The sequence below is a fragment of the Pinus tabuliformis genome, chromosome 3_1, assembly GCF_031772625.1.
Source record: "Pinus tabuliformis cultivar Carrire ecotype Pingquan chromosome 3_1, CPIR1, whole genome shotgun sequence".
NCBI lineage: Eukaryota > Viridiplantae > Streptophyta > Pinopsida > Pinales > Pinaceae > Pinus > Pinus tabuliformis.
In genome coordinates, this window is record NC_142301.1 from 925,138,913 (window position 1) to 925,211,001 (window position 72,089).

General features: G+C 37.4%; 1 protein-coding gene across 1 annotated transcript; it reads left to right on the forward strand.

The window, feature by feature from the left end:
- Positions 1-41,990: 41,990 nt before the first annotated feature.
- On the forward strand, positions 41,991-44,696 carry LOC149190769 (universal stress protein A-like protein). Its single transcript, XM_089413437.1, has 4 exons — positions 41,991-42,210; positions 42,355-42,431; positions 44,181-44,299; positions 44,472-44,696. Exons 1-4 carry the CDS (start codon positions 42,048-42,050, stop codon positions 44,566-44,568), a joined length of 456 nt encoding a protein of 151 aa, XP_089269563.1. The 5' UTR covers positions 41,991-42,047; the 3' UTR covers positions 44,569-44,696.
- The last annotated feature ends 27,393 nt before the right edge of the window (positions 44,697-72,089 follow it).

A 72,089-nucleotide genomic window follows, 5' to 3' on the forward strand; every position in this document is an offset into this window, starting at 1 on the left:
GGTACAGAAAGGGATTTTTAAAGAAAGTATACATTCTTTGACATAGATAATCTCTTTTACCCGACATCACTTCGCTGCCCGCGAGCATCCATAGCCCTGAAAAAGTTGTCATAGTACCACACAAGTAGAGCCTCGTTGCTAGTGAGCGTCAATAGCCCTGATGGGTTTACTTATGCTTCCCAGACATGTGCTTTCAACCCTCTTTTACCACCCTTTTGATAAGCTTCGTCTAGAGAATTTATTTTTTGCAATTGGGTGAAGAAGGTGGGGTGGTACAAGAGATTTTAAAAGTAATGGATATAATACTCATAAAAAATTGACTCCCACATGTTTCCCTACAACTATCAATCTAGAGGTTATTTATGTGAATTGGGGGAAAATGGGAAGATTCATTGAGTTAGACTCAAGCCAGTTATTTCATTGGAAAGATGAACTCTATCACTTGTAAAAGATGAATGTTCCTCCATGGAAAAGATTCAAGGCAAAGGGGATTTAGAATTCCATAAATATATCCTTTTAAGGCAAATGAAACCCATGAAATAGACAGAGTAAAAATTTCCCATGTATGTCAACGAATGTTGGTTAAGAAAAACCATTTTACACAAATCCCGGTAATATCAGCAAAATGAATCCATAGCCAGTAGCAAAAGGAAAAATAAATCCAAACTAAAGCGAAATAAGAAATGAGCATATTCCAAAAATGTCAAATAAGGAAAGGAAAAATGAAAGAAAATCCCAAATTAAAAAGACAACCCCAACAAGACTAACTATAAAAATGTCTCAACAAAAGAGTAAAATAAGACAAGCATGTGTGTTCATCTTATGTTGAGATTTTAATAAATTTTATCTTGCAGAGTTATAAGAAATTAGGCTCTCAAACTGTAAAGTGAATAACAGTTATGAGGTAAAATGAAGCCAAATGAGAAGCTTCTACCCTTTGTGAATTTTTTGGTTTCAAAACAAAGCTTGCATGAAAACATCTTAACAAATTTATAATAAAAACAAGGCTTGAGAACCAAATTGAAGGTTTAGGGACTCCCCAATTTAGTTGATTTGATGAACATCGTTACTGCTCTCCCAAAATTCGAAAGCAAGCAAAACAAGGAGAATGAGTACCAAATTTGAGCTGGCAGGGGTGCGAAACAATTCTTGAAGACCTGCAAAATAAGGTTTAAGATCAACAAAACTAAAAATAAAATTGTGTAAAGAAATGGAAATGGATGAAAATGGGCACATGAAACTTACCATTGAAGAATTTCGTTAAAATTTTACCTGTGAGATATCAATTTTCTCCAACAAAAGATAACCTCTTCTTTTAATTGGAATTAAAATTATGAAGAAGTGGCTTTCTATGAAGTTTTCATTGGCCCAAAATCATCACTTATTAAATCTAAACTGAAGTGAGCAGTCAAGCTAGAAAAATAATGTTTAATGTTCAAGGAGTCAGAAGTAAACAAAGTCCATCAGAAATGAAAATGAAGATGTGCTTCTTTATGAATTGTAGCGACAATTGTTCTCTTTGTTTTTTTAGATTTCATATCAACTCCAAGGTTTACATAAAATTTCAAAAATCAAGACCATGTCCCAACCTATGTAGCACTTATGTGTATATGGAGAGGACTTGAATCTTTGCATGATAAGTATGGAGCGATATATCAAAAATAAGAAAACCACAAGAGAATTCAAACATAAATTGACCATGATACATTACCTTTGCATGTTCCATATTTGGTTACCACTTGGTTGCTTTACCAATTTGTCATGTTAAAATAATGAATGCTTTGAAATAACAATTACGCATTTAAATTCGACAAGCAGTATGAATCAGGAAAAAATATGTACATTCATATCAGTCAAGCATGCAGGCATCCGAGTAAAAGGAAATAAGTGGAGTCGAAATCCCATTGATATGCACAAAGAGGAAATTATGTCACTCGGAGTTCGGGTTCCCAGAAGGACTTTAGAATTAGATTTAACTCGCATTTGTGAGATTCTGATATTTTGAGATGATATAGTGAAAAGAGGAATTTATAATAAAGTGAGAGTGTGTGGTTCATATTAATTAAGCGAGTGACGTGGAGCTCAGATTCTCATATCTTGGATGACACTTAAATATGTATTTCATTAATAGTTTCAAGATTCCGAGAACGAGAGACTCATGAGGTTGTCGAGGAGCAAAGATTTTGAAGAGCTGAGAAAGTGAGAAGCGAGAAGGCAAATTCTGCAAATTACGAGATATCAGATCTCGAATCTCAAATCTCAAATCTCGGGTCTCAGATCTTGGATCTTGGGTATCAGATATCAGATCTCGGGTATCTAATCTCTGAAAAATATATTCCTAAAATGTTACAATATTGGAAAGACCCAAGTTTTCAATGCTTCCAAGATTTTGGGATTAAATAAAAATGCACTTAAAGAACAGTCATGGCTCCAGGCTGAAGGGATGCATACCCAACCATATTGATTCATCTGCACGCACCATGTAAGAAGGATAATTAGTCATCTTGGGATTTCAAAAAGGATACAATTAAGAGATAAAATTGGATTAATATTGTGGTGCACAGATATGGTTCAGCATGGAAAATGCAAATTACAAGAATGTGCAGAGTTATGGCTATGGATGAAAGTATTTATACAATCGATGTTATATTCTTTGCAATTTTCCTTTTCTTATAGGAATTTATTTTTAATTTTAACATTTAAAACATGAGAATCCGAAGGTCCACAACAAATCAGAATGAGAAAGGCTAAGTGTTTCATTTGAACTTCATCCAGGAGAAAGGAAAAAGTGATGAAGACTAAGCTCACAATTCTGGAAAGAAAAGGAAATGTAGAGCACAAAATTACTAATTATGATGAAAAAGAAACACGTCCCTAAACATCTTTGATCTTGAAAGGGCTAATTTCTCGCTTATTCTTAAAATGGATTCTATAAATCAAGGTAAAGAAAAACAAGAACATACTTGAGCTCATTACCAGCATTTATTGAAAAATCTACAAATTAAACCGGAAGATAAAAGAAAGGTGAACTTGCTAACAAAATTAATCCTACTCCTATTCTAACTGACTAAGAGAGCATATGACTAAGTATATTCATACTTCTAGTGAAACCATTCTCTCAATTTTATTTCTGCACATATAAAAATATCGAAAATTAGAAACAAAAATAAAATTGCAACTAGATTATCAAAAGAAAAAGTCAGCCTACTATGTACATCTAACAATTTCAGCAAAATAAATTTATTCATAAATTCTTACCTTGAAATTCTTCCAAACCTCTGCCTATGGGATCATGAAAATCAGGATGTATTTCAGTGAATGATTGGAAGAAGTTCAAAGGAAGAGGAAATATCAGGCCAGGCTTGAATGATATATTTTTAAATATTGAAGCTTGCTGAAAACTGGCAATATTATGTACAAAAGAAAGGTGATGGAAATAAATCTTCTGGAGAATTAGGGATCCCAAACATTTTTCAAATAAATCGATAAAGTATGGATGGAAATTTAGAATATTTATAAGTGTTAAATTGTTGGTCAAGGCGTAATGTTGCTCTCTCAAGTGCTAGAAGTTGTGAAAAACTCATTTGAAAAAAATGCATGAATTGGCCAAACATGAACAAATAAAATTTCAAAATAAGAATTTGTTGATGTTTATGCTTAAAGCTATGGAATTGATTTTCACATAATCTCATTATTTCACTTGATGAGAGCTAAAAGTTTGAATGCTTAAAGTGTTGGCATAATATGCTTAAAAATTAAAAAATGAAATTTGAATGAAAAACAAACTTAAACTGAAGAAAATGAGAAAAAGGAAAACTATAATATACATCAATATTACAAATAATGGTACAAAACAACTGAAATTTGGTTGCAAAAATTTCCTTCCCACTGGTACCAACAGAGAAAATGGAATCAAAATTGTTGTTAACATTAGCTTGTGGAAATGAAAACATTTCAAGATCATGATTAGAAAATGAAACTCCATCATTGTAAGAAATAGGAGTGGATTCTTGAAAACTGAAATCATTAAAATGTATGGGGGCTTGAAAATAAGAAAATATTGGAATGATTTCTGTGATGGTGTTTTCTTCATCTTCAAAAATAGATTAATTTAAAGAATTGGAATTATCGAAATTTGACAAAACATTTTCTGAAGAATGAAAAGACTCAATATTCTCATCTTTCAAGTTGTCATCAAAATTGATTCCATTAGTATTATTTTCCTTTGAATAAGGTAAATCAGAACCAGGGAGAAAATTACATGCAAGATTAAGAGAATTTCCAGGACCGTTAAACATACTATCAATTTAATTTTCTCTATCAATATCGAAATTAGACAATAATTCATTATTAATTAAATTAATGACAACTCCTTTGTTTTCTAAAATTAAATTTGTATTCAGCGAGACTGTTGATTGATTAACAATTAAATTATTGTTACAGAAAGGATCGGGATAGAGAGAGAAATAAGAGATTGAAGATATATACCTAAAAGTTTCTCTATGTACAAAAGATTGCTCATTTTTCACAATAGATTTTTCCACATTTGTACCATTACAATTCTCATATTGTTGATCAAGGTCTTCAAAAAAATTGTATTTACCATGTATTTGATTGATCTGCAAATTGTTACTAGGTTTCTCCATAAATTGTGATTTATTATCAGTAGAAGAGGATTCTAAATTAATTGCAACAATTTGTATGTTGTTGACGTTCATTAGTTGATTTGCTTGCTGCTAATTTAATTGTTGTTGAATTAATTGTTGTTGATTGTTGCTAGTGTATTCTACATCTTGTTGATTTTCCATTTCATCAGATAAAGTAACATTATTTAAATTTGGAACAAATTTGAAATCAACATCATTTATTTGAGCAACAACAACCTCTAGTTGAGATTGATGATTAGCAATATTTGCAATTTTAATTTATGGAGGATCAACATTGTCATTTTGAGCAATTGACTCTTCATCAGTGGTGCATGTGCTTTCTAGTTCTTTGTAATTATTAGAATTACAGGACAATGACACTAAATGTTTAAACCATCCCATTAGTTGAAATTGTGGAGGAAAATCTTTGGACTGAAATTGCATACAAATTAATTTGAATCTAATTAGAAATTGTCTAAAGACTCACCTTCCATCCTACGCAATTCTTCCAATTGATCACAAACCTTTTCGTAGTCATATTCTTGAAAAGTGTGAAGGAAAATCTTTGAAAATTCATCCCAACTATGTACAGAGGCAACTGGTAGTGATAGGCACTAGTGTTTAGCTTGACCTATCAACGTAAGAGTAAAGATCCTACAAATAACACCTTCATCAATATTGAAATTATTACAATTTAAAATAAACTGAAGGAGATGATCAAAATCAAAAGTCTTACCATCGAATTTGATCTTAGACAGAGTCTCAACTACCTTTATTAGAGTGGAAGTTGGTGGAAGCCCGGTAAAGCAACTCCAAGGTGATCTTTTAAGTGGAGCCATAGTAATAAGATAAAATCTTAAAGCACAAAATCTTCAAAGACACAATTTATTGTGGCCCTCCTTCTAGCACCAAAAATGTTGATGGCCAAAAATGACCTCATCAACATCTAAGGGAGACCACCCGATCAGAGCCCCAATTAAGCCCTTATCCGTTTGATTTAGTGGTTATGACTAGTTCAATTGGGTCTAGTTTCCCCCTCTCTCCTTGATGACTTGTGGTATATTTATTACTTACCAAACAAGGAGATAGACATCAGAATTACCCTCTTATTGCTAGCTCGCAAGAAATCAATCCTTAAGCTAACTTGAGGACTTAGCCAAGCCATAACTAAAATTTGCCTCTTTAATAAGAAGACTTCTAAAAATGCAAACTTAAATATATATGCAAAACTATTTTAAGATGCAGGCAAAATAATTTTAATTCTATTTTGATTAGGGAGATATTTATCTACCCAACAAGGAGCCAAGTATTTAAAGAATGAGGATTTAACATGCAATATAAGATTAATATCAAACTGTTGAAAAAGTTCAAACAATCAATATTCTACGTGCCATGCATGCTCTTTTTGGAGATCTAATAAGAATAAATGGTTAACTACCAAAACGAGGAAAAAGTTCATATAATTTTGATAGTAATAAAATTGATTTTAGATGACATATTTCTGAGTAAGTAGTTACTCAGAAATCTATTTTAAATTCTTGAGCAAATAATACAATCAACAACAGATCCATGAGACTTAACAGATCAGAAAGCCAATCTATAAGACAAGTATTCATATTCAACAAAAGTGCATGATATGAAGTAATTTGCATAGATATGTCATTACATCAATGAAATTTACAATTAAATAAAAGTATTAAAATACAAATTAAAGAAACCTGGTCTCTTGCTCTGTTTCTTGAACTGATCTCCAACAATCTTTCACAAATCATAAAGTTTGCCACTAAAAGAAAGAGTTGCAATAGTGCAAGGCTCTAACTCCAATACAAAATCCAAATTTGAAAAAAAATTCTCCATTAACTCAGATCTAAGTTTTCTCCCCCTTCCTACGGCTATAATCCCCTATACAAAAGTACTTTAGAGCCTCTAATTGCAAGGAAGAGGAACCCCTCACTCATTCTCAAGACTCATATTTAATAATTAAAAAAATACTTAAAAATGGAGAATGGTTGGAAGTAGTTTAGATCCATATAGTTTTGGGTTGTAAATATTCTTCTCCTCCTTTGTTGTTGTCATCCAATTTCTCCAAACCTTCTTTGCCTCATCTCCTTCAACACATCTCCTGTTAAAAAAAACAGTCAAAAATGAAATAAAATAGATTAGATTACACACAAAAAAAAAACAACTCTCCAATCAAAACCAAATTAAATAAATAAATTAAAGGAAAATTATGCTCTCGCTGATTTATGGTAGGGCTTCTATGTCTGAAAGGAGTTATCATGAAACCAAATTTGCAACAACAGAATTTTGGGTAGATGAAATTGTTTTAACAAATTTTCCCAAATTGAATATTTGTTACAATTTCGTAACCTCATTTTCTGCTAATTTTTTTGTATATTAAATGTATAGATTTGGTTGAGTTAATACACCCAGATTATTCTCCTCGATTCTAGATTTTCAATAAGCCATCATGGGCCTAATTTGGCCAAGTAAAATTCCAAATATGTCTCCCGAAAGTTGAAGTGTCAAAACTGTCAGAATTAAAAAAAAATGCATGCCTCGGAAAATTTTTGGGAATTTTTAATTAAAATTCTAATTTCAAATTAAATTAATAAATTTTAATTAAATAAATTATTAAAATTAAATAATTATTAATTACCAATATTAAATTAATTATATAAAATTTGAGTGAAATTAATTTATTTATTTAAAACATAAATTAATTAAGTGTTAAATCTAAGACTTTTGTGATCCATAATGTAGAAATATGTCTTCCTGAGGATGAACCACATTAGTTGGTTCGAAACGTCAACCAAATCTTAATAATATGATTAATCCGAAATACATATTTCTATAAATTAATTAAATTAGAAATAAATTAATCAAACTTAAAATTAATTAAAAAATATTAAATTATTAAAATCATTTTTATAAAAGGGGCCACGTGAAGGGAGCAGGCATGGATTATTTAACATGGTGTATGTGGGGGAGTTATAAGGGTATGTATAGGGAGGCATAAGGGGAGTGAAGGGAGGTATAAGGAGGAAGTGGAGGATGCATCTCGGAAGGAGGATTTGAGAGATTTAATAAAAAGGTTACGAGAAATTTAGGAGATGAGATGGAGGAGAGATCTTGGAGTCTCGGCGGTATAAAGGAATGGAGTCACGCGATGTCGAGGTTTCGAGGTGAGGAGGGAGGAGAGGAGGACCACGTGGAGTGGGTCCTCTCTTCCAAAATAAAAACTATAGCGATTCACATTTTCTCGCATGAAAATTACAACCACTCACAATCTGAGATCCCCTTAAATTGGAATTAAAAGAGATTTTTGAGAACTAAGAAAAATTATAATTTTATAATTTTAATTGTTATACAATTTTGGTTGTGGTGGTTCCGTAAGAAAATTAGCAATAAAATAGTAATTAATTAATAAAAAACAATATTTATATATTAAAATTAATTATTTTATAAAGATTAAAATAATGTACTTTTTTAGTCTATATTGTAAAAATCACCGAAATTTTTTATAAGTGTTATTTGTAAATCATAAGTCCAAATGAGAGAAAACGAGAATTGATTGAAAGCTAGCGAAAAAAAATGAACATAATGAAGCAATCAGAATGCAAAACTGAAGAAAATGGAAAATCTTGCAAAAATATCGCACAATTAACCAAAATAAAATGTTAAAGGGCGATATGACCATAATTTACGTAGAGGGTCCCCATTATTATTATGAATATAATTAATAAATGGGGGGATTGTGATTTCATCACAACATACCTACAAGGATAGTATCCCTGGAGGTAGAAATGGTAGTTGTCATTCAGGCCTCCAAGAGTCGTTACAGCTTGGTTCGCAAGGGTTCATACTTGTCTCGTTGGTTCAACCGCGTATGGCTGGCATCATAGCGAGATCTTTTACTCTGTATCCTGAGTTATCTCGAAAGAGGAACGAGGATGTTGAACAGCATTGGTACTTGTGTGAGGCTATTTGGAGAGCTTGTCAAACTCTTGATGCCACCAAACTCATTGAATTTCATACCACTCTCTAAGAAAGAGTGATTAGGTGGTTCATCAAGCAGTTCGTGTTGTAGCAGAATCTGACAATAGATGAAGTTCGGCAGGAATTCATTCAAGAATTCAAACTTCCGTAGACCAACCAACAAGGTTATCTAAACTGTGGGACATCAAGCAGCTAGAGGGAGTAACCGCGTGGGAAATGATGGAAAGGTTTAAGGATGCCATTGGCAATCTAAGTTACCCCATTGATCCAAATCACCAAAGGGATTAGTTCATAAATGCATTATTGCCGCTTAATACCCAAACACTGCTCACTCAATTGAAGATTGACACCCTACAAGATGCGCTTGAAAAAGTAACTAAGATCGACTCTACGGCAAGATATCCGCACGAACACTAATGGGGATCGGTTTCCAATTATGCTACTCCATAGGGTTGTAGCATCAGATCGTTGATCTAACTAAGAAGATGAGGGACATGCAACCATTGTGACATGCACGACCTCACATGTGGTGTACCAATTTCCACATTGAATAGCATCATGCCACAGAATGCTCGATACTGAGGGGGTCGAGCACTCCCTTTGTGCTGACGAAGCCCTCTACATCCTTACCCATCGTCGGAGTTGTGAAAATTGATATGTAGGGCTTATACCTAGACCGCACACAGTTCCATGCCTTTCTCAACCAGCAAGGTGCATCTCTGAACGAATACCGTGAAATTTGCTAAACATATGGACATCTTCTAGGTGTCTGTCCAATCTTACAAAAATATTTGAATGTTTTGAACAACGTTGTTGAGAATGCAACAAGATGATGGAGCTTAGTGGAAAGGAGTCGCCTTCACTAAGTGGGCCCACAAGCAAATTATGGCGCAAAGTCTATTTTTAGACATTGTCTATTTTTAGACATATGGATCATGGTCTATGAGTTGCAGTATGCTATTTATGGATGATTGGTCATGTTGGGAAAAATAGATGGATTTCTATTTCTAGTTCACAGCGGAGTGATCAAAGTCTATTTTTAGACTGCCAGGCTAAAAATAGAAACAGTCAAATATTATTAGCCCTTAGTAATATTTGGACTCTAAACATTATCTTATTCTCTTGGAGCACTTCAATTCGAGCTACGGATGTGGCACATGCAGCTGACAGAAGGAAATACGTGTTTCTTATGTGTTAGTTGAGTTATTGCATGGAGGACTTCAGTTAGAACTCATGCATGTGAGTTTTGTGGAGTTGGATGTGGAGTTGATGGAGTTGTGTTCAGTTGAACTAGTTGTATTCAGTCTAACTGGAGAATACACTAGTGATGAGTTGTGTGAATTGATTTTTAATTAATTCACTAATTATTAACTCATAAAGTAACTGAAGAATACATCAGTTAACTCAGTGCATGGACAGTTCAACAGAGACAGGTGTTAGAGGTAAGTGAAAGGGTGAGTTGTGACTATCAGTTGTGCATGAGATTTGCACAAGCATGGATTGAGTTATGCCAATGAGCATTGCGCAGTATATGCCCAGTAGAATAGCCTGTGCTCACGTGATTTCCAGAGTGAGTGATTCTCAGCAGGTATTGTGCAATAGAGGCAGGCAAAGCAGCGAAGAAGATTTGAACCTGTGACTTGTTCGGATCTGAGCTAGTTTTGTGTGTAACAGGTGGAGATAGTGCTGGATACTTGAGAGGAATATTGTACTATGTATTGTTACATGTTCTCAATCATTGATATACAGATAGTGTGGGGTTTTCAGCTGTAAGCTTTCCCCGGGTTACATATTGTGTTAATGTGTGCATGCGATTGATGTTTCATTTTTTTAATTCCGAAAAATTGATGATCAACGTAGAGGAGGTTATGTATTATGCATGTATTCTGCAATAGTGTATAATCGGGATAATCTCTGTGAATAAGTGTTTATTATTCAAAATTTCTACATGGTATCAGAGCTGTTGATCATCATATCTATTATTTAGAAAGTGTTTACATCTTATTTCTTCAGGCAGAGTCTGTAATTGGGCCAGGTAGCCTCTGGATTCATCCTTCCTTTGGAAGGTGAGATATCCGGTAAAAGCCCATACAGTCAATCTCTGTACGAGAAATACTTTGTTCTCACGAATTCTAGATCAGAGGCGATTGAGTTTGGCGTTGGTGGAATTCGAATTTGCAGCAGTGTTTTCTTGGTATCAACGTGGCAATGTCTTTCAATGGATTGCGATTGGAGTATGCTCTTGAGGGCAACTCGAACTATATTGCATGGAAGGATAGGATGGACGCAGTGTTGGATGATAACGGGCTGAAGGAGTTCATAGAGGCTGAGGTCCCAAAGCCTACTGATACTGTGCAGGTTGATGCTTGGCAAAAGAAGACAACAAAGTGTCAAAGGATTCTGTTGGAGGGCGTGAAGGATCACATTGTGTCCAGCCTGCATGGAAAGGCTTCTCCATACTTGATGTGGAAAGCATTGAAAAATCTATTCCAAAGAAAGAGCGATCAGAGGAAGTTGGCGCTCAAGGATAAACTCAAAAACATCAAATGTGAGAAGGGAGACAATATGCCCAAGTATCTCACGAAGTTCATTCAGTGTCAGGATGAGCTGGGAAGTGTGCGGGTAACTGTCGATGATGAGGACTTGGTGAGCTTGGCTCTACTTGGTCTTCCGAAGAGTTGGAATTCCTATCAGGACTCTGTCAATGGTCGGGAGAAATTGCCAGGATGGGAGAGACTTTGGTCAGATCTTGTGCAGGAGGAGATCAGGCGGAATACCAGGGACGGATCTTCATCAAAGGCACCTGATGAAGAAAATTGCGCTTTGGCTGCCAAAGCAAGGAAGGGGAAGAACAAGAAAGCTTATCATTCCAGTGCGAAAGGCAAGAAGCAGGACATGTCCAAGGTGAAGTGCTTTCACTGTCACCAGCATGGGCACTATGCCACTAATTGTCCGCAGAAGAAGAAGAACAAGCAAGTTGTTGGATCTGCACCAGGAGAGGCTCTAGCCTCGCAGTTTGAGCTTGATTTTTCATTGATCGCATGCTTGGTTTCAAGTGTGATGGGATCGGTGTGGTTCTTGGATAGTGGTGCGTCTTTTCACATGACAGGAGATCGAGATTTGTTTTCTGATCTGGAGGAGAAAGATCTTGGAGTGCACATCGAGATGGGCGATGATGGTAGATACAGTGCGACCGGTATTGGTACCATTTCCTTTGAGAGGGAGTCTAGTAAACCCTTCGTATTGAAGGAAGTGATGCATGTTCCAGGATTGAAGAAGAATATTATCTCTGTGGCAATGTTAGAAGACAAGGGATAGGATGTTGTTTTCAGCAAGGGAAAGGCTTTCCTGCGCAACAAGACAACTGGAGAAACTCGGAAGATAGGGGTTCGAGTGAGGAACTTTTATCAGTTGCATGTAGATGGTTGTGCAGCAATGGCATGCAAGGCAGAAGGATTGGTGAGCCGGGATGATGGCGAGCTGTGGCACAGGAGATTGGGTCACCTTCACCATGGAGCCTTGAAGATACTGCAGCAGATCACTACAGGGCTTCCTAAAGGCACTCTTGCGCAGTCAGATCAGTGCAAGGGGTGTACTTTGGGAAAGTTTGTGAAAGCCACCTTTCACAAGAAGGATAGTCGCACCACAACGATCCTTGAGAGAATTCACACAGACGTGTGTGGACCTTTCTCAGTAGCTTTGATAGCAAAACACAGGTATTATGTGATTTTTGTTGATGATTTCTCTCGTAAGTGCTGGATGTTCTTCATGCAGAAGAAGAGCGAGACATACTCAAAGTTCTGTGAGTTCAAAGCATTGGTTGAGAAGGAGTTGGGGAAGAAGATGAAGGCTCTTAGGAGCGATAATGGTGGTGAATACATCTCTGATGAGTTCAAATATTTCTGTAAAGCAGAAGGGATTCGAAGAGAGCTCATAACTCCCCATAACCCATAGCAGGACAAGGTTGTTGAGCGGAAGAACAGAACGATCGTGGGTGCTGCACGGGCGATGTTGCATGATCAGGGCCTACCCCTTCACTTGTGGGCGGAAGCATGCAGTACTGCAGTATATGTGCAGAACCGTTGTCCTCACAGGATACTTGGCATGAGTACACCCGAGGAATCTTATTCTGGTAAGAGGCCTGATATTTCTCATTTGAGGATTTTTGGTGCTAACGTTTACATGCATGTGATGAAGGATGCCAGGAAGAAGTTGGAGCCGACCGCAGAGGTTGGGATATTTGTGGGGTAAACTGAAACGCCCCACAACTATCGTGTGTATTTTCCAGACAGTGGCGAGACTGTTGTGCGACGGGATATAAAATTTTAGGAGGAGAAAGCCATGAAATGTTCGCTTGAGAGGGAGCCACACTTGCGTGCAGATGAGGAGCTATTAGTTCCTAAGGATGAGCTTCAGGACGTGGATCAGCCACAGGACGAAGTTCATGGAGTGGAAGAGACCACTCATGCAGCGCCAACCATCAGAGGGCGAAAGCGCTTGACAGAAGCTGAGCGACTAGCTCAAGATGCAGAGAAAGTTGTAGGACCACCTACAGCTCAACGCAGGCAGAGACAATCACCTGATCGGTACACTGGATACATGGCTCTTGTGAGCAAATGTGTTGTGACTGAGCCATCCTCTTTCGAGGAAGTTGTGGAGGATCCCGCATGGGTAGATGCCATGGTGGAAGAGTATGATTCGATTGTCAGAAATAGTGCATGGGAGATTGTCCCAAGACTGGAAGGGAAATCAATGGTGGGTTCGAGATGGATCTACAAAGTTAAGCAGGCAGCTGACGGGAGTGTGGAGAAGTACAAGGCAAGATTTGTTGCCCGAGGCTTTTCACAGATAGAGGGGATTGATTATGAGGAGACCTTTGCACCTATCGCAAGGTATTCTTCCATACGGATGATTCTTGCTCTCTCAGCGCAGATGGGGTGGCACATTCATCAGATGGATGTGAAGACTGCGTTCTTCAATAGAGTCATTGAGGAGGAGGTGTACATAGAACAGCCCGAAGGTTTCGAGATCTTCAGCAGCGAGTCGCATGTGTGCAGGCTCAAGAGAGCGTTGTATGGGTTGAAACAAGCACCACGTGCTTGGTACACATGGATAGACAATTATTTCACCAGACTTGGATTCTCCAAGAGTGAGGCGGATCCTAACCTATACCAGATTGTGGTGGAGGGTAAGTTACTTATCATTGTACTTTATGTAGATGATTTGATTCTAACAGGTGATGAGCTGTTGATACTTTCATGCAAGGATGATCTTGCTAAGGAGTTTCAGATGAAGGACTTGGGCCTCCTTCATTATTTCCTGGGATTGGAAATTTGGCAGCGCAGTGGTGGACTATTTGTTTATCAGGGTAAGTATGCTCGGGAGATATTGGAGAAGTTCAACATGCATGGCTGCAAGCCTGTTGATACTCCTCTTCCTAGAGGTTGGAGGAAGGAGGATGCCACTTCGGCAGAAGAAGTGGATGCCACTGTTTATCGACAGTTAGTGGGGTCGCTTATGTATCTGGTCGATACACGACTCGATATATGCTATGTTGTTAACCAGCTTTCACAAGCTATGGTTAAGCCAACCAAGCTCTTCTGGAAGGCAGGCAAGCATGTATTGCGTTATTTGAGAGGCACATCGGGATATGGATTGTGGTACAAACAGGAGGATGAGGTGAAGTTATGTGGCTTCACGGATGCAGATTGGGCAGGGAGCCCAACGGACAGAAAGAGCACATCAGGAGGGGTCTTCAGTATCGGGTCGACAACAGTTTCTTGGTACAACAGGAAGTAGAGATCCGTGGCACTCAGTTCAGCAGAGGCCGAGTATATGGCAGCAAGTTTGGCTGCATGCGAGGCTATATGGATGAGGAAGATCATTGTCGGTTTGTTCGGTTCTTACTTGGAACCTACTGTGATTTACTGTGATAACCAGAGTTGCATTAAACTCTCGGCTAATCCTATATTTCATGATAGATCTAAGCACATTGACATTAGGTACCATCATATCAGAGATTGTGTGCAGCGGAGAATCATGTTACTTTCATACATTCCAACGGAGGATCAGGATGCTGATATCTTGACGAAGGCGCTCAACAGGAGCAAATTCGAATACCACCGAGGTAGGATAGGGGTTGTTGATAATCCATATCTTGTTGAGAGGGAGTGTTGAGAATGCAACAAGATGATGGAGCTTAGTGGAAAGAGTCGCCTTCACTAAGTGGGCCCGCAGGCAAATTATGGCGCAAAGTCTATTTTTAGACATATGGATCATGGTCTATGAGTTGCAGTATGCTATTTATGGATGATTGGTCATGTTGGGAAAAATAGATGGACTTCTATTTCTGGTTCACAGCGGAGTGATCAGAGTCTATTTTTAGACTGCCAGGCTAAAAATAGAAACAGTCAAATATTATTAGCCCTTAGTAATATTTGGACTCTAAACATTATCTTATTCTCTTGGAGCACTTCAGTTAGAGATACGGATGTGGCACATGCAGCTGATAGAAGGAAATACGCTTTTCTTATGTGTTAGTTGAGCTATTGCATGGAGGACTTCAGTTAGAACTCATGCATGTGAGTTCTGTGGAGTTGGATGTGGAGTTGATGGAGTTGTGTTCAGTTGAACTAGTTGTATTCAGTCTAACTGGAGAATACACTAGTGATGAGTTGTGTGAATTTATTGTTAATTAATTCACTAATTATTAACTCATAAAGTAACTGAAGAATACATCAGTTAACTCAATGCATGGACAGTTCAACAGAGACAAGTGTTAGAGGTAAATGAAAGGGTGAGTTGTGACTATCAGTTGTGCATGAGATTTGCACAAGCATGGATTGAGTTATGCCAATGAGCATTGCGCAGTATATGCCCAATAAAATAGCCTTTGCTCACGTGATTTCCAGAGTGAGTGATTCTTAGTAGGTATTGTGCAATAGAGGTAGGCAAAGCAGTGGAGAAGATTTGAACCTGTGACTTGTTCGGATCTGAGCCAGTTTTGTGTGTAACAGGTGGAGATAGTGCTGGATACTTGAGAGGAGTATTGTACTATGTATTGTGACATGTTCTCAATCATTAATATACAGATAGTGTGGGGTTTTCAGCTGTAAGCTTTCCCCGAGTTACATATTGTGTTAATGTGTGCATGCGATTGATGTTTAATTGTTTTTGATGCCGCTAAATTGATGATCAACGTAGAGGATGTTATGTATTATGCATGTATTCCGCAATAGTGTATAATCGAGATAATCTCTGTGAATAAGTGTTTATTATTCAAAAGTTCTACAAAAGTTTTCTGTGAATTCTGTGCCTCGCCAACTCACCACACAAATCAGTGTAGAGCCTTAGATTCTCTAGCTGACCGGCTAGATTGTTATGCCTTTAGAATTAATGAAGCTCCTCGAGGGCGAGGAGGTGCAAGAACAAGGGGGGAAGAACAGGAGGCAGAGGCCCGATTCATTGTTATAATTGTGACCAGGAAGGGAATGTTGCTAGAGACTGTCCATTACCCATAAGACCCAAGTGCTCCCAGTGCAGAGTCAACACGCGTGCAACAAATGATTTTTCAGAATTAATCACTAGATGGGAGGAGCGCAACTAGAAGAGGAGAGAAAATTTGATTAATGCAAAACTGCAGGAACCTAAACCATCTTTGATGTCAAACATTAACATAGTCACCCGGGGGGTGAAGACCACAGCTAACTTTGGGGCCACTGAGCAACCAAGAATAATAAAGTTTGTCGCGCCAAATTGTTCTTATGATTCCAACCAATAGAAGAAATACTATAAATATTCCATGGATATCTTCAACTAGTTGGTTTTGACTAAGGGCACCTAAGGAGAGCAACCATAACTTTTGAAACCCAAGATCCCAAAACTGCCACAGAAAAATTCCCAACCTGTAGTAGAATGGTTCAAGTTGTTCTTACAAATCATGAACAATGAGTAGATGATCCGGATTAGATTATTATATTGTTTGTCATCCATGTCGATGCATTTGGAGTGGAAAAAGTGGAGGAATCAGCTCATGGGACCATTTTTACCGGCGGGGCCCAGTTTCGCAAAACAAGGTCAGAAACCTTCCAGGAGTGCTTTTAGGCATCAAACGACATTTTTTGGGGGTAAAACTTTGTGAATTTAGCGCGGCACCATTTCATGTTATTCTACACACAGTGATATTTCCAATGGTGCAAGAAGAGGTTCAATCAAAATCCGTATGCAAAAGTTATGCCACTCAGAAGTTGACCTTCCTATTTTCACACCTATAGTTCGGGAAGATGTCGCGTCAGCTCCCATTATTCATGGAAAAGGGGCTAGCCATGTGATTATGATGTAAAAGACTCTAGGAGATTTTATATTGTAACTCTAGTTATGAGTTGATGTAGTCAAAATTAACCACTAGTAGGCTATCAAGTTGTGTTATAACCAAGCCACTAGGAGGAAGAGGCATTACATTCTTTCGAGAACATTTTGTTCCATAGTTAAGGAAAGATAGCCAGGAGAGATACGAGGTAGAGCACATAGAGAGGATTTGAGCACTATAGCAGCCCACAGGACACAAGCATTACTTCTTTGTACTTGTAGCCATATTTCCAAACAAAGAAGGAGAGCAAAGCAACCTCACCTTCCAGTTGGGTTCTCTCCCGAAAGGGTTTCCTGTAGAGCATATCTTTTGTCTTATGTGTGTGTGTGTGTGTGTGTGTGTGTGCTTATTTTGTCGTTCTATATTTTTTTGCATAATTTCCATTAACATGCATGTGCTAATTATAGTTAAATCTACGGATCTTAAAGTTTAATAAAACTATAATAGTGTAAAATCTCATATTTTTAATATAATATTATCAGATCTATTGTGACGAACTGTTTAGTGGAATATCTACGAAAGTTTATGGATCATTTTTTATCAAAGGAGTTTTCTGTGGGTATTTGTGGATATTTGAAGGGGGGTCTAGGTCATTGGGGTTGAAAATCGTAAAACCCTAATCATGGTCGACGAATTTGTGAATGAACTTTGTGATCCTACAGAGGTGAGGTTTTCACGGCTTGAACAACAAGTCGCGGATATAAACCGCAATGTAAACCTTCTCATGATGGCCCTAAGAAATAAGTTGGGGATATTTGAAGAAGGTGGGGATTTGAATGTAGAGGGAAAGTCAAAAGTGGGGTCGAGAGATTGGGAAGACACATAGAACTAGCTGAAGAAAGAAGTTGGAAAGGACCAACCCATTTCGACTGTTGTGAATCAATCCCTATTCAAAATGGAAGAAAAAGTAGATATCAATTCATACCATGGCAAGATCGATGCTCTGAAGCTAAACCACTGGTTGCAACAACTGGAAGTTTACTTTAGCATCCATCAGATCAAGGAAGGGCGAAATATCTCATTCTTGCAGCCGAAATTAGAGGGTTGTGCGCTGACTTGGTGGGAGAGCCACACAGAAACCCTGAGGTTGGAGGGAGAACCTCTAGTGACTAAGTGGGAGGATTTCAAAACCCTCATTAAGTCAAAATTTTATCCTATTGGATATGTGAAGACTAGTGGATCCAGTGGCATTACTTCAGGAAAAATTTGGGCCAAAGCGTGCAGGAGTGCACCACGGAATTCAGGAAGATGGCTATAGTGTTAGGTATCTCTCCAAAGAACCCAGATGTACTCCTCAAGTATTTGGGGGATCTTCACCGCCATCTTCGTGAGCAAGTGATGTTTTTCAAGCCCAAATCGGTGGACTAAGCTTGTGTACAGGCACAGTACCTAGAGAACATAGGCCTAAAGAGAGCGCAATCAAGTGGATCAAAGAAAAAGGAGCAACAAGAAGCTTCTAAGGAGGGGAAGAGAAAGAAAAAAGGGGGGAAATATAAGAAGACGACAGCCACATCACAGTAGTGCAAATATCTTAGCAACCACTACAACATCGATGGCCATACAAAGGAAAAATGCTTACATCTAGAGCTAAACCCGAAGAACAAGAAGAAAGATAACAAGAAGAATAATCTCATGGCCACTTATTCAAGCAACCAAGTTGAAAGAAGCTCGGATGTGGATGAGAAGATTGTCTGTACGTCAGTACAGAAGGAGGTGAATCTGAGTAGCCTTCAGCAACAGGAAGAGAAAGAAATGACCAAACTCTTCCATATAAAGATACAGGTCAAGAAGACAAAGATTGATGCTTTATTTGACTCAGGATCACAGGCGAATCTCATTGCAGCAGACCTGGTCAAGAAGTTGGGGCTGGAATTTTTTGATCATCCAAACCCATATCCATTGGGATGGGTAAATAGGATGCAAAGTTGAAGGTAACAAAACAGTGTAAAATTAGATTTGCTATCAATGTTGACTTTATTGATGAAGTAGACCTAGATGTGATTCCCCTTGATGTATGTGGAGTCGTGTTTGGGAGTCCATACATGTAAATGTGTGATGCAATATTCATGAGGATATCTAAATAGTATCAGCTCATTAAGGATGGAAAATCATTCATCACCAATGCGCACAAAGGAAAGTTGAAAATATCACTGGTAAGTACCAACCAAGGCAAGAAATTGATCAATTCCAGTGAGAAGTATGTTTTATTGTTTTTAAGAGAAATTCAATCTGAAGAAAAGTCAATAAGAGGAAAGGCATCTTTGGAGGGGTGTACTAAGAAATAGAAACAAAAATTGGAGAAATTGTTACAGGCATACAAGGATGTGTTCCAAGAGCCTAACGAGTTACCACCTAAGAGAGAAGTGGAGCATGAGATCCAGCTATTTCCAAACTCCCCATTGCCAAATATTGGGTTCTACAAGCAGTCTGTTATAGAAGAAACTGAGGTGAATAAACAGTTGTAGAAGTTGTTGGAACAAGGTGTCATTCGACCGAGTACATCACCATGTGGGTCACCCATAATCATTGTGTCGAAGAACAATGGGACTTGGCAGATGTGTATAGATTATAGGGTTTTGAACAAAATCCTACTCAGGAACAGATACCACCACTCGTGATAGACAATTTGCTAGATCAGATGCAGCAAGCAAAGTACTTCACCAAGTTGGACTTGAAGTTTGGATATCACCAGGTTCGATTCAAAGAAGAAGATATATGGAAGATTTCCTTCAAAACCAGGCAAGGTTTGTATTAGTGGTTAGTTATTTTGTTTGGCCTATGTAATGGACCAACTACATTTATGAGATTAATGAATGATGTACTACGCCCTTTTATAAATTCATTTGTTAATGTATATTTGGATGATATACTGGTATATAGTGCTACCTGGGAGGAGTATATGTCACATTTGACGTAGGCGCTGGAAACATTGAAGAAGCACTAGCTACAAGAAAGTCTCAAGAAGTGTGAATTTGCGTAGCAGTCTTTGGTGTATCTGGGGTATGTGATCAGTGGAGGATAACTAAAGATAGATCCTTCCAAGATGGATGCCATCATGAAATGTTCGGTGCCCACTAATGTTTTTGATTTCAAGAGTTTCATTAGGGTAGCATAATACCTGAGGAAGTTCATAGCCTCATTTTCAAGAAGCACCGCTCCATGCCATAACAGCAAGTGGCAAGAGTTTCCAATTGGTAAAAGGTTAGCAAAGGGCTTTCGAAGAGATAAAGAAGAAGATCTGCTAAGCACTAGTTCTAGAATTACCAAACTTGCAGTGACCCTTTGAAGTGGAGATAGATGCAAGTGGGTATATTATGGAGTTGTCTTGATGGAGGAAGGCCTATATGCTACCTTTCTGAAGTCTTTCATGGGGAAGACCTTAACTACACTACCTATGATAAGGAGTTATATGCCATGGTGCAAGCTGTGAAGAAGTGGGAGCACTATCGAATGGGAAAGGAGATAGAAATCCACATAGATTGCTAGTCATTACACGGCTTGTAGGCCCAAAGTAAGCTACAGCAGATCAGGCATTCCAAGTGGATATGGTTTTTACAACAATTTCATTTGGTGATCAAGTATAAGAAGGGCGGAATAAACAAATTGGCTGACATGTTTTCAAGGCCACCCACATCAGAGATTACAGCTTTGGGGACTCTTATGCACATGGATCCATTCACCCATGATGCATAAACAGAGGCATATTTAGAAGATGAGGAATCAAGGAGGTGTACCAGTAGTTGCAGAGTCAGAGTCATGTGCACGATGGCGACATCACCATTGACTACCATCTTTAGGATGGGTTACTCTATAGGTTGGATAAGCTATGTTTTTCTAAAGGTGACAGTTTGCAGCTAATCAGAGAGGCTCACATCTCTAAGTTTGCAGGGCACTTTGGTGTAGGGAAGATCGCGTCTAACTTGCAAAGGTATGTGTATTGGCCCAAGATGCAAGAGCAGATAGCTAGGTTCATAAGAGGATGCATGTTATGTTGTACCAGCAAGCCTAGAAATAGGAAATGGGGTCTTTATCATCCCTTAATTGTACCTACTTTTCCTTGGGAAAGCATTTCCATGGACTTTTTCGGAGGTTTACCAACAATAAGGAAGGCACATGACTACATGTTCGTGGTAGTTGATAGGTTCATCAAGATGTGTGTTTTGATGCCCTGTAAAAATACCATCAGTGGGCAAGAAGCAGCAAACTTGTTCTTTGGACAGTTTTGGGTGCACTTTGGGATACCAAGGAACACCATTTCAGATAGGGATACAAGATTTCTCAGTGCATTCCGAACTACATTGTGGGAGAAGATGGACACAAAGTTGAAAAGATCTAAAACATTCCATCCGTAGACAAATGGGCAAACAGAAGTAGTTAACGGGACTTTAGTGGAGCTTCTAAGGGATACAACCAGAAGCATCCAAAGCCCTGGGATGAAAACCTAGGATATATACAACATTCTTAAAATAGAGTAGTCCACACTTCTACAGGGAAGTCCCCATTTGAGACTTGCTTTGGATATTTTCAACCTTCACCTTTGGATATTGCATATGGGAAACAAGGAGGAGTGATGGAAGATCTTACAGGGGATGATTTTTTAGGGCTAAAAAATTTATAGAGAAGATCAAGCAGATCCATCTACAAGTACAAGAAACATTGTAGAAGTCATAGGAGAAGAATAATGCCATGCATGATCAACACAGGATAGAGAAGTCATTCAAGGTGGGAGATAGAGTATGGTTACAGTCGAACAAGGAGAGGTTACAGGGGCCTGGTCAGAAAATCAAGGCTCTGAGCTATGGTCCCTTTGAGATCTTGGAAAATGTGTGTGATAATTCCTATCGACTCAGTTTACCTCCATATATGTGCATCTACTCAGTTGTGAATGTAGAGAATTTGAAACTCTATGCGCCTTCCATGGTAGATTAGGGAGAGGAACATGTCCTACCTTCTGTGGAGGATTTGGCCCCAAATGCTTAAGCAGAGTTAACAAAAGATATGGTTTTGCAGAAGAGGTCCATAACTATAAGACAGAGCCAGCATGACCTTTGTTAGATTGGATTGAAGTGACAACTTCCTGGCAAAGCTAAATGGTACACTAGAGAGAAGGTGGAGGAAAAAATGTCCTCACCTCATTTAGTAGAATCTTTTGGGGACCCAAAGCCTCCTAAAATAGGGAGGTGCGATCTGGATTGGATCATTATGTTTGTTTTCATCCATCTCGATGCATTTGGAGTGGAAAAAGTGGAGGAATCATCTCACGCGACCGTTTTTACTGGCAGGACCCAGTTTGGAAAAACAGGGTCTGAAACCTTCCAAGAGCGTTTTGAGGCATCAAACTACGTTTTTGGGGGGTAAAACTTAGTCACTTTAATGCAGCTTCATTTCATGTTATTCTACACAGAAATATATTTCCAATGGTGCAAGAAGAGTGTCAATCAAAGTCTGTATGTGAAATTTATGTCACTCAAAAGTTGACCTTCCTGTTTTCACACATATAGTTCGGGACGATGCCACATCAGCGTCCATTATTCATGGAAAAGGGGCTAGAAACATGATTATGATGTAAAATACTCTAGAAGAGTCTATATTATAACTCTAATTAAGAGTTGATGTAGCCAAAATTAACCACTAGTAGGCTACCGGGTCATGTTATAACCAAACCACTAGGAGGAAGAAGCATTCCATTCTTTCGAGAAATTTTTTTTCCATAGTTGAGCAAAGATAGCTAGGAGAGATAGGAGGTAGACCACACAGAGAGGATTTGTGCATTGTAGCATCCCAAGGGCCACAGGAATTACTTCTTTATAGCTATAGTTATATTTCTAGGCATAGAAAGAGAGCGAAGCGGCCTCACCTTCCAACTAGGTTTTCCCCCAAAAGGGTTTCTCAGAGAGAATATCTTGTGTCTTGTGTGTGTGTGTGTGCTTATTTTTTCGTTCTCTACTTTTTTTCATAATTTCCATTCGCATGCATGCACTAATTACAGATAAATCTACAGATCTTAAATTTTAATAAAATTGTAGTAGTGTAGAATCTAAGATTTTTAATATAATATTATCATATCTATTTTGACGAACTATCCAGTGGAATATCCATGGAAGTTTATGGATTAGAAGATGTTAGGGCAGTTACGGAAGAGGCTTAAATTTGTTTTCAAAGATGGGGAACTCTTGAAAGGGCTCATATATGCCAGTTTTCCCAAAAGGCACTCTAGAAAAGTGCAAAGGAACAAGAAAAGGACAGGAAGGAAATTTCGTGTTAGTGCCCAGATTGTGGGGTTCCATATCAAGGACACTATGTTATATTTGGGTTCAGACGTGAACATTCTACCAAGACTTCGGAACCCCTAGGAAGACCCAAGCTAGCACTATCCCTGATTCAGTTGTGCATGGAAAATTAGTATTATATCCTCCCAGTTGGATGCTTGGAAGATGTGGAAGAAGATATAACAGGGGTAAAGATGCATACAAACTTTAAAGTCATAAACATCATGGGAGACAAATACCCCTATCTTGAATTATTAGGGATAGATTGGGCCTTCGAAAACTATGCAGTGATTGACCTAAAGAGGGAAACAATGAATTTTGAGGTGGATGGAGTCAGGGTGATTCATCCCTTGGATCCTTATCAAGGCCCTAGGTTTATTGAACCAGTAGATGACAAGGAAGAACCTGAATTACTGGATCAATTATACCGACTCACAACAGGAAAGAGGGAAGACTACATCAATCCTACAACGGATGGGTCGATTAGATGGAGAAGTGTTTAGGCCTCCAAAGTCGAATCAAAAGTTGCATGGGATGATTGGCAGCAAGGAGGCCATGAGTTCCACTCGAGTCGATGTGAAACTATTCGTCGTATCCACTAGGCTAGTATAGAGGTACGAAATTTCCCTATTTTTAATGGTATGGGCTTCGTTATTTATTTTATCGAAGAAGAGTATTTGAACATTTTGCAGGCACACAAGGTACCCTTACTAGATGTTTCCCTTTAAGTGACGTCGGAAAGGTGGTGGGGCTGCCATCGCAACCACCTCCAGGGATGGGAGACGGTCAACTCCGCATTGATATTCAAATTTGATTATTCAGAACACTGCTCACCCAATCTCCTTAAGTATAAAGGGTACATCGATCCTCACCAGCATATCCATAATTGTAAGGATAGGTGGACCACAAAAGGAATTCCCAAGGGTCTGTGGGTGCATAGTTTTTTCCACACTCTATGAACATTCCCCCAAGCTTGGTACCTTAAGGAAGAAACAAAGAGGCAGATCAGTGAGTGGGATCTCATGACAACCCAATTCATCTGTGATCTATCATTTGCCGATGACTACAAAAGGATAGCAGTTGCCTTGAAAGAATTCAAGGGGGTCTTGTTCCCAGTACGAGAGCTTACTGAGGGCTATTGCAACCAGGATGCCTTCAATTATACCTATGAATCTGAATTCCATGAGGATATGGCTTACAGGAAGATAAATCTTGAACCTAACGGAGACAATTTAGAAGGGTTAAGGCATTTGATCTTTAAATAATTTGAGGGGGAATGAGACATAGAAGATGGTCTAGTAGCAGCTGGTCCGCAACTACAACCTTTGAAGTTGCAGAAGCACAAAATTGGGACTAAAGAAAAAACAAAACTGGCTTCCAGCGGGGAATATTGGCATATACAGACCACCAAGGAGATCTTTGATCTCTTGAAGGAGGATGAGGATCTTTTCCCTTCGTCCATTGTAGATCTCAAAGGAATTAAAGGGGATTTGGGAGGAATGAAGATCGTATTGAAGCCATATGTGAGACCATTGAAACATCGCTCGTATTGACTAAACCCAAGGTTCAAGAAGAAGGTGAAGAGAGAGATCGACAAGATGCTAGAAGTAGGCCTCATCTTCCTAGTTAATGAAGTTAAGTGGGTTAGTCTAATTTTCATTCAGAATAAGAAGGATTCTGAAGAGATCTAGATATGTGTATATTACAAGAGCTTGAACAATGCCTGCATCCATGATCCCTTCCCTACTCCATTTAGCAACGAATTCCTTGATAATGTTGTAGGTAATGAAGCTTATTCCTTCATGGATGGGTTCTCTGGCTATCACTAATTTCGCATTACAGAGGAAAATAAGAATAAAACCACCTTCACGGCTGAATGGGGCTCTTATGCCTAAGAAATCATGTCATTTGGATTGAATAATGCACCAGTGGTGTTTTCAAAGATCATGATTGCTGTCTTGCGCGACTATATTCACAGATTCATGTAGGTGTATATGGATGATTGGAAAGTGAACAACTTTTTTATAAAACCCTCCATCTTTCTTAGAGTAATGTTCGATTGCTACACGAAACTACAGATTTCTTTGAACTTGAAGAAATGCATTTTCACTATCCCTTTTGGAACGCTACTAGGGAATATAGTTTGAAAAGAAGGATTGTGTGTCGACCCTTCTAAGGTTGTGGTAATTTTAAAAATGCCTCCACCAACCAGTGTCAAGTAATTAAGATCGACTCTCATCCACGCAGAATACTATCGCAAGTTCATCCGTAATTATGCCCTAATTAAGGAACCACTAGAGAAGCTACTAAAGAAATATGATTATTTTTCCTGGAGCGATGAATGTGATTCCGCCTTTAATATGCTAAAAGAAAAGTTGGCAAGTGTTCCAATCATAGTTTACCCAGATTGGAATAAATAATTTCATGTCCATATTGATGTGTTCAGGATCGCTTTGTGAGCTATTTTGGCCCAGCCTGGAGACGGTAACTTGAATCACCCACTTTATTTCGTTATCAAAAAACTTTCTACCGCAGAAAGGAACTACACCACTACTGAACAAGAAGCTCTTGAGATGGTGTACTCACTGCAAAAATTCAGGCATTATCTTCTGGGTCGTCCTTTCAAGTTTTTCACCCACCACTATGTGTATCTAGTAAATAATCATGTGATTAAAGGGATAATTTTCAGATGGCTCTTACTGTTTCAGGACTTTACATTTGAAGTCATTGTGAATCCAGGAAGGATGAATGTGGGGCATGACCATCTCTCCTAGTTGGAGTCGGGCGAAGCGGGGGGGGTCAATAAATGACCAATTGTCGAACACTGATCTATTTCAAGTTGAAGCCATCCCTGACTATTTGGAAGACATCACATTGTTCTTAAACATTGGTGAATGCCCAAAAGAATACACAGCAACCTAGAGAAGGCATAGTGTGGCTCGAGCTAGAGATTATTAACTGATTGCAGGCCAATTGTACAAGATGGGTCTCGACCATATATTGCAACGATGTGTCCTCAACCATCAAAAGTAAGATGTGTTATGGGAATTCCACTTTAGGTTTGTGGGAAGACATGTAGGGGGAAAAGTTACATTGAGAAAAGTACTGGAAGTAGGACTCTGGTGGCCCATGCTCTTCCGAGATGTGAAGGAGTACGTCAATAAATATGATGTTTTCCAACGAGTGGGACAACCATCTCACAAGTATGAACTTCCTTTGCAGCTCGTACGCGCACCCTAGGCTTTCTAAATGTGGGTTGTAGACTTTGTGGGGCTTATTAATTCATCGGCGCATCACTCACATGCTCGATACATTATTACTGCTATAGACTATCTAATCCATTGGGTCGAAGCTACACCAATTAAATATTGCACTGCTGACATCGTTTCCCGATTCATCTTCAAAAATATCATCACTCGAATTGGATACCCTCGAAGCCTCACTAATGACCAGGGGAACCACTTCATTAATGAAACAGTCATCACATTGCTACAGAACTTCATGATCCAGCACCATAAAAGCAACCCATACCATCTACAAAAAAAACAACACCATTGAAGCTTTCAACAAGATCCTTGAGAAGGGCCTCACCAAGATCTGCTTTATCAACCAAGATGACTGGGATGAGCAGGTACCAGCGATCTTGTGGTCCTACTATACCACCGTCAAATGATTGCATAAATATACATTATTCTAGCTTGTTTATGGTCGAGAAGTTGTAGTACCTACTGAGATTATAATTCCCAAACTCTTTATTACGCAAGCCACTCAGATGATAGAGGATGATTCAATTCCAAAACAACTGAACGAACTATGGGAGTTGGATGAATCCAAGTTTCTAGTTGATTTCCACCAGACCGTTGACAAGGAGAAACAGAAAGCATGGCACGATTGGCACATCAAGAGGAATTCTTTTTCAGTTGGGGACCCGGTTCTCCTATATGCACTCGTTGGGATCATTCATTTTTGCGGAAATTCGAGAGTCCAAAGTTGTTAAACTTGTGCAACTGGATGAACTTCTATTGCATGGATGGGTGAATTGTACACACGTGAAATCCTTCAATGGACCACCCTCTTCTTAATCAATTGGTTTCATCTCAGAAAGGGGATCATAGTTAGGTTTAGGATAGAGTCATTTAGGTATATTTGAAGTTGAGGCAGTTGTGAATAAAGTTAGTTTCATCACATCTGGTAGATAGTTGAGTGCTTCCCTCTGCAACTGATTGTGGTCAGGGAAATGCATGTGACAGTCATCTTATCTCTCATAATTAGTAATAATTTCCAACATATTTTCAAATTTGGTTTAAATATATCCCATAATATCCCTAACATATTTTGGTTATCATCTTTTTGGTTTTGCCATCATTCCATAATAATTATCCATCATGATCATCCACCTTTTGAGTTTTTGCGTCATCCAGACTATGTCGAGCTCACAGTCATCGTTAATGCCATGATTTAAATCGAGTATAGCAAGTTGTCATATTTATTAGTTGTCTAATAACAAGCGTTGTGTCAAGTCTTTCAATATAGTTTGCATGGCAACGTTAATTTATCCATTGTAAAAGATTAGATGGTCGAACTGCTCACTCTGGCTTCGATGTCAAATTCCCCTGGTTCTGAGTCCAAATCCTAAGCCCTTGTGTTTATTATGTACAGTCATGACTCTATTATCCAAAATTTGTGTTCCTACCCCTCCCTTCCACCCCAGAGTGACAGAACTTGAAAGTCTTTTTGGTAAATATGAGAAAGCTTCGCTCTTCAACAACGATTTATCAGAATCCTTCCATTTCCCCATGCTCAAGTATGAATTATTCACAAAGCCTACAACCAAAAAATGTTGTAGCCACTCTTCCATAATAAAACAGAAATTCCAAGGATTACAATGGTCCACGGTGATAAATTTGAGGAATTTACCAGTCTTCGACACTTCAGGTGCGACCATGCAAAGCACAAAGTTCCTTATCAGTCAATTGCATGGAGGTTCCTTGTGGCTCGACAGGGAGTAGCGAATACAAGCCAATGATATCCAAAATTTGACGGGTATATCTTCTGTGGGAGCCATGGTGTCATCTGCATTCTAAACCACCTCTAAAATGGAAATAAAATTGGCGACAACAACTATACTAAGTATGCTACTCAGCAAGGCGAGAAAGGAGCCACCATCGATCTAATCAACGTGCCCTCGACTAAGTTAACCTGTCACATAATTTCTAGGAAGATCATGTGCCAATACACCAAGGGTGAATGCACTCTGGATACCATCTTGATGGCAAAAGCTTGTGAAAAAGGGGAACAATTAAACTGGTGCAGCTATTTGCTAAATGAACTATTTGAACCTTGCGGTGATGTATACAAGCGGGCGACATACTTCATCTATGAGTATCTAGTCATCTCTCTGGAAATGATGAAATGGTGCTATATTGAAAGCAGAGAGCTAGCCCCAGTCTTCGAAGATCAGCCCCTAGTACTAGTGTACTCCCCATGGTAGACATCAAGGGGGGTGAACAACAAAGAAATTAATGAGGCCTCCTTCACTAGTTGGTATGCTAAGATTGTCGTTGTCATAGAAGTTGTCCCCAAAAACCCAAAATCACTCTTGGATGAATATTCACACACCGTATGGTTCGGTGTTCACCACGGAACCACCTAGATTCGGCCTAAGGTTGTCAATCTAGACACATTCCATATGTTGGCTTTTCCTTTCATTCTCTCAGAATAGACATTCCACAACGAAGTTCTATCCTAGCTAGGCATCATTGGTGAAGTCTGGGACAATTAGCGAGAGACCCTCCACCTCTCAAAAATGAGCAGCAGAAGAAACACTCATTCTTTTTTTGAAGAGATTCGAGACAACTATGATTTCAGTTTGAAACACTCTCAAAGCTCTGGGATCATCAGTAAGTTATCTACCCTTATTTTCTGAAATTCTTAATGTTATTCCAATTAGTATGTTTTCATTGGTTACCTCCCTTCCCCTAGTGGGCCCTCATTTTATTATTGAGCCCATAGTCTAGGACACTCGACCGATTGCTACCCAAATTCCCTTAGTTTCCCAAAACCCTATTCCAATTACCTCTCCCCGAGCCGTCGATCTCATTGACGAAGAACCACACTCTCTCACCAATACCCACATCATCAAATAAGTCCCTCAATCCACCTCCACTACTTCCCCAATGTCTCACAACCCATCACCCTTCACGACCTCCCCCTCCACAAACATTTCATACCTTCCGCAGATTGGAAACCTCCTCAATTCTCAGACTGATATGGAGGTTGATTCCATCATTCAATTAATCACCAACATTTGCAAAGACACCCTCACCATTCAAAACATGACCGCATATTCATTTACCATGCCTCTCTTATCATTGCTACTAGCACCAAGCCCTAAACCAACAAATGGCTAGCAAATCCACTCTAGTCCACAAGACCAAGAAATTATAAACGTCATAACTCAAACCCCAACCCCATTCCCAATTCTCCACCACCTTTTGTTCTATACCACACCACCACCCACAAAGCAGAAAGCCTACAGCCAAAAACCTCACCCCAAGGCCAATCTGACAAATCAGTTGCTAGTGGACAATTGTTGCAATCCTAATTCCCTCTCCCTACTACAGTGATGCCCAATGACCTTCAAAATTAGTCGACCTCTCAAATATTTACCTTGATTCAACTGACCACTTGGCAAGCAAAAGCACTACATAATACATTGGCAATTGAACATGAGCAGCAATAGCAACAACTTATCTCCATAGCAAGTGAGCGCTATCAACTCCTACAAGAAAAGTAAGCACTACAACATTAGGTCAACGATATCAACACTAAGTTCCAGACATTGTGGACCACTACCGTCGAGGTATGCCCTAATGTGCTTGAATATTTCTCAGCTTGCACCCTTTTGGACTGTTGCGACCACATCATAACCACATGCGTTGACCTTCGTTCATCAAATCAGGAGCTTCACAAGGCTATCGCAGTAGGCCAAAGAACACTCCCTGATCCAGCCACCCAATATGCCACTAAAATCAAATAAAAGATTACCAATGTGGCTTTTCTTAAGGCCTCCCTTCATTAGGCTACTAGAGAGGCGTAAGAAATCTTCACTCGGGTTCATGACTGGCCTGGGTTCTTTGCCAAGAAAAATCAGCCAGTCTATGCTCTGCGTCAATAGGCTCACCAATTGTTCAACCAATCATTGACTACACCTGACCTTGACCAACAAAAGGATATGTTTGCACAAACTGATTTGCTCGAGAAGTAGATCCAGCAAATTGAGGATGACTCTTGAACCACCAAGGCTCTTGTCCATGACCTCAAACCACTGACACAGGTCCATTTTCAAAAGTTGTGGCAACTCAGAACATAATCAGATACTCAATGGAATGCCCTTCTGAATACCCGACCCGCCCAACCAACAGTTGAACTTACCACGCCATTTCTTGAGCAAGTCACCACTATGTTGGATTCCTGGAAGTCAGCCCTTGTTGAATATACCCAATTCAAGACCGAAGCCATCCAATCCATCCTGAAGTTGGGTCCTTTGTTTGAAGGAGAACCTGTAACACATGAAGGAATAGTCCAAGAAGAAGCATCACAAGCAAGAGCCATGCAATAGCAAGAATAAATTGTGGCATCAGCCAAGGATTGACTCAGGGATGATTCAATCAATTATGGTCGAGCTCTCTTGGGTCCTTCATTTTGGGGGATAGAGTTTTTGACACATTTTGACTAAGTCTAATCGAAGGTTAAGTGGAGGAAACAACCGAGGAAAAGTGAGAAAATCCACCAAGATCTGTCAGACACTGAAGTGGGCAAACAGAAAATAGGGGAACATGCAAGCGCAACCAACTCGCAAAGGTCATCAAGGAGAGATGGAGCAGTCACAGTCGAGTCACAAAAGTCACCAAGGAGGAAAGTGCATAGCATCCAAGGAAAATACTGGCAGTTCAGATGAGCGAAGTTTATAAAATCCAAAGGAGAAGACAACAGAAAGGAACGCAAAACTCCTGTGTAGATATGTTGTTGTGGATCCTAGTGAAATTAGATTTTTTTTCTAGTTATCTATTGTATGATGATTCTATGATTCTATTTGAACGACGACGGCTCCAAAATGTAATGATGTTTTAAGTTTAATGGAAATAAGTTGCAAGACTGTTCTATGGTTCTAAATGTGTTGATTGCATGGCCCTCTTTAAATTTTGCTTATGCATGAATGTGGATGTTATTTGTTTCTGTGGATGTGTTTCTAGCTATACTTTGTGTTGGTTACCTGCGAGATGATGTGATTTCCTAGAATATATCTTAATAGTAATCATTGTTCAACCCTCTTGATGTCTAGTTCCAATCCCTATCCTCTTAAGGTTGCAGCATGCCTCGGGTGAGATGCCTTACTTCTTCTGGGTAAGGTGAAAATGTCAGTGTTTCTCTAGACTATAGTGGATCCTTTGTTGTCCCCTACGTTTGAACCCAAGGTCTCTATCTATTTTACTTTTTCGCCAATAGTGATCAAGTACAAGAATGGAAACACAAACTAGTTGGTCGATGTGATTTCAAGGCCACCCACATCAAAGATCACATCTTTGGGAACTTTGGTGCACCTGGAGCCATTCACCCACGATTCATATAGAGAGGCATATTTATAGGATGAGGACTTCAAGCAGGTGTTTCAACAATTGCAAAGCCAGATTCATATGCATGATGGTGATAACACAATTCACTACCACTTACAGGATGAGTTGCTCTACAACTTGAAAAAGTTAAGTGTTTCTAAAGGTGAGAAACTATAATTGATTAGAGAGGCTCACACCTCCAAGGTTGCTAGTAAATTTGGTGTAGGGAATATAGTGCCCAACTTGTAGAGGTATGTATATTAGCCCAAGATGCAAGAACAAGTATCTAGGTTCATAAAACGCTTTGGTGTACCAGAAAGCATAGTAATATGAAATAGGGTCTATGCCATCACTTTCCTATACCCATCCATCCTTGGGAAAGAATTTCCATGGACTTCGTGGGAGGTTTACCATTGACCAGGAAGGAACCTTACCTATTAATTTTAGTTGACGGGTTCATAAATATGTGTGCTCTAATGCCCTATAAAAAGGCCATCAATGGGAAAGAAGTAGTTTAATTGTTCTTTAGATAGGTCTAGGTGCACTTTGGGATACCCAGGAGAACTGTTTTAGATAGGGACACAATATTTCTCAATGCATATTGGAATACATTATGGGAGAAGATGGATATGAATTTAAAGAGGTCTAACACATTTCATCCATAGATAGATGGGAAAACATAAGTAGTCAACATGAATTTGGTGCATCTTTTCACGGGTTACAATCAGAAGCATATGAAGACGGGATGAAAATATGGTATATATAAAGCACTCCTATAATAGAGCAGTCCACACTTCTACTGAGAAGTTATCATTTGAAACTTTATTTGGATATTTGCAACCTTCACCTTTGGATATTTCATATGGGAAGTAAGGACTGAGGGGGGATCTTACAAGGGATGCCTCAAGGGAAGAAAAAATTGTTGAGAAGATTATGAAAATCCATCTATAGGTATAGGATATGCAACACAAATCACGATAAAAATACAAGGGCATGCATGATTAGCACATAATAGAGAAGTCCTTCAAGGTGGGAGACAAAGTATGGTTACAGATAATCAAGAAGCGGCTAAAGGGTCCCTATAAGAAAATAAAGGCTCTGCGATATGGTCCCCTTGGGATATTAGTAAAGGTGGAAGATAATGCCTATAGACTCATTCTACCACCATACATGTGAATTTACTAAATGGTGAATATAGAGAATCTAAAACTCTATGAGCCTTCCATGCTAGATTAAGAACAAAAACAAGTCCTACCTTCTATACAGGATTTGAAGCCAAAAGCTCGGGCATAGTCAATAAGAGGATATTGTTTTGCATAATAAGTCCCAAATTACAAGACAAGGGAAATGTGACCTTTGGTATATTGGGTTGAAAGGAAAGCTTCCATGCAAGGCTAAATGGTAAACTCAAGAGAAGGTGGAGGAAAATTTCCTCACCTCATTTAGTAGAATTCTTTGGGCACAAAAAGCCTCCCAAAATGGGGATTTATGATCTGGATTGGATCATTATATTATTTTCATCCATCTTGATGCTTTCAAAGAGGAAAAAGTGGAGTAATCAGCTCATAAAACCATTTTTACCACCATAACTCAGTTTGGAAAATCAGGGTTTGAAACCTTCCAGAAGCAATTTGAGGAATCAAATGGATTTTATTTTATTTTTTGTGGGGGGGGGTGGTAAAACTTTGTCATGTTAATGTTGTATCTTATAGCATTATTCTACACAGAAATAGCTTTCCAACAGTGCAATAATTTCCTCAATTGGAGTCTGTATGAAAATGTTATGCCACTCGGAAGTTGATCTTTGTTTTGACCACCATAATTTGAGAGGATGCCACAACACCTCCCATTATTCTTGGAAAAAGGGCTAGCTACATGATCACGATGAAGGAGATTGTAAAATAGTGCATATTGTAAATCTAGTTAAGATTTGGAGTCAAACTTAACCATTAGTAGGTCATTGGGTTGTGTTATAATCAGATCACTAGGAGGAAAGGGGTTCACTTCAAGATACTCAGATATAGCAGAAAGGAATTCTTTTACAACCATATGTTCTATATATGATGTGTAAACTTTATTCTTTGGCTTGTTGGGTGTATGTAAAGACATTGAAAATGAGCAAAGGGATTCATTTTTTAAGAGAGATAAATATTCTTACACAACCCAATAAACTAATTTCATAGTTGTTATTACACTTTGCTTGGTTTTGTCATCAATGCATGCTTTATGTTCTGGAATAAGTTTTGCTTTCTTTTCATCGTCGTATATCAATTTAGCTTGTGAAAAATTATGAGATATTGAATTTGCATGAACGATTAGTGAATCATATTGTTTGATAGAGCAACCAATGCTATCCCCCATGGTTTAGTTACCTTATGTGTTTCACAATATATGCATGTCATAACTACTTTTGCTTCATATATTGTCTCTCTCAACCACTTGTACTCAATGTCCCATTTCTCAGAAAACTCTTATTTTACTTCATTTTTTTTTTCTTTTGTGTACTAAATTCTTCACCTTGAATTTCTTCAATACATTCTTTAATATATCCCAATATGTCCAAATCTTCATTCAAATCAAAATTAAACCCCTCTTATATTAAAAATTGAAACTTGTGATAGAATAGATTATTTAAAAAACAAACCTCTTTTGAATAGAAAGTTGACTTTTATTGTGCCCGACAATTTTTAATATGATAGTTGGATAATAAAAAATTAAAAATTAATTAAATACCATATAATCATATTCCTACTTAAAACATCAAACAACAACATGTAGAAATAAAACATTGTTAATATTAATTCTTATTATACAATATAATTTAGATTATATAAGAATAGGAATCGTTGTGAGGAAATTGTTTTTTTTTTTAAATTATGTATTTAATTTTGTGCATTATATTATAATATACTATTATTGTGTTTTTAAAATTTATAAATTTTATAAATTAGGAATATGGATAGATGGTATATATTTATAAATTTTATAAATGAGAAGTAATATTAATGATGATTATTATTAAAAAATATGTTTCTATAAATTTTTAAAATTTTAAAATTATTTTGATTAATTAAATAATAATAAACCATAAATAAAAAATTATGATTAAGTTATGATCATTTTGCATGTAAAAACAACTCATTTTTGCTTATAAAAAAGTAGGGTGCTTTTGTTCATTGGAAATAAGCTTTAGAGTAGACAGTTTCAGACTTGGCAACTCAGTTTTTTGGGTAAACCAAAAAGAATTGGAAGAAGTTACAAGGTTCTGGAGGAGCTCGCTTCTCCTTTTTCTTCACCTTAACGAAAGAATATTTTCTTTTGTGTATAGGTAGGAGACAAATAGAATTCCATTGTGCAACTGGGTGGTTCCATCCACATACGGATTATTACAACCTGAACCTCCCAACCTCGTATCCATCTCCCAAGCCCTTTGATGACCCCAATATGTGCATGTGGGGATGGGTTAAAAGTCAACCAACTGGAAGCAAGAAGGCAGGCCAAAGGTAGAGGGACCTCAGAGGGTGTGCTATTCGAGCAAGAAAGTCATTGTGTATAAATCAAAAATCATGTCAGTATCAATCAATAGTAGTAATGAGCTTAGCTATCAGACATTCCATTAAGTGACCGAAGGACCACAGGGTTTGTTAGTGGACCTGCCCATTAACCCAAATAGATGAAAACTTCACAAAATTACAAGAAGATCCTGGCAGATGACACAACGTGAGTGCCCCTTATTATGCTCCAATGTATAGTAAGACTACAAGGCCATTTCTTTTACCCCAATCCCAGTGAAAAATGATCAAATTGACAATTCACATCACATTCATGTTTATTTGATTTCGTATACTTTAATTTTTGACAATTCACATTACAATCATGTTTATTTAATTTCGTATACTTTATTTTTTCTTCTTACTTTTTTATGGGAATAATCACGCTTGGAGCAGCTCTCAGGCTTACATAGTCCTTCCCAGATTGGACCAAAACACCTGTGGGGACCAAACCTCCCCACCTAACCACTGGACCACATCCTCAAGACTTTGTATTCCCACTTATTCACGTAAATGTGATGTTTATTCGCATAAATGTGATGTCTGAGACTCTAGAAATAAATAAATTCAAAATAAAAGGCATAATTACAGTACTTCTCCTCTCCTCTTCTCTGGCATCCCATTAAACAATTTGGTAACTCTATAGTCGCAAACAGCCTAAACATAATAAATATAATTCATAACTTACATATTTATCATCAAGCTATTATGTTGTGCTTGACTACATGAATATATAGAAATGGATTATAATTCAATTGAATATTCATGTGGGATTTACAATTTTCCACGAAAAAATTTGAGTGCATAATTAGCTATGGAAAAATCGAACTCTCTATTATCAATTATGGAAAAGTCATTATTAAAACTACTTGTTATCTTATAGAAAAACAAAAACTCTTTATTATGTCATAGTAAAATTAAAATTATATGTTAAAAAATCTTTATTGTCTTAAAAAATTACTGAACTTACTCAAGGTTAACTTTTCAATTTTAAGAATCACGGAGGTTAACTTTTCAATTTTAAGAGTCCCAACATTTATTTGTCTGAACTTTAAAGTAAAGTATACTAGCAATTGCACCTCATGTTGCAATGGGAATGTCGTAAGGTTGTAGCATAAGGAAGAGTGGCATTGATGAAGGTTGTTGGTTGAAGCAAGTAATTATAGTTTGAAAGGTGCAATGGTGAAGTTTTGCATTCCAAAAACTTGTGCAACATGTATACCTTGTGATGCCAATACTTGCAAAATAAAATGGGTCTTTGGCTTCAAAGTTTATCAATACCATAATCCACCCAAAGATAACAAAGATACTTAAGAAAGAACTACTTTTAAGTCTTGCTTGCAAATTGACAAATTGACAAGTTTTCAATGTACTTCACATTTGCCATAAAAAAACTATTAATTTACAAAAAGGATGTCAAATTAATCTGAAAAGATTACATAATACCATGTTTTTTCTTGACACAAGGTTTCCTCAGAGTGGTTGCAGACACTAAATATCCCTACTTTGGAAACAATGGAATCTTGCAAGTGAAATGGATGAACAGTAAAGGCTTGATAGTCATAACATCTAGGTCATATGAGTATATGTTGTCAAATATTTTGCCTACAAACACTATATTTGATTTAAAAGTTAAACTTTGTTAGATCAACTTGCAATTTCTCTATTGGTCACTTCACACCCTATAAATCACTACTGAGAATGTGAGAATGCATATCTTATCAATGAGATACAATTTTATTTTTATTTTTCACAGGAGTTCACAAACACCTTAAAATGGCCATCATATGCATGCACATTGATGAAATTTTTTTCTTGAATGTATATCCAATCAATGCCATGCAAATGCTAAGACTGATCAGAGACCTTCTATCCACTCCAAACACAAATGCATTTGAAATGTTGACATAATTGTACCATGAAACAACATTTAATTATGAAGTACATTAGACTCTAAATTTGTTTCCAACCTTGTTGCTGATCTAAAATCTCAATCAAACTCTAAATAAAGCCACAAAACAAACTAACTTGCATGGAAATTTGAAGGTCACACAATTCATTTTATGTAGTTGGAAAATGTGTGGTGATCATTCCAACCACGGGTTTATCTGGGTAATCTCATCATTACATGTTATCATGAGAGTTGTTGTCATCATTATTATCACGATGCTTTGTGCTAGCAAAATTTATGCCTCTGAAATCAAATCATTCAACCAAGAGTACAACCACTCTTCTTCTTTGCCGATAGTGTTTCACTATTTAATATCAAGTAATGTTTGGCAATTTTTTTCTTCAAGCACAACTTCAGTCATCGTATTCAAAGTGATGAGCCATTACACTCTCAGCAAATGTAGCTTGATTTATCATCTTGTGGGATTTTCATATTGGTCAGTCAATTTGTGGTCTGAAGTAATACTAAGATTATATATTTTATGTCCAGCAAACAAAGCGAAGGGGAAAAGCATTTGCAAGTATACTTGTTGAGAGAAGTGATCTACCAACATCTAACCACAACTAATTTTGTATTTCCCTTTAGAACACAAGGAGTATCTACATTATGTTATCTTTAAGTGAATTCATTTCAATTGCTTTGCTTATATCTGTGATGCTCTTGTGATTTGACATATACACATGAGTTTTAAGTGTGAAATTCTTCAAAGAGATATACAAATTCCTTGTAAATGCAAAAAATGGATTCACCATGAAATAGCAGTAATGATTGCATAGATATCCCATTGGACATTTCAGTACTTGCATAGATATCCCATTGGACATTTCAGTACAATCCAAGCTGAAGGCCAAACCACTTCCAACCTTGAGCATATAACATGATAAAATTATCAAGGAAAATGTTAGTTTTCATTACATTCTTCATAAGGAGAAAAAACGAGAGAGGAATTGTGACCTCCAAACCCAAAAGAATTGGATAAAGCAATTTTAATGTCTAATCTCTCCTTTTTTGGTCCAACAATGAATTTCATATCCTGGAAAACAATTTTTTAGACAAATGTATCCATGCTATGAAGGAAGAACCAGAAACTAAAGAGAACTTTGAATTAGTTTATACTTAAGTATTTTATATATAGAAGTAGCTCTTTTAGATTAATCACATTGTTAAGATTTGGTCGACGTTTCGAACTAACTAATGTGGTTCATCCTCAGGACAAGGTGAGAAATCCATTGATCAGAAGGAATAAATAGTAAGGATGCAGCATTGCCCAAAGTTAGTCGTTAAAAATTAGTTGTTGGTGGATTAGTTAGAAGGTAAAGAAATTAATTATTTAGGGATTATAGGTAAGGAAAAATATTCTATATTTAGTTTAAAATAGTTGTTAAATAAAAATAGTAATTCAATATTATTGATTGATGTAGAAAACATCTTGTTTGTTGTGGGTTGACTTATTCATATTAGAAAACTAGCTGTTAGGAAAATATATTTAATCCAAAATAATTCAATAATTATTAATAATATTAATTTCAAATTATTTAATAATACTATCATGTTTAAATTATCTGATACTATCATGTTTAAATTATCTGATAGAGGGGCACTTAAATCCATCAAAAAGGAATCTAATATAAATTAAGACAAGAAGGAAAACTGAAAATATATATATATATATATATATATATATATATATATATATAGATATAAATAAAAATTAGAAAATTTTGAAAATAATAAAAATAAAATAGGGGATCAAGACAAAAATAAAAAATAAAAAAAAAATAATAATAATAATAATTATATATATATTGATAAAAATAAAAATAAAATAGGGGAACCAGGCAGAAACAGAAGAAAATAAACCAAAAAGAAAAGAAGAGGAGAAAGGATAAAAAAGAATGATGAGTTATGATGAGAGAGCTGGAATCCAGCGCTTACTCAATTTCCAACCGTCATCCCTATTAAGATTTATGGCGTTCCTTTCGATCTCAATCGCCTCCCTAAGGTTCCTATGGTGGAAATGATCTATTTTAGTGATAACTTTGGATTCTTCAATGCAAACATGGTACTTCGATTTTTCTGCATGCTCGATTAAGGCTGATGAGTGGGAGTGACTGTGTCTAATGTTTGTTGCATGCTCATTGATCCTTTGTTTAATAGATCTACCTGTTTCTCCAATGTAGGGGATACCACAGGAGCAAGGAACAAGGTAGACCCCTTTCGAGTCCTTAGGGTCAATAGGGTCTTACTACGAGCAAATTAAAATGCACATGACACCAAGAAGCAAATCTCCAAATATTTTTTTGGTAACTACATGTTGCTCATTGAGTCCAAACTCGAGCACCATTATGAGCACAAATTGGCACAATCAAGTAAAACTCCCTCCACTAGCAATCTCTCTCATGCTTTGTAAAAGCTACAAAAATGCCCTTCTCAATAAGGACTTTCATGGGAAAAAGAATAACATACAAAGGAAATCCACAAACCTCTCTCTAGGAGAGACCAAGCTCACACTAGCTCTCATATCATGTAAAACCTTTGCAATCAATAATGAATGCTCAAAAATCCCATAAAGAAATAAATAGGAGAATGAACAACACAACAATGGAACACTAGGTTACACTAGTAAAAAACCCCACATTAGATCAAACCTAACTTTAAAAAATGCATCTTTTATATTTCCATATGCTCCATACAATAATACATGAAAATGTTTCAAAATAAAAATAAAAAATTATTAAAACTCTTCTAAATATTCTTACTTTAAGCTTTATTGAAATATGAATAATATTGATTTATTCCACATTTATGTGGATGTATAATTTTATAACTCAAAGGGGTTGGATCTAATGGTGGAAAGCGAGGATTTTTCCATCATTGGGCAAGATTCAAATCCCATGAGAGCCTAGCATTGATGCCATGGAGGCACCTTAAGGTAGTATCAAACATAGAGTAGGTGTGGCATAAGTCGTGGGAGCACCTTGAGGTAGTATCAATCATGGGTCACCATAATATAGGGTAGGGTTGGTGTTGCCTAAGCCATGGGGGCACCTTGAGGTAGTATCAAACAAAATTGGTGTGAGGCCTAAGCAATGGGAGTACCTTGAAGTGTATCACATAAAATTAGTATAAGTTTAAATTTATAAAATTGGTGTGACCTAAGCTGTGAGGCACCTTAAAATAGTATCAAACAAAATTGTGATTAGTATTGGTGTAACCTGGGCCATGAAGATACCTTCAAATAGTTTGAAAGATATTCATGAAATAAACACACTACCCAACCTACTAAGATATATTTTTTTTCAAGACCTAAACAATGAGAACACTTTAAAGTAATATTAAATAAAATTAGTATGACAATTTAAATTTATAAGATTGATATAACTTAAGCTATAAAACACCTTAAAATAGTATCAAACAAAATTTTGTGATTAGTATTAATGTAACCAAAACCATGAAAATACTTTCAAAATACCTTCAAATAATTTGAAAACTGATCATGAAAATAAACACACTACCCAACCTACTAAGATATATTGTCTTTCAAGACCTAAACAATGAGAACATTTTAAAGTAATATCAAATAAAATTAGTATGATAATTTAAATTTATAAGATTAATATGACTTAAGCTATAAAACACCTTAAAATAGTATCAAATAAACAAAATTTTGTGATTAGTATTAATGTAACCAAAACCATGAAAATACTTTCAAAATACCTTCAAATAATTTGAAAATTGTTCATGAAAATAAACACACTACCCAACCTACTAAGATATATTGTCTTTCAAGACCTAAACAATGAGAACATTTTAAAGTAATATCAAATAAAATTAGTATGATAATTTAAATTTATAAGATTAATATGACTTAAGCTATAAAACACCTTAAAATAGTATCAAATAAACAAAATTTTGTGATTAGTATTAATGTAACCAAAACCATGAAAATACTTTCAAAATACCTTCAAATAATTTGAAAACTGTTCATGAAAATAAACACACTACCCAACCTACTAAGATATATTGTCTTTCAAGACCTAAACAATGAGAACATTTTAAAGTAATATCAAATAAAATTAGTATGATAATTTAAATTTATAAGATTAATATGACTTAAGCTATAAAACACCTTAAAATAGTATCAAATAAACAAAATTTTGTGATTAGTATTGATGTAAGCAAAGCCATGAAAATACTTTCAAAATACATTTAAATAATTTGAAAGATGTTCATGAAATAAACACACTACCCAACATATATATATATATACTACCTGAGACAAATAAATTTTAGAAGATCATTCGCATACATTATATTTATCTCAACGAACAAGTTACTAAGATATATTGTCTTTCAAGTCTTCGATTGATTTGGGAAAGTTGATAAGTTAAATCGAAGGTAAGCTTACTTGCGGTGTAAGTAACTCAACACATTAGATTGACTTGGTAAAAGGTAAGTTTAGAATACAATAATTTTAGCAATTGCTTACCTGGAAACTTAAATCCAAGCAACCCAGACTTCCAGGTTCATTCATTGGAAGCCAGATCCACAATTTTCTCCCTTTTCAACGGAGAAGCCATATATAGCGCTTTCCAAGCCAATATTTGGAATCCATAAGGTAGAAAAGTAATCATCTATTGAAGAAAATATGGAGAAGAAAACCATTATAGTAGCAGTTGATGACAGTGAACAGAGCTTGAATGCATTAGAATGGGCTCTGGACAACATAATTGTGCTGTACGAGGCTTCCGGAATAGATAAGAGGCTCCTCCTCCTGCATGCCGCCTTGCCCAGCAGCCTCAGAGGACCCGGTAACACTTAAATTATATCCCATTATTCATCCTTCAATCATTATAACAATATTCGACTATTCAAAATTTACTTTTCAATACTGTTGATCTGCGCAACAGATCTGTCAAAACATTTTATGTTTGATTTCACAAAGGTGTGTGCAGATCTGTTAGACAGCGAGACGCAGGATATCACAAGTAAAATATTGTCTCGGGCAACCACCATCTGCAATAGCAGAAACGTAATCTGCATGATCTCTCTGTTCAAGTAGTCTTTTTTAGGTTTGCTGATTTTAAATTTTGAATCCTATAGGATATGGTAAAATATTTAGATGAAAAAATTTTAATTCTGGAAAAAAAAATCAATAATATATATATATTCTCTAACAATGATTTGTTTTAATGAGATTGTCTTCTGATTAATCACATCATGAAAATTTGGTCTATTTTCCGAATCATCTAACTATTTCATGTGGTTCATCTTTAGATGGTTCGAAACATCTACCAAATCGTCATGATGTGATTAATCCAAAAGACAATCTCATTATCATTATGGATCACAAAAGTCTAAGATCTAGCAATGATTCGTTATATTCATTTTCTTCTTAATTCATTTTAAATTTTGGATATTTCTAATAACAGTTTTACAGATACAATTCACCCAACAACAACAACAAAACACTTATTTTTCTCTTCAAGACCTCCCTTTTTTTCCAAAACTTAAATCTAACATGGTTCAAAACTTATTTATTCAAAATTCTTACTTATAGATAAATGCATAGAATATTTTAAACTTATTTATATAAAATCCCTCAAAATAAAAACATATTTACAGAATCAGTGGTAACCCACTTTCACAAATTCTCTCTTTTCTGGTTTTCTGGCTTCAGCCCTTCAAGGCTAGAGTAAAATCCAAAAATTAAAAGTTTTCCAATTTCACAATCATTTCTATTTTCATTTTTTTGACCGATCAACTGAGTACATGGGGTTGCAGACATGTTGTCAAAAAAGGATATTGCAGTTGAAACTGATATGATTCACTTTTATGCATATCAACAGGGTTCTGTAGTAAATGAAGGAACTATAGAGATACTGTAACATAGCATTTTCATAATATGCATTTTGAAGTTGTAATGATTCTTATTGAGACAATGACAGAGATACTACAGAAACAATCAAAGGGGTTATACTAATAGATTTCTAAGTGGAATCATAGGTAGATCTTAGGGATATGATATGTAAGTAGAATTTTGTATTAAATTTTGAATGAAAGTAGAATGATAAATTTGTGACAGAAATGTTTATTTAAAGAGAAAACAAATCAAAAACAAGCTATTATAATCATTTTTATTAATAAAAGATGATATTTTATCAACTAAAATAACCAAGAACTAGACCATTCTATGACCAGGAATGAACAAATCCATGACCAGGAATGAACAAATCCGGACCGGAGCAATTTCATCGAACCATTAGCTATTAGAATAGAATTGAGAAATTTTAGAATTGCCGTGATTTGAATGAATTTGATAACTATTCAGTAAAGTACTCTGTGAATTAGTTTGAATAGTTGCGTGATTTAGTTTTTGTTTTTTTTAATAAACGGGCTGTTTTCATTTGATGTTTTTAAAAGTATTTTTATCAATTAAATTTAGATTACATGGTGAATTAGTTAATTCAGATTACTTTGTGAATTAGTTTAAATAGTTAAGTGATTTTTTTTTTAATAAATTGGTTGTTTTCCTGTGATGTTTTTACCAGTATTTTTATTAATTAAATTTAGATTATTTTTATTTAGATGGTAGATTTTGATAATATTTTAGAATTTCATAAATATAGATTTGATAATATTTTAGAATTTAATTTCACTATACTGTATCAGATTCTAATCTGTTATCAAATTAAATTCAATACCAAGTAACATTCTAGAAATAAAAAAGTACTCAGAAGTTTTCTTTGCAATAAAAAACAATCTTTAATGAACATGGTAGATCACAGCAGAAGCAGAGTCGATTGAAGGAGATCCGAGAGATGTGCTCTGTGAAGCAGTGAAAAGGCACGGGGCAGATTTTCTAGTTGTCGGCAGCCATGGACACGGAGCTCTCAAACGGTGAGACTGTAATTTTGGTTGCTTGTTAATGAAACAACCAAAATCAACTTGTCATATTGATGGCCATGATGAACCAAAATAAACATGTTGTCATATTGATGGCCATGATGATTGATTTGCAGTGATATTGATGTTGCATGATGATTGATTTGCAGTGATATTGATGTTGCAGGACGCTCTTTCGCAGCGTAAGTGATCATTGTGTGCGTAATGCGCAGTGCCCAGTTTTGATTGTGAAGAAGCTTCCCAGTGGTTCTCCTAAAGAATGATCATTCTGGCCATTCTGGCTTCAGATGGCCATCGCTGAAGTTCATTTCTGAGCAGTGGATGTATCGTTGGTGTGCTGTGTGTTCTAAATGACCAGCGGACAGCTTTCTGTATTTTTTTTTACTGTACAAGTTGGATTAACAGGTTGCTACTTTTACTAATTTATGAATAATATGATTAAAAATTATTTTGTTTTATATATGGTTTATAATCCTGTTATTTCTTTCTAAAATTTATACCATTATAAATTTTTGAAAAAGAGTTAAGTTAATATATTAAAAAAAAATATTAGGATGTAAATCATTATATTTACAAACCCTGTATATGTCGCTCCAAGTGGTGTGTGATCATTTTCATAGATAATTGATCGTATTAATTAGTAATGAATTTCTTTTATGGAATTCGGAAAATGGTTAGAGTCAAAATAGAATGATGATATCATGATTTCATGATAAGCTAAAGAAGTTTGGAAAACAGTTGGAAGTAGTTATTATTCAGTTTTTTTCTTCTAAAAGTCCTGGAGATAAAAGGGCTCCTGAGGGACTAAGAGGGGGTTCGTTGCCAGAAGGGGAACCACCTGAAGAAGAAGGATATATGAAAACTGCAAAATAATTTCCAGAGCTAGTTGGGGGCCAGCGGAAATTATGGATTTCTGAGATTCCAGACTGGACTAGTGTCTTGAGGTCTAGAAGGGTAACCTAGGCTGGTTATATCCAACTGTGCCAAACGATTGCTCGGGGGGAATCTGGACGTAATAGCCAGTTCTGTTGGTAGGGTGGAACGGTTGCATTCTCGAGACACTGACCCAGTCAGTTTCAAGAATTGCAGATAAGTAAATTTTATGTTGTTTTAAGTCATTATTTCTAACAGTTGGTAAGGTTGGAAGTCATGGCACTCGATTCTTAAAGATATAGGCCTACAAGAAATGAACAGTGGGTGAGTAATGAATCAATGACAGAATAGATTTCTTACTGTTGTCTAAATTAAATCATATTGCTTGATATGACTTTTTATTTAAGGCTATTGACTTGATGGTTCAATGTGATAATTAATGGTTGTGTCCATGTGTGCACCTGTATAAATCCAATTATGTCCGTAATAATGAGAAACTAAAGTAGAACTGCTAAGTAATTTATAATTACCCGAAGTTAAAGTTTGGTGGCAAATGTTTAGGTTGCAAGCGAAAATATGCATTAGCGTATGGCCTTCGAAATTATAAGAAACTAAAGTAGAACTGCTAAGTAATTTATAATTACCCGAAGTTAAAGTTTGGTGGCAAATGTTTAGGTTGCAAGCGAAAATATGCATTAGCGTATGGCCTTCGAAATTGTCCGTTGAACTTTCATGCCATCACCTCGTTCATAGATATACATACATATATATATAACGATATTGAGGCACTGTGAAACCTTTTTAAAATTATGCATTAGCGTATGGCCTTCGAAATTGTCCGTTGAACTTTCATGCCATCACCTCGTTCATAGATATACATACATATATATATAACGATATTGAGGCAGTGTGAAACCTTTTTAAAATTACAAATGCCTGACAGCAGGAAAATTGATAAGTGCATGTTGGTATCGATTGGGGTTAAAGGCAGGGTTCCCAACCAGATTTACTCCTTTGACCGGGTCCCTGTGGGACAATTAAGTGAGCAGTTCTGAGGTGGAAACGGTGTCATATTAAGGGTGAATAAGTTAATATTGGCTATGGTGTTTCAATCAAATAAACAGGCATAATGTGTTATCTTGGAAATGCTAACCATCTAAACACTATAAAGGAGATTAAGTGTTCATATGCATGGAATTAATTTCTACCTTAATAGCCTCTGGGGAAGGTTATTAGCTGGAGTCATGTTGTTCCGTAAAGGAACGTTGTTCCAGTAGAGCATTAGCCAGAAATAAATTTGGAGGTTCCGCAAATGCATGAAAAACTATATATATTAAAAAGGAAACAATGATAATGACGGCATAACTGTGTCACCATAATCATTAGCAGTACTCATATAAAATACTGAGTAACAAAGAGAGCATTTGCAGAACTAATATAAAATATTGAGTAACCGAGAAAGAATTCACAATATAATTATATAAATTATGGAAAGCAGAGCGAGGCCTCTGTATTACACAGGCTAATGTCTTTAAGCATCAAAGAGATTTAAAATCCCCGTAGGTGTTGGGTGTGGAGCCTGATTATCTTGTTTATTTAGAGGTATCACCACATTGGACCCCAGTTCGTAATGTGGCGACAACACTGCCTGTAAAATGTACGTTGCAAGGGGGGTCCAGGGGGGTGGCTGCGATCCTTGGGAATCCCCCCCTGGCGGGGGATTGGGGGAAGCACCCCCGAAGCTAAAAATAGATGTAAAATTACCTTGTAAAATGTTGTAATTTCGTAGTCAATCTAGGTCGTTCATTGGGCAGAGATTTGACGGTAAAAGTTATGTTTAATTTAGGGTTTTTTTCCCTAGAAGGCAATCCCTCGCTATATATGAGGGAATTGTATTGCGTCTATGTATATCTGTATTCTAAGTGAGAAAGAGAGAGGAGATTGTGTGAGAGCGAAGAGGGAATTACAGCAGATCTGTTGTAGGTTGTATCTCTTCAATTTGCTAGATAATATAAAAAGAAGGACTGGTTGTTTCTCCGTGGACGTAGCCCAAATTGGGTGAACCACGTATATCTATGTCTCTCTTGTTTTATGTGTTTTTTGTGTTTATATTTCTGCAATATTTTATGTGTTTCATTGCTCTGTAATATATAATTTTCTAACAGTAGCAAGTCCACAGTTCGAAACTGTGTGAAAACATAAACATGTAGTCCTTAAACTTGACAAGATGCATATATAGTTAACAGGTAAGAAACCCCTCACAAAATCGAATACGACGACATTAGGTACCTCCTAAAGTCTTAGAAATTTAATCCTACAGAAAACAATTGATAATAAAACAGAATTGTTGTTTGATAACAGCAAAAGCCAGAGACAGAGGGTCTTGGAAAAGATCAGTATGCACCATTTGTCGCGTTGCAAACCTTCTCGGCACCTAAAATAGCAAAATAACCTTGTTTACACATATAGAAGTAATGGCGAGGAAACTAGTGAGGTAGGGTTGTTCTTACCTTCTCAACGTCAGGGCTACGACCATAACCCCCACGAAGCCACACGGCACCCAACCTTGGTGAGGATTGGAGTTTTCCCACGTCAAGTGCTACCTGTCATCGAGAACAAAACATATTAGCAAGCGCTGGAGGAGAATGTTAAATCTGAGACAACGATAAAATAACCTAAGTAAACAAAAGACCTCACCTCTGAAGCCGGAGTAATGAAATAAACTGAGAGAAACCCCCCACGCCGCATCAAAATCCTTGTGGGAAAACGAGTTGTAGCATAGTCTGCAGGGTTGAGGGTTAAGTTATAATGAGTAGACAGGGTAGTAAAGGCCCAATAGCAATCTTGTGGTTATTCGCAGAAATAGGAAAACGGAAATAGGTAAGCAAACCCAGCTCTGTGTGAAGATGGAAACACTAACCTACAGATGGGCTCTCTAACCGGATGGGGTTGCAGAGTCTCCCCATCAGTGCCATAGCCAAATGACGGAATGAACCCCGGGTGCCAAGGCGGTTACACCAAAAACCACCACTTTTCACTAGAACCGTTGGATTGTTCACCCTGAGATCGACGGTGAAGGAGGCACCCATATGTCCACTGCACAGGTGCATGAGAAAAGTCTCGGACGTCCGAGGTACCATTCAATTAGTACGAAATTCGAACCGCAGCTAAACCAAACCTCCAAAGGGCTTACACACGTCCAACAAAGCGGGATGACTTTAAAGCTACGGGTGTCGAGCTAAAGAAAGGGACGGTGGACCGAGTAGGAGGAGTAGTGCATTAAACAAATAACATCATAGTACTAGTGCTGATAATTCAATAATTACTGACCCCTTGTTGCATTTTATTTTAACAAAAAAAGTATGTTAGATTAGTTAGTTGTTACAAGTGGTATCAGAACCTTCATGTTTCCACACTGAGGCCTAAATGGTAATCGTAGTATAACAAAAGTGATTGTGTTGCACAGAGGAAGAACGCTGACACATCATGCGACGAGGAGCGGATTTGCCTCCTCCGAAGGGACGACTGGGCATAACCCAGAGGTGTGGGTACAGCTGGGAGAACCACATCAGAACACCAATGCTGCATTACTGGAGACAGTCCAACAATTACGGGTTGAGATGCTAAATTTATGAGCAGACAATGAAAGATTACGATTGGAGCAGGAGAAGATTATGAAAAGTCTGTCTGATAGGCAGAATCAAAGAAATCCTAATCCCAGCCAGGATGAGGAAAACAGGATTGAGTCGCATAGACAGCAAGAGGAACGTCCGGAGTCAGAGGGAGGGTGAACTAGCCACGAAGGAGAGTCTGATAATGTATCTGATAAAAAAGGATTTAAGAGACAGAAAACTGAGCTTCAAGGGGAATTTAAGAAGATTAAACCACTGATATATAACAGAGAGGCTGAGGAAGCAGTAGAGGCATGGTTAATCAACATGAACAAATACTTTCAAATATATGAATACGATGATAATTTGAAGGCAAGATTAGCAATATATCAGTTGCAGGGGAAGGCCACCTTATGGTGGGAAGAAATTAAAACAGTCAGGGAGATTGATGAGCAAGAAGTTACATGGGAGCACTTCTAGAAGCATTTCAAGGATAAGTACCTAACTGAGTGATTTTATGATGACAAGGCAAAAGAGTTTCATGACCTGAAACTAGGACAACAATCTATGGACGAATTCATAGCTAAGTTTACCTCCTTGTTGAGATATGTTCCATATATTCGGGAAGAGAAGGCTAAAGTCCAGCGCTTCATCAGCAGTTTACCAAGCTATATGAAGGAGAAGTTGGAATTTTACAACCCCAAAATGATGGATGACGTAGTTAGAAAGGCTCGAATCTGCTATCAGCAGATGAAGCAGAAAGGTGAGGGTACCAAAAACTCGACTGGTAAGAAGGGGCAAAGAAATTTCCCAACCAACAAAGGCATGAAGAATGCCAGTACTAGGTACCCAGGTTGGAAAGGACCAGGTGTATCTGTAAACAAAAATCAGCAGAGGTAAGGTAAAACAAAGTGAAACGTCCAGTAAGTTGGAAACTAATCAGATTCCTAAACCTCCTTTGTAATGTTGGGGTTGCGGAGAACCCCATTACTACAAGAATTGTCCCCATCGAGGGAGATCAGAACTAGTTACAAATGTTCAAGAAGCTTCTACTGTTGGCGATTTGGCAAGGAACATACCAAGGATTAACGCGGCATTAGAGGATCGACAGGCAAAATATCAACCATCGATGGTGGAGCTGGAAGGTAAAATATCCAACCACCCTATTTCCATTTTGATAGATCCGGGTGCAAGCCTAAGTTATGTTAGCCTGAGAATCATTGATTTATGTCATTTAACAAGTATAAAGTTTAAAAATCCTTGGTTGGTCCAGTTAGCGATTGGAGCTAAGAGAAGAGTCAACGCAAAAATAGATGACTGTGTAGTTGATTTGGTGGGACAACAAATTAACACCAAGTTAAATGTGTTGCCCTTAGGATCCTATGATGTGTTGATAGGTATGGACTAGTTAGAACAGCATTGGACTTTAGTAGACTGTAAGGGCAAGACCATTAACTTCTTGTCTGATAATGGCAGCAGAATAGAAATTCAGGGTATTAAAAGAGAAGTTAAATTAAGACCCATTACAGCTCATCAGTTAGGGAAAAGTATGTGAAAAGGCTGCCAAATTTACGCAATCTAGGTAGGATACACTAACTCTAAAGGTAAACTATCTATTTTGGACAGCATACCAATTGTTCAAGAATTTAAGGATGTCTTCCCAGAAGACATTCTGGGGCTGCCACCCAAAAGGAACCTAGATTTTACTATTGAATTAATCCCCGGAGCAGCTCCTGTTTCCAAGGCTCCTTATAGAATGAGTGTTCCAGAGTTAACTGAGTTAAAAATGCAGCTTCAAGAATTATTGGACAAGGGTTACATTAGACCCAGTGTGTCCCCTTGGGGGGCTCCAGTTTTATTTGTGAAGAAAAAGGATGGCACTATGCGGTTATGCATAGATTACAGACAACTGAACAAATTAACCATCAAGAACAAGTATCCCTTACCCTGAATCGACGATCTATTTGACCAAGTAAAGGGTGCGGTGGTATTTTCAAAAATTGATTTACAGTCTGGCTATCACCAAATCCGTATTAAAGATGAGGATATATATAAAACAACATTTCGGATGTGTTACAGTCATTACGAATTTGTAGTCCTACCCTTCGGACTCACTAACGCTCCAGCCACATTTATGAGTATGATGAATGGGATTTTTCACCCCTTTTTAGATAAATTTGTCCTCATTTTCATTGATGATATCTTGGTGTATTCCAAGAGTTTAGAAGAGCATAAAGAACATCTGTGAATAGTATTGCAGACCCTAAGAGAAAACCAGCTCTACGCCAAGTTCAGCAAATGTGACTTTTTCAAGGACCAGATTCAGTACCTGGGGCATATAATTTCCTCCGTTGGTATAGCGGTAGATCCAGAGAAAATCGAGACTATCATGAACTAGCATGTTCCAACGAATGTGGTGGATATACACTCTTTCATGGGTCTTGCTGGATATTATAGACAATTTATAAAAGGATTCTCCAAGGTAGCATATCCAATCACCTCCTTGCAGAAAAAAGGAACAAATTTTAAATGGACAAAGGACTGCCAAGAGAGTTTTGAAAAGCTGAAACAATTTCTTACCACTGCACCTGTGTTAAAAATTGCAGACCCAGAAGAGGATTTTATAGTTTGTACTGATGCTTGTAAAGAAGGTGTGGGCGGAGTTCTAATGCAAAAAGATAAAGTGGTTGCTTACGAATCCCGTAAGTTAAAAGAGCATGAACAAAAGTACTCTGCTTATGACTTAGAAATAACTACTATCGTGCACGCCTTAAAGGTGTGGCGTCACTACTTGCTGGGAAAGAGATTCTTGCTCAGGACGGATCATAGCAGCTTAACAAATTTCTTTAGTCAACCCACCTTGAACGCATGCCAAGCTAGATGGACTGTGTTCTTAAGTGAATTCGACTTTGAAATCAAACACCTGAAGGGAAAGGAGAACCGGGTAGCAGATGCATTGAGCAAGAAATTGCACCACGTTTATGAAATTTTATTTAGTCAGGTGGAAATTAACTTTTTTGATCAAATCAAGGAAGCAATTCAGAAGGATCCAGAATATGAATACCTCTGGCAACAAGCTAGAGATGCAGAGCATACTGGAAAATCTGGTGAGTATAGTGTTAATGTTGAAAATCTGTTGATGTTTAGAGGTAGGATATATGTTCCTAACCAGTTATCAGTGAAACAACTTATATTGGATGAATTCCATAGGAGTCCGTATGCGGCTCACCCTGGTTATCAAAAAATATTTTTGCAATTAAGAAAGGCTATTACTGGCCTGGCATGAGGAAGGACATTGCAGAGTACTTGGCCAAATGTTTGGAGTGTCAGCAGGTTAAAGCTGAGCATCAACATCCTGCTGGGTTGTTGAATCCATTGCCTGTTCTAGAGTGGAAGTGGGACACCATAACTTTGGATTTCATAACCGGCTTACCTCGATCAAAACGACAGAATGATTCAATTATGGTGGTGGTTGAAAAATTAAGCAAGGTAGCTCATTTTGTTCCTGTCAAATCCACCTACCAAACCACTCAGATTGCCGACATATTCATGAGGGAAATCTTTAGGCTGCATGGCATACCTCGAGTCATAATCTCTGACTGTGATGTTAAGTTCACTTCTACTTTTTGGAAAGCATTGTTCTCCGGTTTGGGCACTCAAATTCACTTCAGTATTGCCTATCATCCTCAGACTGATGGGCAGACTGAACGAGTCAATCAAGTGGTAGAAGACATGTTGCGCATGTATGTCATGCAACAACCTGGGAAATGGGAGGAATATCTTCACCTAGTAGAGTTTGCCTACAATAATGGATATCATGAATCATTAAAGATGAGTCCCTTTGAAGTACTTTATGGGAGGAGGTGTACCATTCCTGCAAATTGGAATAATCCTAAGAACAAACTAATACTAGGACCAGATATGTTAGAAGAAATGGAAAGAACCATGAAGAAGGTTTGGCAAAGCTTGAAGGCTGCACAAGACAGGAAAAAGGCTTATGCTGATAAGAAAAGGACCTACCAGGAATTTCAGGTAGGAGACCATGTCTATGTGAGAATCAAACCCAAGAGGAGTACTCTCAGATGGGGAAAGTGTGCCAAATTGGCCCCTCGGTTCTGTGGTCCCTTCCAAATCTTAGATAGGATAGGACCGGTTGTGTATCAACTCGCATTACCCAGTCATATTCGGGTGCATAATGTATTTCATGTTTCACTTTTAAAGAAATATATATATGATCCTTGGCACATCATAGATTGGCAAGATATTTAGGTAAAAGAATATTAAGATATGTATATATGTAAAGTAATTCTTTTATCTTCAGTATATATATTCAGATGTGCCAAATGTGTGACAATTAGCTGATGATAGGTCGAACCGGAAGGAAAATTCCTAGTAAATCCCCTGCGCATACTCGATCAGAGAGAAGTAACGTTGCGGAGGCGAGCTATCATCTAGGTTAAAGTGCAATGGAAGCACTTTAGCCCGGAGGAAGCCACTTGGGAGGATAAAGATTTTATGCAGGAGGCATACCCCGGACTATTCCAGGAGTGACTGGAAGACTAAACACCGTGGACGGTGTTCCACTTGAGGGGGGGAGATGTAACACCCCCGGATAGGAGAGTAAAAACTAAAGTTACTGTTGTTAATGTTTTACTTTTTTTTCTGTTATAATTTTGAAAAGAATAAGAAACAGACAGTTATATTAATTAGGAATTAATTTCTTTTATGGAATTCAGAAAATGGTCTAAAGAGTCAGAAAAGAATGATGATATCATGATTTCATGATAAGCTAAATAAGTTTGGGGAAAGAGTTGGAAGAAGTTATTATTCAGTTTCTTTCTTCTAAAAGTCTTGGAGACAAAAGGGCTCTTGAGGGACTAAGAGGGGGTTGGGGGAACCACCTGAGAAGAAGGATAGATGAAAACTGCAGAATAATTTCTAGAGCTGGTTGGGGGCCAGTGGAAATTATTCCAATCAGATGGATTTCTGAGATTCCAGACTGGACTAGTGTCTTGAGGTTTGGAAGGGTAACCTAGGCTGGTTATATCCAACTATGCCAAACGATTTCTTGGGGGGGAATCTAGACGTAATAGGCAGTTCCATTGGTAGGGTGGAACAGTCTCATTCTGGACACACTGACCCAATCAATTTCAAGAATTGTAGATAAGTAAAATTTATGTTGTTTTAAGTCATTGTTTCTAACAGTTGGTAAGGTTGGAAGTCATGGCACTCGATTCTTAAAGATATAGGCCTACAAGAAATGAACAGTGGGCGAGTAATGAATCAATGACAGAATAGATTTCTTGTTGTTGTCTAAATTAAATCATATCACTTGATGTGACTTTTTATTTAAGGTTATTGACTTGATGGTTCAATGTGATAATCAATGGTTGTGTCCATGTGTGCACCTGTATAAATCCAATTCTGTTCGTAATAATGAGAAACTAAAGTAGAACTGCTAAGTAATTTATAATTACCAGAAGTTAAAGTTTGGTGGAAAATGTTTAGGTTGCAAGTGAAAATACATAGTAGCATATGGCCTTCGAAATTTTCGGCTGAACTTTCATGCCATCACCTCGTTCATAGATATAAATACATATATATAAAACAATATTGAGGCACTGTGAAACCATTGTAAAATTAGAAATGCCTGCCAGCAGGAAAACTGATAAGTGCATGTTGGTATCGATTGGGGTTAAAGGCAGGGTTCCCACCCATATTTACTCCTTTGACCGGTCCCTGTGGGACAGTTAAGTGAGCAGTTATGAGGTGGAAACGGTGTCAGACTAAGGGTGAATTAGTTAATATTGGTCGTGGTGTTTCTACTAACCGGTCAATCAAGTAAACATGCATAATGGGTTATCTCAGAAATGCTAACCATCCAAAACATTGTAAAGGAGATTAGGTGTTCATCTGTGTGGAATTAATTTCTACCCTAATAGCCTCTAGGGAAGGTTATTAGCTGGAGTCAGGTTGTTCCGTAAGGGAACGTTGTTCCAGCAGAGCATTAGCCGGAAACAAATTCGAAGGTTTTGCAAATGCATGAAAAACTATATCTATTAAAAAGGAAACAACGATAATGACGGCATAATTGTGTCACCATAATCATTAGCAGAACTGATATAAAATATTGAGTAACAGAGAGAGCATTCACAGAACTGATATAAAATATTGAGTAACTGAGAAAGAATTCACAATATAATTATATAAATTATGGAAAGTGGAGCGAGGCCTCTGCATTACACAGGCTAATGTCTTTAAGCATCAAAGAGATTTAAAATCCTCGTAGGAGGTCCACAGTTCGAAACTGTGTGAAAACATAAACATGTAGTCCTTAAACTTGACAAGATGCATACATTGTTAATGGGTAAGAAACCCCTCACAAAATCGAATATGGCGACATCAGGTGCCTCCTGAGTCTTAGAAATTTAACCCTACAGAAAACAATTGACAATAAAACAGAACTATTGTTTGATAACAGCAATAGGCAGAGACGGAGGGTCTCGAAAAAGATCAATATGCACCGCTTTCCGCGCTGCGAACCTTCTCAACACCTAAAATAGTAGAATAACCTTGCTTACACATATAGAAGTAACGGCGAGTACTAAAGTACCTAGCTTGGCATAAGGAAACTGGTGAGGTAGGGTTGCTCTTACCTTTTCAACGTCAAGGCTATGGCCATAGCCCCCACAAAGCCACACGACACCCAACCTTGGCGAAGATTGGAGTTTTCCCTCATCAAGTGCTACCTGTCATCAAGAACAAAACGTATTAGCAAGCGCTGGAGGAGAATCTTAAATCTGAGACAACGATAAAATAACCTAAGTAAACAAAAGACCTCACCTCTGAAGCCAGAGTAATGAAATAAACTGAGTGAAACCCCCCACACCGCATCAAAATCCTTGTGGGAAAACGAGTTGTAGCAGGGTCTGCAGGGTTGAGGGTTAAGTTAGAATGAGCAGACAGGGCAGTAAAGGCCCAGCAACAATCCTGTGGTTATTCACAGAAAGAGGAAAATGGAAATAGGTAAGAAAACCCAGCTCTGTGTGAAGATGGAAACGTTAACCTACAGATGGGTTCTCTAGTCGGACGGGGTTGCAAAGTCTCCCCATCAGTGCCACAGCCAAATGTCAGAATGAACCTCGGGTGCCAAGCACCACTTTGCACTAGAACCGTTGGATTGTTCACCCTGAGATCGACGGTGAAGGAGGCACCCATCTGTCCACTGCACAGGTGCATGGGAAAAGTCCCAGAGGTTCAAGGTACCATTCAATTAGTACGAAATTCCAACCGCAGCTAAACCAAACCTCCAAAGGGCTTACATGCGTCCAACCAAGCTGGCTGACTTTAAAGCTACGAGTGTCAATTTAAAGAAAGGAACAGTGAACTGAGTAGGAGGAGGAGTAGCACATTAAACAAATAACATCGTAGTACTAGTGTTGTTACTACATAATTAATTCAATAATTATTGACCCCTTGTTGCATTGTATTTTAACAAAAAAATTATGTTAGATTAGCTAGTTGTTACAATCTTCTTCTCCATTTTCAAGAAAAAAAATCAATAATTTTATAGTAGTAATAAAATCATATAACTAGGTGCAATAAAGGAGTGCTAAGTTTTTTTTTTTAAGAGTAAAATAGTAATGCAATAAAGGAGTGCTAAGTCTTTTTTAGAGTAAAAAAAGTAAAAAAATAGATGTCTTAAATAGGTATGGATATAAAAATTAACTCCCATCAAGTCAAAAAGAAAACATATCAGTAATTGTATAAAAATGATGTATTGTTTGTCCAAAAATCATATATAGTGTTATAATATTCATAAAACTTTTAGTTCAGAGAATGAAAGAGATGTGTCTATGGGGAGAAAAGATGTAAGGTATGGTGTTTTGGAGAATGTAATTGATTTTTGTCTTCATAATTTGTACCATTATATATTTTTATGTAAAAAGGCAAAAGAAAAGAAAAAGAAAATTATTATTATTTTATAGATAAGTATGTTCTTTGTGCTTTTAGGTTTTTGAGTCAAAGAGTCAAAGTCTTATTTTGGACCTATTGTAAAAGATAAAGAAAAAAAAGAAATTTTCAAATGTAAATTTTGGGACAAAACCCCTTCTAAATGCCAAGTTGGCCTACATGTCAAGTCGAAAGTGGGCTCCGCCCCAATGGACGCGTCTATTCGCACCCCCTCTAATCTATATAGATAGAGGGTAGATGGAGCTCATTTGGAGACACACACTTGGATGTTTTTGGCCTGAAATATCGCAGGGAAGATAGAGAAGAAAAGGAAGGACAAAATATGAAAGCAAGGGCTTCTTCTTGGAGCTAGGGTTTCTGGATGATTTGCTTTAATAAATCTCTTAGTTTTGGCCTCTTGCTGACGAATCTGTTGCAAGGAAGTTTTGGCTTGGCATGTAGAGGCGAAATGTATGTGGCTATGGGCCTTGGATATCTCATTTGATTTTATTCTATTTTATGGGTTTTCCCCTTGGAGGGTTTTTGCCCGGGCTTGGAGCCTATATGTTGTGTGCTATTTTCTTTTGTGATCTTCATGTTTTTATGGTAATTGCTTAATGAAGAAAGATAACATAATAACAATAATGTTGACACATTCACAAGTAATTATATGTAATGGAAATCTTATAATAAGTTAAAAACCCTCCCGATTTCCAACATGGTGGACCTATTTTGTTTCTTTGAGTTTCTAGCTTGCTCTATTCATGTCCAAGTTCAAGTTGGAGAGGCCATATGAGGTTTGATTTTGATTCCTATAAACATGATCAAAGGAGATAGAGGTGAAAGAAGAAGCCAAAAGATAAATTGCTTGAAAAAGATGGAACAACAAACCTTTCATCCAATTGATAACAAGAAGAGAGTCACCATAAATGTGAATCTGAGAGATGTTTTGATCCCATGGCAGAGTGAGAAGTAGAAAGAGGATAAGAGTTCAGCATAGTTGTTTGTGGCTTCACCAATTGTGGTAGAAAAAGTGAGGAAATGATCTTCTTTAAATAAGAGAATACCCCTGTGCCACTCATTTTTGGGGATCCTTGACATGCACCATCAAAAAAAACCCAGGAGAACTTTGTATTGATTAGGACAGACTGAACATGAAAGGAATATGGTGGTTTAGGCAAGAACAACAAGACTATTGGTTGCAACTCTAAGAGAATGTGGTTGCTAAGAAGAAATATTATCAAGATTGTTGATCACACTCTGAAAGAAGAAGGAAGATGTGCTTTCGAATATTGCATGGTCTCTTTCTAGCCAAATACCCATTCTCCATAAATAATCTAAGTTAAACTTTTAGGTACTCAAAATGTTTCTAATTTTGAAATATACATAATTAATATTCTTTCTATCTTATCTTTTTTTCCAATTATCTTTTATTTAAAAAAAAAACATCTAATTATATATATATATATATATTAAATAAAATTATTTTTTAAATATATATTTTTTTTTAACATTTGGATCCATTTTAACTCGAAATATATTAAATTATATTAATTCATTATATACATTTATGATAAATTTCTTAAATATTTGAAAATTATAATGAAATTATGTTTCTTTTTATTATTTTTAATATAAATTAATATATGTGTTAAATAGATAATTAAAACATTTCATCTTCTAATAAAATATTAATTATCATATTTTGTTTACCAAAAAAATGATATTCAATTATATTTTTCCCCTAAATAGAAAAATAAATAGAAATTATAATTTTGAGATGCATATTATATTTATAAGATTAAAATTACTTAAATAACATACATATTATTTATGTCCCTTTATCTCTTTAAAAATTAAATAGCAGTGTCAATTCCCTAAAGAAGGTCCATTAAGAGTAACCATAGTTTAGATGGTAAAAAGTTAAGATTTGTAAAGTGAACCAATTCATTAAGGAATTTTAGGAGTCATGTGGTGAAGTCTCCTCCTTTCAGTTAAAGGGGTTCTCGAAGGATTATTGCTCTCACATGGAGAGCATACGTTTAAATGGAAATATCATGTTAATTATTTCGGAAAAGTTTTGTGAGGTAAATATTATTGTTAAATTTAACTTTTTTCTATGAATGAGACCGTATGTTTTAATTTTATATAATTAATTATTATAAATATATTTTTAATAAAACAAAAAAGATGCAATGACAAACACATACATAAATACAGATTTTTTCATGAATATTTAAAATCGGTAAAATAACAAGATTATATATATATTCTTGTATAAATTATTAATTTATTTATTTTGGATTGGAATACAATTGTAGTTCCTTAACCAAAACTACAAAACCATGGGTAAAATTACCATGCATCACAACCATTTTTAACAAATACCGTGTGTCGAAAATTGCTAAAAATAAACACAAAAAAACCACTCCAATTTTTTTCAAAGGTGTTGCCCCCAAACCTTTTGCGATCCCCCATTGTACCATACATTGTACAACACATGGGGATAGTCGAACAAAGAATATAAAGCATATCCAACATTCTCCTAGTTGTTTTATTTGCACACAAGGGGTCGCAAGAGTAAATGATCAGTGATCTACGGCATTGTTTCTATACACCAAAAGAACTTCTCAGTGCTCACAAGATTTTGTTAATGAATTTGAAACATTCTTCAAAGTGTCATCTTTTTTCAACAACACCTTTTTTATTTCAATCATATCTCTCAGGAAGTAATACGGAACATCAATATGATTTATGTTGGAATGATAAGTTGGGATCTTTGCCAAGAAGATTGCACAATGATTATCACAATCTATCGTTCCAACTTGTTGTACCAATCCAATACATAAACACAATCTTTGTAACCATACTACTTCCTTGTCTGCATGAGTGGCTACCATGTATTCAACTTTGGTAGTTGAGAGTACCACTACAGATTGTCTTTTGCTCATCCAACTGATTACTCCTCCAAATTGGTTAAACACATACCCGCTTATAGATATTCTGCAATCCAAATCTCCAGCCTAGTTTGCATCATTAAAGCCATGTATTCAAACACTCAATCTAATCATAGTCTTCCTTGGTAGCATAAACCATAGCCAATATACCACACAAATACCTGAAAACCCTCTTTAATGTTATTCAATTCTTCTTCCCTGGTTTTAACATATACTTGCTCAATACTTCCACTGCATTTGCAATGTCCAGTCTAGTACAGACCATTGCATACATCAAGCTTCCAACCACACTAGCATATGGAACACAAGAAATGTTTTCTTCCTCTTCCCATGTATTGGGACACTAATCTGCAAATAACTTTACGCCTATAGGAATAGGTACTTTTATCGATTTACATTATTGCATCTTAAACCTCTACAATATTGTCTCCACATACTTTCTTTGACTCAACTGGAGTTTCTTATTTTCTCGATCTATTTTAATTTCCTTTCCCGAGATCAAATTTTCAGCACTGAGGTCCTTCCTGTCAAGCTCAGAGCACAATTGAGTTTTCACTTCCTAGATGATTTCCTTTTCATTTCCAATCAACAACATATCATCCACATACAAGACCAAATAAATAACATGATCAGAAACAAAATTGAAATATATGTAGTGATCTTATTTGCTTCTTGTGAAGCTAAGTCCCAGTATATAAGTATCAAATTTTTGATACCACATCCTTAGTGATTGCTTTAACCCACACAGAGACTTTTTCAGCCTACATACTAAAAAAAGTTAACAATTTAACGGGAACCGTACGGAGTTCTAGTTTGGTCGCAACAAATCATGTTTTTCATACCGATTTTGAAAAGTGTTGATGCAACATCAACTTTTTTTTTAGCATATTTTTGACGTTTCAAATTTTCTTATGTATTAAGAATGGTCATTTTTTTTAAATGTTAGTGATTTTCACGCATATTTTGAAAAACGTTGATGCAATATCAACCATTTTTTTAGGGGCTTCTTTTTTACATTTTAAATTTTCTTATATATTATGTATGGATAAAAAAAATTTAAATGTGAATTATTTAATAATACTTCAAGTAGTTGTCTTCTTCTTCTTTTCTAAAATGTTTGTTTTTAAGTGTTTTTCAAATTTGTATTTTTTCTTTTTCTTTTCAATTTTTTTTGTAATGAAATTTTTAATTTTTTTTGCAAAGTTTAAAAAAAGATTCAATATTTTGAACTGGGGATTTTGTATATATTTATGTATGGTTAATTAATATTTCAATATACTTCAAATAATTGTCACTAAAGGGTAGGTGTGAGACATACTGACGGAGCGATGCGGAAGCCGCGTAGGTTCACGGTGCGATCAGGGTTAGGCTAGGGTTACTGAAACCCTGCAGACGCTCGACCTCGCAGCTCCGTCTACTTTCTTTGTGCTTTACCTCCGTCAGATTACCTCCGTTCCTGTCGCCGTTCGGTTACTCTCCGGGGTTTTACGTTTACCTGCTGCTGTGATATCCTGCCAGCGGCGGTAACCTCCAACCGCTACATGTCGTTTTCACCGGGTTTTTCTGAACCGCAAAGTGCTCACCGTTCCGAGGCGCAGATGACTATGGAGGACCTGGAGACCGTTGATTACTCAGCAGACCCATTGGAGGGGGTCTCCATCTGGCGAACCCCAAATGCCAGCTCGGAAGGTATGTTTTACGACGATTTCTCTGGGCTTTACTCTCAGTACTCACATGGTGAATCTTCCAGAACTCTGCCGGTGGTCCTCCCGGATGAACCCCCTACCTGGCCGGCTCTCTCGACACCACCTCACTCTCCGGCAACCCTAGGTTTTGTCGCTAATAGCCTAAACCCTAACCTAGGGTTAGGTCCTCAGTTTATCGGCTCATCTCACCGCCTTCCTCACAATCCTAACCTGGTTCTATCCTCATCCGCCCCCTTGGGTTACCTCGGTCTTTCATCTGGCTGTTTTACTTCTGTGCCCCCGCTTTCGGGCCCCCCTACCGTATTCTCTGCTGGTAACCCTTCCTCCGTTCAGCCCTCGGCTCCTCATTTCACTCCTTAGGCATCTGGTCATCCACAGAACCCTAACCCTCCCAGCGGATCTAGGAAGAAATCAAAGTGCTTCAAATCAAGGGCCGTCGATTATTTCCTCAGACTAGAAGAGGACATTCAGTGGGGCGAGGCAATGGATTTTGCTGATCGGGTCTTGGTTGGACGCATCAGGGGGCGCAATTATTCGGCGGCACGATTGAAGGCATGGGCTACTGAGATTTGGGGGCATCACTTGGCAGATATCCCTTTTGTGCAGACATTTGTGAGGGGATGGTTTGCACTGAGGTTCGCGCGTGCCGATCACACAAACTGGGTTCTGTCCTCACATTGGCATTTTGACCAAGCGCCTGTACTCCTTAAGAGATGGACTCCCTTATTTGATCCAGAGACAGAACAGATTGGGGTCGGACCTATTTGGATTCGATTGCCCGGACTTCCTCTACAATTCTGGTCTGAAGAAATCTTCAAACGCATTGGCAATGGGATCGGAACCTACATGGGTTATGACAAATCCTACCTGCAGAGGGGCATGATGTCTTATGCCAGGATTCTTATTTTCATGGACACTAGGGGGGGATTATACGAGTACATCACTATTCAGTGGAAGGATACGGCACGGCGTCAGATTATCGACTATGAGGGCATCCCATATCGATGCCGCAGATGCCACAAAGTCGGGCATCTCTACAGGGATTGTCCGCTGCTCCGGAAATCACACAGGAATGAGATGGAAGAGGACGTTGTTATCACCCGTACTGCCCCTCTGGAACAACACCCGGTACAGCCATCTGGGTCTCAGCCGCGCTCAAGAGGGGAAGAGCCACCAGAGGGACCAGAGCCTGCAATAATCGAGACTGAAGCTCCCATCCCGGCACCGCCATCGTCCTCAGAGGCTCAGGAGCATACACTGACCCCTCCGGCGGACTCAGCGGTATCGGGTATGTCTTCTCCTCTTTTTTCTTTGTCATCAATTGCATCCTGCACATCATTGGTCTCATCCTTCTCTCATCCCCCTGTATCACATCCGGCACCCTCACACCCACTGTCATCACTCTCTTGCTCTATTCCACCCCCTCCACCGTTGGCACCCCCCTCTTTGATCTCATCGACCTCGGCACTTACCAGAACAACCCCCCGTTACTCCTTTCGTCCTCGAGTAAAAGTCCGAGGCCCGGATGCGGTTGGACTTGACCCTAAAAGTCCCTCCACCTCCCTCAGGACCTCGCGAGGGCGTCCATCGCGTTTTTCCAAAGCTAGGCAGTCTGCGGATGAGGAGGTCGCCCTCGGGCGACAACAGACCATTATTGGGGCCCTTAGAGCGAAGGATGGCCCTCACCCTTCCCCCTCATGAAACTCCTCTCTTTCAACTGTAGAGGGTTTGCTAGTTCAGCCAAAAAACTAGCACTTAGGAGGTTGCTTACCTCGGATCGTCTGGACATTATCTTTCTCCAAGAAACCCTATGCCAAGCGGACCATCTCACTCACTCTCTTACCACCTGGCTTCCGAACTGGACATTCCATGCACTTGATGCATCCGGGAGATCCGGAGGACTGGCTATAGGGGTCTGTAACAAATCTGTGGATATCTGCAATTTATGGGGTGGCAAAGGGTTTATTGGCCTTGACATTTATGATCATACACTTGAGCGGGATCTCCGTATCATAAATGTCTATGGTCCTTGTTCTGATCGTATTTCTTTCTGGAGATCCCTACTAGGAAGGGAGCTTTTACAAGCAGAGAATATTATATTGGGGGGGGACTTAAATTTCTCCCTGGGCTTTTGCGAATCTTGGGGGCATATGGCACAAGTGGATTCTCTCTCTGACTCTATATCCTCCCTATTGGAGGACCATCACTGGGTGGACATCCCATCTGCAAGACTCCAGTATACCTGGACAAATAATAGGAGTGGAGACCAGAGCTTGGCCAGGAGACTTGACCGATTTCTCATTAAAGAACAGTTATACAATAATCTACCCAGAACCCGCCAATGGGTAGGATCCGGTGGCTTATCTGATCACAGGCCAATTTTCTTGGAAGTCGACGGCCTCACTCACAAAATTAAGAGCCCCTTCAAGTTCAACGCCTCCTGGCTACAAAATCCATCATACATTTAGCTGATCCATGATTTCTGGCAGAACAACCCCATCCGGGAAGAAGAGGAACTCTCTGCTGGTTTTGTCAGAAAACTAACAGAACTCAAGCAGACTAGAAAAAATTGGGCTCATCAGAAGAGGATTCAGGATAACCACACCCTCTCAGAGGCAGAAAGGTTTATCACTGAATATGAAAATTCTACAACTGGTGCTTTTGACTCTCCGGAGAGTAAGGAACAATATAACCATCTGCTTGCCAAGCGCACTCAAATACTGAAGGAAAGAGAAGAAAGCATGCGACTGAGAAGCAGGGCAATCTAGCTCACTGAGGGCGACAACAACACAAAATTCTATCACAAATTTGCCAATGGACGGAAAGCTATTAACACTATATGGGAGCTAAAGGATCATCAGGGCCACACCATCTCTAACCAGTAGAATTTGGCCAGGCTTGCCACTGAGCACTTCAGAGGTATCTACAAGGCACCTAGGATTGCAAACATACTGGAGATCATGAGAGTGGCTGAACTCTTCCCCAGGTATGTGGACCAGGAAACATCAGAAGATATTCAGAAGGAGGTGACAATGGAAGAACTGGAAGCCACCCTCAAATGGTTCAAAAAAGATAAAAGCCCTGGTCCCGATGGTTGGACCATTGAATTTTATATCTCCTTGTTTGACATTCTGGGTCATGACCTATTGAGAATTGTGGAGGACAGCAGAAGAAGAGGCCGGATATCATCAGCCATCAAATCCACTTTCATCGCCCTTATACCGAAGACTGATAATCCGATCACTTTTGATTATTTTCGTCCTATATCTCTCTGTAATTGTCTGTATAAGATCATTGCAAAGATCATTGCAAATCGCCTCAAGCCCATCCTCTCACAGCACATATCTTCTGAACAATTTGCTTTCTTACATCACAGACAGATCCATGAAGCCATAGCTACTGCTCAGGAACTCATGCATACTCTTCAGATCAAGAAGCAGAAAGGTATGATTCTCAAGGTGGACCTCTCTAAGGCTTTTGACAGAACTAACTGGTTATACCTTAGGCTGCTGCTTACTCATTTAGGTTTCCCATATGGCTTTATAAAATGGATGATGAGCTGCATTACAGATGTATCATACAGTGTCCTTCTCAATGGAGAAGCTACAAGCTTTTTCACTGCTGAGAGAGGGCTCAGGCAGGGTTGCCCTCTCTCTCCTCTGCTTTTTCTCCTTATCATGGAAGGACTGAGCAGGATAATTATATCCACCAGGGATCGACATCAAATCACTGGCATCAAAATTGTGGATCATTTCTTCCTTACTCATCTTTTATTCGTTGACGATATTCTCATCTTCCTTAATGGCAGTATTGGAGACACCTCCTCATTACATAGCTCTTTCTCTCTTTTCCAACAGGCCACGGGGATGCAGATCAATGATAATAAATCCACTATTACATCTGTGGGCTGCTCGGTGCATGAGATTACCTATGCCTCTCAGAGGTTCCCCTTTGTCTCCTTGGAATTAAAAGATGGAATTAAGTATCTTGGTTTTCGTCTGAAACCATCTGGCTACAAAATTGCAGACTGGCTATGGCTTATATCCAAAGTCGAGAAAAGACTCCAAGTCTGGTACCACAAATACCTCTCGAGAGCGGGCAGACTTATTCTTATTAAAGCAGTCATTGAGGCCACACCGGTGTACTGGATGGCCCTTGCTTGGATTCCAAGGGGCATCCTGAATAGGTTGCAAAGCATATGCTGCAGATTCCTTTGGAAAGGACACCAGCCAGGGCGGCTCTTTGCATGGGTCAAATGGGAAACCATAACCAAGCCAAAAAGTTGGGGAGGATGGGGCATAAAGAGGTTGGCTATATTCTCCAAAGCACTGGCGGCAAAACTGGGATGGAGTCTACTCACCGCAGACAGTCTCTGGACCCGGGTGGCATACTCCAAATACATCAAGCCTCTATCCATTTTGGATTGGGTTTGTACTAGACATGGTCACAATCATCATTTCTCCAACATATGGAAGGCTGTCATTGACTCAATTCCCCTGCTTAGAGATGGCATCACATGGAGGATAAAAGAAGGTAATGCGGTACGTATTGGTGTCGACCCTTGGGTTGGATGTGGGAACACTCACAGACTACCAGCTGAATTAATACATCATCTCCATAACAGAGGTATCACGCATATCAAACATATTGGTGATCAAGCAAATTCTTCTTTCCTTCAGCAGGCTTGGCTATCCGCCAGAGCCCTTGGTCTGCCCAACCAATGGACAGATGTTTGGAAGGAATATACTTCTGCACTCATTCAAGCACAGATCAGACTTACGGAGGGACCAGATGAGATTATCTGGGCATATGCAAAACATGGTATATACACACCGAAGCTGGGTTATATCAGACTTATGGATCCGCATAAACCACCCGTCATTCAACCCACCTGGAAGTCGATATGGAAATTCAAAGCTGCACCCAGGACGAGACTTCTTATGTGGAACATTATCTTTGATAAAATTCCCACTGGTTCTAATCTTATGAAACGATCTTTCTACGGACCCTTCCGCTGTCATCTATGTCTTAATGCTGATGAAAGCACTGAGCATCTTTTCTTATCCTGTAGCTCGACCATAACCTTCTGGCAATCCATTTCAACACATATTCCGAATCTGAAGGACTGGCATGGTAGTACCTTACAGGAGGCTTGGTCTAACTGGTGCACAGAACATACGGGCAAAGCCAAGAACCTACCTCTGCTGATTTGTTGGGCCATTTGGATTGCCCGCAATCAATCGATCTTCCAACTTAAAATGCCTCACTGGCCATCGATCATTCTTCATACTATTGCTGATTATAATCTATTACCTGATGAGGACCTCTCTGCCCCACCGAGAACACTCTGTCCCATCCCCATAGATAAATCAAAGCCTTGGGCTTTTTTTGATGGCTCCGCCCAAGATGATGGATGCGGAGGGGGTGCTATACTTCACATCAATGACAGTCACTGTTATAAGATTCAAATTAATTTTGGCAGAGGAACTAACAATTTAGTAGAACTCAGCTCAGCAAAGCACATCATACATTTTGCTATCCTAAAACAATGCAGACATTTACAGATTTTTGGTGATTCCAAAGTTGTTTGTAATTGGCTCAATAATGTTTCTCATTGTCATGCATTTGCTTTGAGACACATTCTTGACGAAGCAAAGAGATTGATAACTACTTTTGAATCTTTTGTCTGTCATCATATTTACAGGGAACAGAACACCATTGCAGACCAACTCTCAAAAGAGGCAGCGCACAGAATAGGGGAGGAATGGTGGATACAAGAGGAAATCGACGGCACATATTATCAGTATTATCACCGTCCCTTTGATGATCAACTGGAATGATGGGCTATAAGCCTGTTTTCACATGCAGTTTTTTTGCTCATTACAGTATACAGTACCGCTCTCTTTTTGTTTATTACAGTAGTATATATTGCTCTCTGCGAAGAGCCAGTAAAAAACTTTGAACATAATTTCTGACTAATTTTTTATTGCTCCCTGCGAGGAGACTTTTTTGTATATAGCAGTCACAAACAAACTTGACAGGCTTAAGCCTGATTTCGAATATGCTATGGCATATACAGAATGTAATTTTCCTATCTTAATGAAAATTACGACTTTTTCCCAGGGGAAAAAAATTGTCACTAAAAAAAAATTAAAAAAATATACATTTTGGAATTTTTCACTAAAAATGACATGTCAAATAATAATATTATGTTTGGTCATTTTCCTCTCTTGTTAAGCATCCTTTTCCAATCATTCCACCAAACAGTGGTTGGGGTTCCTTTGCCTTTTAAGTTTCAACAAAGTTAATTATTCGAGTAAATAACGACAAAAAAAACATTATAACATCTAAGAAAAAACACTATAAAAACATAAATACAAAAAAAATAGAGTATAACATCTGAGGAGATTTGATCCCTCTTGACGCTTGGTAAATCCGGACTTAAGATGGACCTAGGCTAGTTTAGTTTCCCCCTTTAAATAGGATACATTCCACATGAATACCATGGGTCAATACCATGAAGTTATTTTAGTTTTAACGTTTTTTTTACGGAGCAAAAACGTTTTGGCGTTATTACTTTTATTTTTTATTTTATTTTTATTTTATTTTTATTTTTATTTTCATTTTTATGTAAGATATTTACAAGACGAGGCAAGACAACATTTTACAACATCTCTTCCAAACAACATATTACAACATCTCTTCCAAACAAAGCTGCCTCTCAACACAACAAAAAATTTAACACAAAAACTTAAAGCTGTAATTTGAAAAAAAAAACAACATTAATTTAAATAAATTATTTAAAATATTAATACAAAATTAAAATTGCATTAATTAAAAAATGATCAATAAATTAAATAGAAAAATCATACAAAACTAAAACTGTAGAGGAATCTTCGGCGAAAATCACATAGAAAAACTTTTGTCGATGCGTTTTGAACCAGTCAGTGTGGTTCATCGTCAGGACAAGTTGAATGAGCAGATCTCATTAAGCACAATAAATAGATAGGGCAGAGAATCCAGCCTTAACGGCTAACAACCAACAGCTAGAATTGACTGGAAAACGGCTAGCTTGACTTTGATACAGGGTCAAAGAATAAAAATAAAATTTTAATTCATTTTATTATATTAATTAATTAAATACGATTTTTTTTTATTTTTGGTTATTGATATTATATTAGAATTAAAATGTAAGGGACAATGTTAGAATTAATATATAAATCATTGTAAATATATTAATGAATGTGAATGAAATTCATTAATGAATGTGAATGAAATTCATTAATATATTTACAATGATTTATATATTAATTCTAACATTGTCCCTTACATTTTAATTCTAATATAATATCAATAACCAAAAAAAAAATAAAATCGTATTTAATTAATTAATATAATAAAATGAATTAAAATTTTATTTTTATTCTTTGACCCTGTATCAAAGTCAAGCTAGCCGTTTTCCAGTCAATTCTAGCTGTTGGTTGTTAGCCGTTAAGGCTGGATTCTCTGCCCTATCTATTTATTGTGCTTAATGAGATCTGCTCATTCAACTTGTCCTGACGATGAACCACACTGGTTGGTTCGAAACGCGTCGACAAAAGTTTTTCTATGTGATTTTCGCCGAAGATTCCTCTACAAATTGATATGGATCACAGAAGTCTCAATTCAAAAACTAAAACTGCATAAGAAAATAATAAATAATGTTAAAAAATAATAATAACCTAATTTTAAAACACCCTTAAAAATTTGAAATTAAAAAAAGAAAAATAGAATAATTATTAAAAAATTAAAAATTAAAATTAACAAATTTAATTTAAAATATATATATATATATATATATATATATATATATATATTTTAAATGTATAAAATTATTAAAAAAAAAGTTGTTCCAGTGCTACGTGAACCGTCATTGTATTGACCATGTTGGCGGCTCTTTGGTGCCTGCCACGATGATTTTTTTTAGAATTTAATGTAATTTTTACTTTTATTTTTATTTTTTAATTTATATTTTTCAATTTGTTTTTTATTTTTTATTTTTTAATTTTAAATTATTATTATTTTTTAACAAAAATAGTAGAATTTGTATTAATTTTGTGCCTCATCACAGCAAATACCTGGGGATTACATCGTAGGTTTCATCATTGAACCATATTCAAAGAAACACCAGGAACTCGTTGCATAACCCATTGCAAAATCCCTTACCGAGTAGAGTTCAGACCAATATAAATACTAAGAAACAGGGAAACCATAAGACTTCTATGTTCAACAAAACTAAAAACATATGCTTTACAAATTAGTCATCATCAAGAGCAGTCTTATTTAGATCAAAAATTTTCTTCTTAGGAAACACCTGTGTTGTGGAGTTGGCAAAATTTTCTTTGTTCCTAAGCTTAAGCTCGACAAATAAAGCCCAAAGAGCATCCATTTCATCCTCCAGATTTAACGTTTCTTGTTCAAGAGCCGTGATTTTATCAAACTACTCGATATGGGATTGTATAATTGGCCATATTTGAGCTGCAAATCATAATCAACCATCTTCAAGTCCTCGTGAATTTGCATGCAGTGAGAATAGTGGTTGGAAGTGGAAGAAATCTTTGAACTTGAGTCACTACTCATTGCTATAGGGACCCAAGTACCTGAACAATAGTAAAAAGAAGTTAATTGGAGCCAAAACCAGAGGAGGAGATGTTGCGGTTAAAATAGAAGGAGCTCACTAACAATAACAAGGTTTCATACAGGATATGTGCCGACACCAAAAGGAAAAAACCATTCAAGATAGATACATGAAACCCCAACACACATGGATCGAGGAATAACCAAAATGGCAAGCCCTAACCAACCCAAAAAGAAAAGAGCCTAGAAATTCACCAAGAAGAGAAGGGTCTGATCAAGCCTTCTCCACAAAATGAAAGTCAGGGCAAGTGCTCAGAAGCCACAAATAAGACCAAAAGCAGAACTGGGACAGAAAGGTACCCAATTGTAAACATGGAATTTGGAAGGCTCGTCACGCAAAGGAGAAAAGTACCAGAAAACTAAAAGAAGAGAAGGCTCAAGTAATATCGAGTTGTTTTGAGAATCCGTAAGGCCACGACGCCAAATTTCCCACGAACAGAAGTGTCAAACCCACCGGAAATCTTTAAGATGAACTGAAACTAAAATTATGAGGTGGAGAAGCTCTTCATAGAGCTTCCTGCTTGACGAGCAGACGAAAGCCACTATGGATATTGAAGCGAACACACCATTGTCAAGCCACAAGGGTGCCAGAACAAACCATGAAACCAACGTATGCATACGACTAAAATTTAGGTAGAAGCAAGCTTTATCCTCAATCCCCTCACTCGACCACATGTTTCTAGACTTGTAACTATTAATTATCCATGTACTTTGACCAACAAATCTCATCATTACCCATAGTGGAGAATAGAGCACTGATCTGGGAAGGTTGGAGTAAATATAACACACATGTGAGACAGGAGAGACATGAAATGCATGGAGGATCAGAGCAAGGAAATCCACGTAAACCATAGGTTTAGAATGTCACTAATTCAAAGATCCTGTGGAGATCATGATGAAGAGGGAAGGGGCGGCCTGTGGGGGGAAGGGACAAAGTGAGGGGGAGGGTTCAAGGGAGATTAAATAAGGGTCAAGGAAGGAGGGGAAGTAGAGGAAAGAGGGAACGGGCGGGAGAAATGTAACACAAATTATTAATATAAGCCATGAATTCTTAGGGAATAGGGTAAGAACCATGAATATCATTAATAACAAGCTTGGCCTCATCCAAGGTACAAACTTTATTTGCTTATGACTCTGCTTCTACATTGTGAATTCTAGGGATATGGTAGAAATTTGTTGGTTTGGAAGGAATCAAGCAAACTTTTGATTCTTTGGAGAATTTAAGCCAAAGAGTTGTCTTTTGGACTGTCTTTATTGATGAGATATTGAATTAAGATTAGAGAGTCTCCAAGAATGACAATATCAGTGATACCTTTGTCCTTAGCTACACATAAACCCTAGAAGAGGTCATACATTTCAACCTGATTGTTTGTTTTCTTTCCCAACCCTCATGCATACTTAATTTCAAGTATTCCATCAGGATTAATGAAAATCCCTCCCCCTCTTGCCACCCTTGTTTATTTTTTTAATTTTAGTTTTAAAAATTTTAATATTTTTTCTATTTGTTTTATTATTTTATTGTTATTTTACTTTCTTAATTTTTATTATGTCTTTTTTGAGTTATTTTTACATTTGTTATGTTATTTTAACAGGGGCGACAAGAGTAGGGGGAGTGTTGATCATTCATCTTAAGGAACAATAAGAATCTAAGTTCGCTTGGGGATCGAGAAAGGCGACCAATAATGTTGTCGAAGCCTATGCTCTATTCCAAGTAATAAAACAAGTTGTGAAAATGAATACTCATGAAATCATAGTGATCGGAGATTCCCTCCTCATCATATCAAGAATCATATGTAAAACTCTTCCCCAAGGTCTAATGATCACTTAAATCATTAAAAAAATCTTAATCTTTTGAACCTCATTCCTAGAACTCAATTTTATCATGTATTGAGGGCAAACACTTCAAATGTTGATGAAATAGCTTACAAGGGAACATATTTCCTCGAGGGAGACTTAGACTATAAGTTTCAGCTCAAAAATGAGTCCCTCCCCTAACTCCCCTCATGAA

Excerpts from the sequence above, each read along its gene's own strand:
- LOC149190769 (XM_089413437.1), top strand. The coding sequence starts at position 42,048 with ATGGAGAAGAAAACCATTATAGTAGCAGTTGATGACAGTGAACAGAGC. Across the intron at positions 42,211-42,354 it reads CAGCAGCCTCAGAGGACCCG|ATCTGTTAGACAGCGAGACG; the intron begins GTAACACTTAAA and ends AGGTGTGTGCAG. Across the intron at positions 44,300-44,471 it reads GGACACGGAGCTCTCAAACG|GACGCTCTTTCGCAGCGTAA; the intron begins GTGAGACTGTAA and ends TTGATGTTGCAG.